The 72,089-nt window shown below is 38.4% G+C and overlaps 1 protein-coding gene across 1 annotated transcript; it reads left to right on the top strand.

Annotated features, from left to right (window-relative positions):
- Window positions 1-33,224: 33,224 nt before the first annotated feature.
- LOC121249397 lies at window positions 33,225-34,136 on the top strand. Its single transcript, XM_041148105.1, has one exon. It carries the CDS (start codon window positions 33,225-33,227, stop codon window positions 34,134-34,136), a length of 912 nt encoding a protein of 303 aa, XP_041004039.1.
- Window positions 34,137-72,089: the final 37,953 nt, after the last annotated feature.

Genomic DNA, 72,089 nt, shown 5'->3' with positions numbered 1-72,089 from the left:
ACTATGATTCTTGAATATGCACTTGTACCCTCAGACACTTATTTCACTACGATCATAACACATTGCTAAAACTTCTTACTCTTGTTCTCCAGCTGAACCATCAAAATTATCTGAAAAATATATGAAGATAAGGGGTGAGTTATCAATAACTCAGTAAGTAGATTATATATACCAGTGTATAAGCATAATCATTTACAAAAATCAGAATGCAGAACAAAACATTTTCATTTTCAAAGTGCGGAAGCAGAACATGTTATCAAAATATTAGAGTGAAGATTTAGAAATAATTTCATTAAAAAATATCCTTTGGCATATCATAAATGATCATCATCATCATCAGAATATCATATCAGAACAGAAGCCATGTATAACCCCCGTGGTAGGATTGTGCATCTGCGAATAGCCAAGCAGAACATAAATCACTCTGTCACCAAGGTGTGCACTCTAAACAGAGACCACTACTATAACCCATGGCAGGGTCGTATCCACTATTATAACCTGTGGTTGGGCCGTATCCACTATTATTACCCGTAGTTGGCCGTATCCACTATTGTAACCCGTGGTTGGGCCGTATCCACTATTATTATCTGTGGTTGGGCCGTATCCACTATTATAACCCGTGGTAGGGGCGTAACTGAACAGAGTGAAATAAAATCAAATTCAGAATCAAAGAGTCATGCCAAAGGTTTTCAGAAATCATATCTTATCCAAATTGAGTACTGAGCAAAATCATATCATCTTCGTAATCAAAGCAGATCCAAAGCATATTTACATAATTATGCACAAATTTTCGTATTCACTCTTTTTGCATAGATTAGAAATAGAATATAAAAAATAAACTCATGTCTACACCAGTCATGACAAAAATGCTTTCTCTTTCATCAAAGTTCAATGTGTAATGAAAAATAAATAACTGAGGTTATTTTCACATTTCTTTTCAAAACATATGATGCACCTTTTCATAAATCAACCTCAGTTCATTTTTATTTTATACAAACTCTAGCATAGAAACCCCGCTTATCTGGACTTCTTAGCTTTTTCAGAATTTTTCTCAAAATGTCGAATAATAATTAATCGTCATCTATAAAATAACCCATTTAATTCCTCAAAACTTAAAAATTATAAATCATCACTTTCTAAAATCATCAATGTTGATTTAATAACTTTGACTAAAACATTTAAAAGTCTAACCTATTTATTATTGAAAACAAACTATAAAGTTTAATACTAGATAGTATAATTATCCCAAAATATTTTAAAATAAACCATAACTATTTTTTTAAACAGACTAAATCATATCTAAAGTGTAAAAATAACATTACACCAATATTGTTTACTCCTAAAATAAATCTTTACTTAATAACATGTTAAAATACTTAAAATTTTTCTGTAAAGCTAAACAAAAACGAGTCTACCAGTATATATATTAAAAGTTTAAAACATATTTACACAGCTTTTACTCGAAGGGTAATACAGCTGAGGAGTTGCTGTATGGATTGCTCTGTTTTTGGTTGTGAAAAACAGAGGTTCACCATGTGACTGCAGGTGACTTGGTGACTTCCTTGCACGGTGGTTACTAGGTTGGATACGGTGACTGGCCAGCGGTTAATGGTGGTGAGCTTGGGGGTTGGGCACTGTGTGGTGGCTTCGAACGAAAGAGCATTGGGCTGATGTTGCTCTGATTTCAGGGACTAAAACAGGGATCTATGTGTGATGGGTGTGGGGATGTCGTGGGTATGGAGAAAAGGTAGCTGGTTGCGGAGGTGGGTTCACTGTGCCACGACCGGTGGCCCCCTAACGTAACAAGTCCTGCTCTGTTTTGAGCTGCAAAAACAGGAGTGTTTGTGGACGTGCCATGATGGCTTGCGGTGGTTGCTTCCTGGACGCACACTGGGGCTACGATGTGGTTGTACTCGAGTTAGGCAGGGTGGTTGCTTCCTGGACGACGACTAAAGGCCGTTGGTGCATCAAGAAGGGGTGGTAACCTAGTTTAGGGTTGCAGGTGGTCGAAGTAAGAATGAGGCATTGCGTGAACTGCTCGTGAAGTGAAAAACTTATGAATAAATAGTGATGTCATTAACCCTAGCAGGATAGACGTGCATGCAAAGGATACGAACATGCACGTCGTGGGTTTTGGTACAAGATCTTACGGCTTGGGCTGTTTGGCCATTTCAAAAAACAAAATTTGGCTCCTAACGTAGTGAATAAAGAATAATAAATGGGCTTTTTCATATGTCAAACCCAAAAATATTTAGAGAGTGGACTTGCTGCTTTGGCCTGGGTGTTACATACACGCCTATCTTGGAAAAGTTGTCACTTGTCATTGTGTAAGAAACTTTCTAGATGATTCAAGAGACAAAAGGAACCTAGAGGAGACCAAAGGATTTTCGGCTAGATCCTAATTCCCACATGTTTAGACCCTTTGTCTTGCCCAATTCAAGTTCCAAGGGAATTATCTTGGAAACAGAAGCTTAGGGAAGTGAAATGGGGCTTTTTCTAGGAGTTTTGCATGGGAAACCAAATGGAGGCTCATGAGATTTCGAAATTTAGTCAGATAATGCCAAGTGTCAAGCATGCATGGAGTTTCTAGACGTATATGTGAAGAGACATTTGGACTGAAGGACAAGAATACCCTTAGAAATTCGGCTAGCACACTCTCAAACACTATGTCTTTTGCCACTTGTCATCCATGCAAAAGATTATTTGCTTGGGAGAGAAAGAGTCACATGATGTTTTACCACGTTACCCTTAGAAAAAACACTCAATTGTTTGAAGAAAGGAAGGCCATAAAGGGGAGAGAAGAGGAATTCAGCCAAGGGAAGAGAGCCTACATGCCAACCCCAAAAGAAAAATGCACCTCCCAATGCAATCCATCTAGGGAATTCCAAGAGATGGTTTCAGCCAAAGTGAAAAGAGGAAGGAAATCTTTGCAACTTGTCTAACATGCATTGGTTTTCAATCACCAATGAGGGAATGAGGACTTTTCTATAAAAGGGGAGGAAGATCACACGCCCAAAGGCTTCTTCTTTTGCAAAAGTCAAAATTTTCATGCTCTTACTGTAACGCCCCAAACCCGGGTAGCTTGGAGAATTACTACCTGTCACTTATAAACATGTTTCCCAACACAACTAAAATAAATCTCCAAAATAACTTTATTAGCAAAACTCAATCTCATGTCTTCTAAATAAACACCTTGAAAACTCTACAAAGTCATTACCGCAACAAAAAAAAAAAAAAAAAATTACGGAGTCCAGAATCTCCTGATAGTCATAACAAACCAAACTGATAATTTCATAAGTTTTACTAAACCCAAGATATAATAAATCTAAGAGACATTAAATCTAAAGGACATCAGAATCCTTCTTTTAACATTCTCTCCTCAACTTAATCATGCTCACCAATCTAATCCAGGTTGTCAGTTGGACTCTCCACATCATCTGAAAATATTATGAAGATAGAGGGGTGAGTTATCAACAACTCAGTAAGCAGAGGACATATGCTAGCGTGGAAACATGAGCATTTACAAAGTACAGTATGCAAAACAAAATATTTTACAGAGTTATCATCCAGAACAAAACATAATTTCAAAAGTAACAGAGCGATGGTTTTAAGACAAGTAAAACCCGTAGTACTTTGGCATAACATAAACTGAATATCATCATCACATCAAAACAGAGCATCACACAAAGCAGAGACCATGTTTCACCCCCGTGGTAAGGTTGTGCTAACCCCGGGGGCCAAACCAGGCAGAGACAGAGGTGAAATATTTCCCTTACTACTCTCAGAGCCCCGAGTGTGCACACAGGAAAGACCACAATAAAACCACTTTATTTTCAAAGCGGGTGCACTCAGAGACAGAGAGAAGTTGCAACCCAAACAGAGCAGAGCAGAGACAGAGTCAGTTACAAAATCAGTACACCAAGCCAAAGGTTTTCAGATGTCATATGAAAATAAAATAGAGTACAAAATATAATCAGATCCTTCTCACATACTGAAAATAAAAGTCGGAGCATCTTTTTAAATCAATGCACAATTTTTCAGATTCCCAATATCGCTCTTTCTTAGATTTTAGAAACAGCATAACAAAATTTAGCTCATGCTTACACAATGCATGTCAGAAGTTATTTTTCCTTTTTCATACAGATTTCATGAGTGATGCATAAAAGCAACCGAGGTTGGTTTTTCCCAAGTTCTCATTCCATCACAAAATATGCAAAGTTTTCAGAAAGTCAACCTCAGTCTCAATAATTCATATAAAACCTAGCATAATAACCTAGCTTACCTAACTCCTAGAACGTATTATCTATGCCTTGAAAACGACCTCTAATGATTTCGTCACCTATTGATAGAAACAAAATATACACTAAGTGTTAAAAGGCCATTGACGTAACCTCAATCCAAAATAATTAAAATTTATGATTCCAACCCTAAATTCAGCAAAATAACCCCACTCAAACAACCAAATACTAAACTGAACAACTCACACGCAACCAGCCATAAGAACAGTCTTGACTGTCAATATCAACTCAGACCGCAACTTATAAACCACAAGAAACTCACGTCAATCCAATTGTCTATATAAATACTCAGAACAACCAATACAACCCTGAACAGTTACAAAACTCCTCCCACACAACCATGTCAAACCCAACAACCACCCTTTATAATCCTTTATCAAGTAACGGGTGAGAGAGAGACGTCTGGAAGTGGGAAACTAGAAAAATGGAAAGAGAAAGAGAGGGAGAAAGAATCGGGGAAGCTGAGGAAGAATGAGAACTTATCCCAAAACAGCGCCGTTTCAAACTCTCCAAGAAAAGGTTGGGCCTTTGCGCACGGGTTTGGGACTCACATCACTGGGCCTTACACTTATCCACTCCATACACCTCTCTCATATTTTCTTGAAGAATCTCTCACTTTCTTATACTTAATCTCTCACTTTCTTATACTTTCTCCTCAACCAAACAAGAAGATTTTCTTATCTCAAGAGGAGATTTTGGCACACTAAGTCTAGCAAAGGTAAGAATCGGTTTTTCCTTCTAAGTTTCACACACACATCACTTGCTTAACCTGAAAATGGGATTCAAATCTCATTTGGACAATGTGGAAGATAGAACACCCACTTTTCTTGTGATTTCTTGAAGATGGTTTAAGGTTCTTAAGAAACCTTAGAAGCCAAATAGAGAGAAGAGTTTATCCACCATGTTTTTTTCGGCCACTACCCATATCTTTGGTTATTTTAGGGTTTGCTTTACTTTAAGAATGAGTTGAAGAAGTTTTTACCCCAAAACCCTAGAAGCCGAATAGATATAGACAAGTTTTGCTCTAGAAATCTACAAATACACTCAAGAACATGAGGTGAGGTTTTTAGTTCCTTTTCTAATGAGGAATGTTCGGATTTACAGCTTGCTAATATTGCTATACGTGGATTTCTTTTGTAAGCATACACTCAACCGACTCTTGGTTAACACTTGTATATGATTATGTAAATCTTTTCATTACCATGTTTGTTTTGGTTGTTATTTCTTGATTGTTTGTTGATTATGTTATTATGATCTTATATCAATCTATGGAAGGAATTATATGCTTTGAAATTGTGCTGAATATGCAATGAAATCCTTGTATATGTTTTGGTTTTCACATGTTTATGAATGATGGAATGTGTATTATGATATTTCAGCCATACTATGTCTTGAACTATTCGGATCTTGGTCCAATGTTATGATTTCATACTTTGTTTTACTAAACTATGATTTCTATGTTGTTTGCTTGAAGTTTGGATAAGGTTTATGTGATGAATCTTCATGTTTTTATGCCCACGAGTTTCGGCCTAAGCAAGATTTTATGGTTCTATGCACATGTTTTTATATCAATCGTGGTTCATGTGATTATGCTATGAAATGAATATGTTATGCTTGGTTGTTTCATGCACGACATCTCATATGTCATATGTCATGCATAAGTAAGCATGTTTAAGTCTCATGTCACATACATTTGGGAAAGAAATGTTTTCAAAGAAGTCTTTTCAGAGAAGTATTTTCAAAATTGTCTTCAAAGGAAAAATGTTTTCAAAGAAAAGTTTTATCACGACCCCAAGTGCCAGGGCAGGGGAATGTCTTAGTGGAACTCTTTTGTCTACGTTGGAGTGCTTAAGAATGGAGTGGTAACCCCTGGGTCGGTGAAGAATAGTCGATGAGCTTCGAATGGATTCTTTATAAAGAATGTTGGAGCGAGGACGCACCTAATGCTAGTGAGTGCATAAGGCATGTAACCCGATGCAGTAAGGTCGAGCTATTATGATTCTCTATTTATGACGTATTCATCACGGTGTACTGGACCGTTGATGAAGCAGTACCTAGCAGGAACACGTGGTGCAAGGAGGGGAGCCGTGTTATGTCCACCCTCTGAACAAGTATAAGAGCTAATATGATAAGGATCACTAAATGAAAATCTTGTGATATGTTATGATAAGACAAGTTCTGAATAAGATCACGTGAATAAGAAAATGTTAAGAAGTTTTTATGAAGTTTTAAGTCTCTGTTACAAGTCTTTTGTAAATGGTCAAGTGCATAAGTTAAGTTCTGGTTAAGGCATAAGTCAAGTACATGTCCATGCAAGCATATCTTGATATACTCTTTGTATACTTGTATTAACTGTGGTATGTTGTGTGATTACTTATAGAGATTTCCCGAAATCTCATTGTGGTAGTTTCCACTACCATTCCTGATATGAACTCGTGAGAATGAAATCCCTTGAACCCACAATCAATTTAAAAACTCCCCAAGAAAGCCAAATTCAAGTCAATGGATGAAAAATCTAGACCCGATGAGAACTCGTTTCAAGAACCTAGATTATATCAAAATTTAGACCCGTTGAAGAACCCGTCTCAAGAACCTAGATTACAAAGGAGGAACGCCACAAAGGTTGTGATTTACCTTTGATAAGTTCAAGAGTTCAATCAAGAACAAGAGGAGAAAACTCAACTCACAAATAACATTCAATATTGTCTAGCCTTCAAATGAGGCTACAAGGAGTATTTAAACTAAACCTAATTAAAACCCTAGCCAAAATAAAGCCCTTTTTATCCAAAATGCCCTGATGAACAGTGTCGCACTATAGTACCCGCAGCTACAGTACGGCTACAGTAATGCTATAGTACCTCTTGAAACCCTAATTCCTAAAAAGTAACTTTCCAAATAAGCCCTTGGCCAAAATACAAGGCCTTCTTAAAAATCCTAGTTCATTGAAAATAAGACGTGTGGGCCAGGCATCTTCAAACCCACTTATTCTAAACTAATAAAATAAATCATTGAACCAAATTTTAAGTCTCCAATAACAATAGGCCTTAACTCTAAGTCATGTCTTCCACAGCTTGAATCAAGTGGATCAAAGATGGTTCTCCTTCTTTTAAGCCCATTTTGAGTGTTGGGCTCTTGCTAGCTTCATCCCAAGTGGATTGCACCAATCCGTGCATTGCTTCCTTGATCTTCTTGGCCCTTGATCTTGTAATTGGCGCATCTGGAATTTGCAAATGATCTTTAAGAGTAGGCCCAACTTGGTTTCCATCAATTCCCCAACTGAAATGGTAGAAGTTGTAACAGGTTTGGTAACAAGCAACGATGACCAAGAGGAAGAAAACGACACCTCTTCCTTCAGAGAGGATTGTGCCTAAAATGGCCATGAATCGGCCTGAGTCCTCCATCTGGGAACGTCTCGAGGCCCTCGATCGAGAGATCACGGGAATACTAGAATTCATCGTTGAGTTCAAGGGGCGTAACAATCGAGACAAGGATAAGGCTTTAGAGAAGCTGTAACACCCGTATCAATCAAACTCAATTTTTGATTATTTATTGATTTTGTTCATTTTATTTTTGTTTTATTTTCTTCACACGTAAAATATTTTTCCACATGTTTTATTTTTTTTTTCTTTTCCGTCTATGTATCTTTTTCACCCGTAAGTGTTCGCTTCGCTCACTGCATGCATGCACACGCATTTGTTCGCGACATGCACACCCACGCACGACTCTTCTCCGACCGCATGCACGTTACTCTCTTATCTCTAGGGTTTTCTTTTTCTTCTTCACCGCCAATGTATATATATATATACAAGCGTATCTGCATGTTGGTTTACCAAGCCTAGCTACCGCAACTCCCACGACATTCTCCACCCACGCATGCACAGAAATCACCATCCACAACCATTGTTCGTTTTGATCTCGTCCCTCCTTCCCCTCATCCTCCATCGCAAACCACCAACACTGTAAGATAGCCATTGCAGAGCACTCCTCCGCCAAGGTCTCGTAGAACCACCCCAAGCCGTGCAACACCAAATCACTGGCCAAGCCCATAGCGCAAAACGGGTTGATTCTCCGTGACACCACTGCCCTGCCACCCGAACTCACTGACAGCAACTTGTGCAACAGGGCACCACCCTCCAGCCATCTTCACCACCACGGAAAGGCAGCAACCGTCGTCCAGCCATTGAAGGAGAAACACACACGGCATACTCTGTTGTAGCTTCCAAAAACAGAGTATTGGTTGCTCCTCCAAGCACGACAAGTTTTTCGCTTTGACCAACCCCTTTCGGACGTCTCCTCTGTGGCGCAAAGGGAACCCATAGTCCAGCATCTCAGCCACGCCTAGCCGTGCCACCGTCGTTAGCCACACAGGCCGTTGTCGCTCATAATTCTCTCGGTAACACCTCCATGCACGCCGTGGTTCACTCTGTATTTCATGACTCTGTCTCTCTCTCACCATGCATCTCTTTCTCTCTCTTTCTCATCCAGTTCATAGCCACCGAGTGCACCACCTCCCATCGTACCCTGCGCCATCGCACATTATCTTCTCGATGAGTCTCTACCGCCGCTGCATGTCTAATATTCATGCATTTATGTTCATCACTAGTTTTATTTCTTAAGGTGTGATTATATATATATATATATATATATATATATATATACACGTATATTTATATGTAAAGTTTTAACCTAATATATATGTATGTATATGGAAAGTTCCCGGTTTTAGCCTACTTTTTTCGGGTGAGAAGTTTTTTTTGTTGTTGTTGAGTTTATAGTTAAATAAGATTTTTGCTTTAAGTTTCAATAAATATTATATTGTATTTTGATAATATTGTTAGTTAAAGGAAATAAACCTATTTTTCTTAAGAGATGAGTTTTTCATGACTTATTTTATGAAACTTTTAGTAACCAATGTATTCTTTTTATTTATAAAATATTGTTGGTATTTTAGATATTTTGAATGTTAATTTTTATTGAGTTATATAATTATCATAAGAGTTATTCGATAAATTTTCTTCTTCAGTATGAATTCGATTAAGTGGATATTGATGGTCTTAGAAAATGATGACATTTTAAGGTTATGAGAATTTTAGGTTTTGAGGTTTTAAAAATAGGTTCTTTTAGCATTTTAAGTTTAAACATTGAAATACGTGGTTGATTGGAAATTTAAGGGAATTACGTGATTTTTATAGGTGACAATTGATAATTGTTCGGTATTTTGTGGAAATTCCTGAAAAGCTAAGAAATCCAGGTAAGCGGGGTTCCTACGCTAGACTTTGCATTAAAATAAAATGAGCTGAGGTTGTGATGGGAACCAAGGTGGGCCTAGTCTTAAAGATCATTTGCAAATTCCAAATGGGCCAATTACAAGATCAAGGGCCAAGAAGATCAAGGAAGCAATGCACGAATTGGTGCATCCACTTGGAATGAAGCTGGCAAGACCCCAACACTCAAGATGGGCTTGAAAGAAGGAGAACCAGCTTTGATCCACTTGATTCAAGCTGTGGAAGACATGACTTAGAGATAGGGCCTATTGTTATTGGAAACTTCCAATTTGGTTAAATGATTTATTTTATTAATTTAGAATAAGTGGGCTTGAAGATGCCTGGCCCACACGTCTTAATTTTAATGAACTAGGGTTTTCGAGAAGGCCTTGTATTTTGGCCAAGGGCTTATTTGGAAAATTACTTTTTAGGAATTAGGGTTTCAAGAGGTACTGTAGCGTTACTGTAGTTGTACTGTAGCCGCGGGTACTGTAGCGAGACACTGTTCATCAGGGCATTTTGGGTAAAAAGGGGCTTTATTTTGGCTAGGGTTTTAATTAGATTTAGTTTAAATACTCCTTGTAGCCTCATTTGAAGGTTAGACAATATTGAATGTTATTTGTGAGTTAAGTTTTCTCCTCTTGTTCTTGATTGAACTCTTGAACATATCAAAGGTAAATCACAACCTTTGTGGCATTTCTCCTTTGTAATCTAGGTTCTTGAGACGGGTTCTTCAATGGGTCTAGATTTTGATATAATCTAGGTTCTTGAAACGAGTTCTCATCGGGTCTAGGTTTTTTCATCCATTGACTTGAATTTGGCTTTCTTGGGGAGTTTTCAAATTGATTATGGGTTCAAGGGATTTCATTCCCGTGGGTTCATTTCATTTGGTATTCAGAGCAAGGTTTCCAATCAGGTCTGATTCTATCTTTTAATTTTTTGCATCCTTAAATTTAATTTTAGGGCTATATTGTTCTAGAGTTGCCAAAAAAAAAAAAAAAATTGCAGAAACAAAAAGTAGGCTGCCAAAATTCTGCGAGTTTTGGTTTGGCTGAAATTTGCATCACCTAGGGTTTCAAAATTCTAGGGTTTAATGCATATCTGAGTTTGTCAATTGCTTGGAATGCCGTTCCATTGATTCTCTTCTATTTCGTTGTCAATTCTTGTGTGCTTCAATTCAATTGCTTGATTTTTTGCAATTGAGTATTTCTGTTTGTGATTGAATTAGAAAAAAAAAAAGAAAAAAAAATTCGAAAAAAAAAAAAAAAAAAAAAGGAAGAAGAAGAATGAGAAGAAGATAAGGAGAGGTAGCATATTTAAAGGTTACTGCATAGTTACAACAAAGATAAAGAAAAACATTTGTTGATTGAGTTTTATCGTCAAAGGGGCTGAATACATATTTGTAGTTGGTATCTTGTTCTATAATTACTCTTTCCCTCATATAAATTCCTCGAGTCCCGTGTCGTTTTATTCCTTCATTGTTTCTTGTTCTTGTTTCCTGGACTTAATTACTTGTTGGGATAAAACATGGTTGCTTTGTCTTGATTGAGTTCAATTAGTTCTTAATGAACTTGAGTGGGAAAACTCTTGAGGTAAAAGGCAAGAGAGTGTGACACTAGTATTGGGAAAAAGCCAATTAAAAGTGAAACACGAGTGGAGTGCCATTATTCCAGTGTAAACATGTAAGGGAGTGTGTGAGGTTTTCTTTTTTGCCACTAACATTCTTTTGTGCAGCACCTTTTAATGTCTCAGCGGAGTAGCGCATCACCAAGGGGAGAGCAGATAACTCATCCTATGTGTTGCAAGCCATGCAACAACAGTTTGAGCGGTTGAACTTTGTGTTGGGTGAAGTGAGAGATAGGATGGATCATCAAGAAGCAGTGATTAGAAATCTGCAAGGTGGGAGAGATAGGAGGCGATGTGAGCATAGAGTTGAAAATGAGTATGAGAATGAGGGAGATGGTGAGAATGAGGGAGATGGTGAGGATGAGGAAGACTTAACATATGAAGTTGGATTGGGTAGACATAGAGGAGTTAGGCGTGGAAGAGGACTTAGGGCAAAGCCGGGGGTCGAGATGGAGTAGATAAGAACCTTGGGAGCATCAAAATGAAAATACCATCATTCCAAGGTAGAACTGACCCTGAAGTTTATTTAGAGTGGGAGAAAAGAATAGAGTTGGTGTTTGATTGTTATAATTACTCTGAGGAGAAGAAGGTGAAGTTGGTGGTAATTGAGTTCACTAATTATGCGAGTATTTGGTGGGATCAATTAGTGACCAATAGGAGGAGGAATCTTGAGAGGCCTGTAGAAACTTGGAGAGAGTTGAAAGCTATCATGAGGCGGAGATTTGTACCTAGCCACTACTATAGAGACCTCCACCAAAAATTACAAAATCTTACACAGGGGTCTAGGAGTGTAGAGGATTACTATAAGGAGATGAAGGTGGCTATGATTCGGGCTAATGTAGTGGAGGATCGGGAGGCCACGATGACAAGATTTTTGAGTGGGTTGAATAGGAAGATAGCCAATGTAGTTGAGTTGCAATATTATGTGGAGGTAGAGGATATGGTACACATGGCTATGAAGGTAGAGAGGAAGTTGAAAATAAAGGGTACATCAAGGTATACTTTGGTTTCTAGTACTCCTTGGAAACCAAAGTGGGACAAAAATGATCAAGCTGTAACAAAGGGGAGGACCGAACTACCTAAGGGAAAAGATGAGGGTGGGGCTGAAACCTCAAGAAAAATAGAGAATGAGTTGGAAAACAATTGTGAGGCCGAGAGTTCAAAAAAGGAGGAGAGTGAAAGAAAAGAGAGTGAAAATGAAAAATATAGTGAGATGAAAAGAGAGAATGAGGCCGAAACATCAAGAGAAAGAGAGAGTGAAAAAGAAATTATAGAGGTGGCTGAGAGTCAAGAAAAAAGAGTGGTGCCACGAGAGGAAAAAGAAAGAGAGATTGCAAAGAGAAACAGAAAGACAAAAGTGAGTTTTTATGCTAAGGCAAACTTTTATACTAACAAATTTAATGACTCTTTGCCTAGTGTTGTTGTTTCTTTGTTGCAGGGATATGAGGTCATGATTCCTAGCGGCGTGTTTTGTGGATTGCCACCTATTAGGGAGATAAAACACTACATTGATTCTGTGCCAGGTGCGACAATTCCTAACCGGCCTTTCCTTAAAGAACATGAGTTTTTTACACACTTGAAGGGACAAGGTAAGTCGTTGACTATAATGCATGCTAAGCAGGAGGACTGTGTTGAGACTTTTCCTCATGTATTCAAATACACACAAGGTATGGAAAATTTTGTGGTTGATTCTTTAGCAAGAAGGTACGTCTTTATCTTCATTTTAGATGCAAAATTGTTGAGACTTGAATATAATAAGGAATTGCATGCTAATGATGATGACTTTGCTAGTGTGCATGGAGCATGTGAAAAAGCATCGTTTGGTAAGTTCTATAAATTAGATTGGTACTTGTTTAGAGAGAATAGATTTTGTGTGCCAACTAGTTTTCTGCTTAAGTTGCTTGTGTGTGATAGACATGGTGGTTTGTTGGGTAACTTTGGTGTAAGGAAGACTTTCAATATGTTGCATGAACGTTTGTGGGAGTATCATTTGCCATTCACTGACGTATTGCATGAACGTTTGTGGAAGTATCATTTGTCATTCATTAACGTGTTGCATGAACATTTGTGGAAGTATTACTTGTCATTCATTGAGTCTGCATATAATTGGAGTGGTGTAAGAAAAACTTTAGGTGTGTTTCATGAACGTTTGTGGGAGTATAATTTGCCATTCATTGAATTGCTACATGAACATTTTCGAGAGTATCATTTGCCTTTATTAGAGTGTGCATATAAAACCTTGCATACTACTATTTCTTATTCTCCATTTGAGGTTGTTTATGGTTTTAATCCACTTACTCATTTACCTTTGATGGCTTTGCTTGTTGATGATAGGAGTAGCTTGGATGAACATTTTCAATTTCTTGAGAAAATTAATGAAAATACATATGAAGTAGATCTTTCAAGTAAGTATCATGTTTTTGCTATTTTCAATGTTACTAACATTTTTCCTTTTGATCTAGGTGGAGATTCGAGGTCGAATCCTTTTGATGAGAGGGGGAATGATGGGAACCAAGGTGGGCCTAGTCTTAAAGATCATTTGCAAATTCCAGATGGGCCAATTACAAGATCAAGGGCCAAGAAGATCAAGGAAGCAATGCACGAATTGGTGCAATACACTTGGGATGAAGCTGGCAAGAGCCCAACACTCAAGATGGGCTTGAAAGAAGGAGAACCAGCTTTGATCCACTTGATTCAAGCTGTGGAAGACATGACTTAGAGATAGGGCCTATTGTTATTGGAAACTTCCAATTTGGTTAAATGATTTCTTTTATTAATTTAGAATAAGTGGGCTTGAAGATGCCTGGCCCACACGTCTTATTTTTAATGAACTAGGGTTTTCGAGAAGGCCTTGTATTTTGGCCAAGGGCTTATTTGGAAAGTTACTTTTTAGGAATTAGGGTTTCAAGAGGTACTGTAGTGTTACTGTAGTTGTACTGTAGATGCGGGTACTGTAGCGAGACACTGTTCATCAGGGCATTTTGGGTAAAAAGGGGCTTTATTTTGGCTAGGGTTTTAATTAGGTTTAGTTTAAATACTCCTTATAGCCTCATTTGAAGGTTAGACAATATTGAATGTTATTTGTGAGTTGAGTTTTCTCCTCTTGTTCTTGATTGAACTCTTGAACTTATCAAATGTAAATCACAACATTTGTGGCGTTCCTCCTTTGTAATCTAGGTTCTTGAGACGGGTTCTTCAATAGGTCTAGATTTTGATATAATCTAGGTTCTTGAAACGAGTTCTCATCGGGTCTAGGTTTTTCCATCCATTGACTTGAATTTCGCTTTTTTGGGGAGTTTTCAAATTGATTGTGGGTTCAAGGGATTTCATTCCCGCAGGTTCATATCAGGTTGACTTTTTGAAAAATATACATATTTGGTTATGAAAAGAAATTTAAACTACCTTAGCTATTTGTTCTACATTATTCATGAGATTTTGTTTAAAAAGAAAGTATTTTCCATCATGACTGGTGTAGACATGAGCTTATTTTTGACATTCTATTTCTGAATTTTGAAAAGAGAGCGAATATGAAAATTTGTGCATAATTATGTAAATATGCTTTGGATCTGCTTTGATTGCGAAGATTCATATTCTGTTTCTGCTCGGTTAGCTACCGGGGTTTGCACAACCCTACCACGGGGGTTAAACATGGTATTTGTTCTTATATGATAAGATAAGATGTGATGTTTTAATTTATGCTATGCCAAAGGGATTTTGATTATGAATATTTTCGAACTTTCGCTCTGATATATTTTATAACATGGTCTGACACTGCATTACGAAAATGTTATTCTGATTCGGCATTCTGAAATAAAATATTTGTTTCTACATTCTGAATTTTGTAAATGCTCATGTTTACACACTGGTATATATTCTCTACTTACTGAGTTGTTGATAACTCACCCCTTATCTCCATATATTTTTCAAATAATTTTGATGGTTCAGCTGGAAAACAAGAGTAGGAAGTTTTAGCAAGGTGTGATGATCGGAATGGAATAAGTGCTTGAGGGTACAAGTGTTTATTTGTGAGTCGTAGTTGGTAAACTAATTTTATTTTTCGGGTATTTTGACTTGATGAGTTAAGGATAATTTCGAGTTTTGGAGACTTTTTAATTTATGTTATTGACATTTTCTTTATTGTCCCCATGGAGAAATTTAGATATTTAGATTGATTAAATGAATTAATATTTATGGAAATTTCTGGATTTTATAGTTGTGTTATTTAAGTTGATTTTAGGTATTAAGAATTAACTCTCCGGACCTCCGAGAACGGGGCGTTACAGTTGGTATCAGAGACATGTTTGAATTCTGCTTACTATAAACCTTGGAGGTTTAGATATCTGTGGGTTTAGGAAGAAATATCTGTGGGTTTGGAAACGACCTCAGAAATATCTGTGGGTTTAGATATCTGAGGTTGACTCGTTTTCAAGTCAACCTCAGTCTCAATAATTCATATAAAACCTAGCATAATAACCTAGCTTACCTAACTCCTAGAACGTATTATCTATGCCTTGAAAACGACCTCTAATGATTTCGTCACCTATTGATAGAAACAAAATATACACTAAGTGTTAAAAGGCCATTGACGTAACCTCAATCCAAAATAATTAAAATTTATGATTCCAACCCTAAATTCAGCAAAATAACCCCACTCAAACAACCAAATACTAAACTGAACAACTCACACGCAACCAGCCATAAGAACAGTCTTGACTGTCAATATCAACTCAGACCGCAACTTATAAACCACAAGAAACTCACGTCAATCCAATTGTCTATATAAATACTCAGAACAACCAATACAACCCTGAACAGTTACAAAACTCCTCCCACACAACCATGTCAAACCCAACAACCACCCTTTATAATCCTTTATCAAGTAACGGGTGAGAGAGAGACGTCTGGAAGTGGGAAACTAGAAAAATGGAAAGAGAAAGAGAGGGAGAAAGAATCGGGGAAGCTGAGGAAGAATGAGAACTTATCCCAAAACAGCGCCGTTTCAAACTCTCCAAGAAAAGGTTGGGCCTTTGCGCACGGGTTTGGGACTCACATCACTGGGCCTTACACTTATCCACTCCATACACCTCTCTCATATTTTCTTGAAGAATCTCTCACTTTCTTATACTTAATCTCTCACTTTCTTATACTTTCTCCTCAACCAAACAAGAAGATTTTCTTATCTCAAGAGGAGATTTTGGCACACTAAGTCTAGCAAAGGTAAGAATCGGTTTTTCCTTCTAAGTTTCACACACACATCACTTGCTTAACCTGAAAATGGGATTCAAATCTCATTTGGACAATGTGGAAGATAGAACACCCACTTTTCTTGTGATTTCTTGAAGATGGTTTAAGGTTCTTAAGAAACCTTAGAAGCCAAATAGAGAGAAGAGTTTATCCACCATGTTTTTTTCGGCCACTACCCATATCTTTGGTTATTTTAGGGTTTGCTTTACTTTAAGAATGAGTTGAAGAAGTTTTTACCCCAAAACCCTAGAAGCCGAATAGATATAGACAAGTTTTGCTCTAGAAATCTACAAATACACTCAAGAACATGAGGTGAGGTTTTTAGTTCCTTTTCTAATGAGGAATGTTCGGATTTACAGCTTGCTAATATTGCTATACGTGGATTTCTTTTGTAAGCATACACTCAACCGACTCTTGGTTAACACTTGTATATGATTATGTAAATCTTTTCATTACCATGTTTGTTTTGGTTGTTATTTCTTGATTGTTTGTTGATTATGTTATTATGATCTTATATCAATCTATGGAAGGAATTATATGCTTTGAAATTGTGCTGAATATGCAATGAAATCCTTGTATATGTTTTGGTTTTCACATGTTTATGAATGATGGAATGTGTATTATGATATTTCAGCCATACTATGTCTTGAACTATTCGGATCTTGGTCCAATGTTATGATTTCATACTTTGTTTTACTAAACTATGATTTCTATGTTGTTTGCTTGAAGTTTGGATAAGGTTTATGTGATGAATCTTCATGTTTTTATGCCCACGAGTTTCGGCCTAAGCAAGATTTTATGGTTCTATGCACATGTTTTTATATCAATCGTGGTTCATGTGATTATGCTATGAAATGAATATGTTATGCTTGGTTGTTTCATGCACGACATCTCATATGTCATATGTCATGCATAAGTAAGCATGTTTAAGTCTCATGTCACATACATTTGGGAAAGAAATGTTTTCAAAGAAGTCTTTTCAGAGAAGTATTTTCAAAATTGTCTTCAAAGGAAAAATGTTTTCAAAGAAAAGTTTTATCACGACCCCAAGTGCCAGGGCAGGGGAATGTCTTAGTGGAACTCTTTTGTCTACGTTGGAGTGCTTAAGAATGGAGTGGTAACCCCTGGGTCGGTGAAGAATAGTCGATGAGCTTCGAATGGATTCTTTATAAAGAATGTTGGAGCGAGGACGCACCTAATGCTAGTGAGTGCATAAGGCATGTAACCCGATGCAGTAAGGTCGAGCTATTATGATTCTCTATTTATGACGTATTCATCACGGTGTACTGGACCGTTGATGAAGCAGTACCTAGCAGGAACACGTGGTGCAAGGAGGGGAGCCGTGTTATGTCCACCCTCTGAACAAGTATAAGAGCTAATATGATAAGGATCACTAAATGAAAATCTTGTGATATGTTATGATAAGACAAGTTCTGAATAAGATCACGTGAATAAGAAAATGTTAAGAAGTTTTTATGAAGTTTTAAGTCTCTGTTACAAGTCTTTTGTAAATGGTCAAGTGCATAAGTTAAGTTCTGGTTAAGGCATAAGTCAAGTACATGTCCATGCAAGCATATCTTGATATACTCTTTGTATACTTGTATTAACTGTGGTATGTTGTGTGATTACTTATAGAGATTTCCCGAAATCTCATTGTGGTAGTTTCCACTACCATTCCTGATATGAACTCGTGAGAATGAAATCCCTTGAACCCACAATCAATTTAAAAACTCCCCAAGAAAGCCAAATTCAAGTCAATGGATGAAAAATCTAGACCCGATGAGAACTCGTTTCAAGAACCTAGATTATATCAAAATTTAGACCCGTTGAAGAACCCGTCTCAAGAACCTAGATTACAAAGGAGGAACGCCACAAAGGTTGTGATTTACCTTTGATAAGTTCAAGAGTTCAATCAAGAACAAGAGGAGAAAACTCAACTCACAAATAACATTCAATATTGTCTAGCCTTCAAATGAGGCTACAAGGAGTATTTAAACTAAACCTAATTAAAACCCTAGCCAAAATAAAGCCCTTTTTATCCAAAATGCCCTGATGAACAGTGTCGCACTATAGTACCCGCAGCTACAGTACGGCTACAGTAATGCTATAGTACCTCTTGAAACCCTAATTCCTAAAAAGTAACTTTCCAAATAAGCCCTTGGCCAAAATACAAGGCCTTCTTAAAAATCCTAGTTCATTGAAAATAAGACGTGTGGGCCAGGCATCTTCAAACCCACTTATTCTAAACTAATAAAATAAATCATTGAACCAAATTTTAAGTCTCCAATAACAATAGGCCTTAACTCTAAGTCATGTCTTCCACAGCTTGAATCAAGTGGATCAAAGATGGTTCTCCTTCTTTTAAGCCCATTTTGAGTGTTGGGCTCTTGCTAGCTTCATCCCAAGTGGATTGCACCAATCCGTGCATTGCTTCCTTGATCTTCTTGGCCCTTGATCTTGTAATTGGCGCATCTGGAATTTGCAAATGATCTTTAAGAGTAGGCCCAACTTGGTTTCCATCAATTCCCCAACTGAAATGGTAGAAGTTGTAACAGGTTTGGTAACAAGCAACGATGACCAAGAGGAAGAAAATGACACCTCTTCCTTCAGAGAGGATTGTGCCTAAAATGGCCATGAATCGGCCTGAGTCCTCCATCTGGGAACGTCTCGAGGCCCTCGATCGAGAGATCACGGGAATACTAGAATTCATCGTTGAGTTCAAGGGGCGTAACAATCGAGACAAGGATAAGGCTTTAGAGAAGCTGTAACACCCGTATCAATCAAACTCAATTTTTGATTATTTATTGATTTTGTTCATTTTATTTTTGTTTTATTTTCTTCACACGTAAAATATTTTTCCACATGTTTTATTTTTTTTTTCTTTTCCGTCTATGTATCTTTTTCACCCGTAAGTGTTCGCTTCGCTCACTGCATGCATGCACACGCATTTGTTCGCGACATGCACACCCACGCACGACTCTTCTCCGACCGCATGCACGTTACTCTCTTATCTCTAGGGTTTTCTTTTTCTTCTTCACCGCCAATGTATATATATATATACAAGCGTATCTGCATGTTGGTTTACCAAGCCTAGCTACCGCAACTCCCACGACATTCTCCACCCACGCATGCACAGAAATCACCATCCACAACCATTGTTCGTTTTGATCTCGTCCCTCCTTCCCCTCATCCTCCATCGCAAACCACCAACACTGTAAGATAGCCATTGCAGAGCACTCCTCCGCCAAGGTCTCGTAGAACCACCCCAAGCCGTGCAACACCAAATCACTGGCCAAGCCCATAGCGCAAAACGGGTTGATTCTCCGTGACACCACTGCCCTGCCACCCGAACTCACTGACAGCAACTTGTGCAACAGGGCACCACCCTCCAGCCATCTTCACCACCACGGAAAGGCAGCAACCGTCGTCCAGCCATTGAAGGAGAAACACACACGGCATACTCTGTTGTAGCTTCCAAAAACAGAGTATTGGTTGCTCCTCCAAGCACGACAAGTTTTTCGCTTTGACCAACCCCTTTCGGACGTCTCCTCTGTGGCGCAAAGGGAACCCATAGTCCAGCATCTCAGCCACGCCTAGCCGTGCCACCGTCGTTAGCCACACAGGCCGTTGTCGCTCATAATTCTCTCGGTAACACCTCCATGCACGCCGTGGTTCACTCTGTATTTCATGACTCTGTCTCTCTCTCACCATGCATCTCTTTCTCTCTCTTTCTCATCCAGTTCATAGCCACCGAGTGCACCACCTCCCATCGTACCCTGCGCCATCGCACATTATCTTCTCGATGAGTCTCTACCGCCGCTGCATGTCTAATATTCATGCATTTATGTTCATCACTAGTTTTATTTCTTAAGGTGTGATTATATATATATATATATATATATATATATATATATACACGTATATTTATATGTAAAGTTTTAACCTAATATATATGTATGTATATGGAAAGTTCCCGGTTTTAGCCTACTTTTTTCGGGTGAGAAGTTTTTTTTGTTGTTGTTGAGTTTATAGTTAAATAAGATTTTTGCTTTAAGTTTCAATAAATATTATATTGTATTTTGATAATATTGTTAGTTAAAGGAAATAAACCTATTTTTCTTAAGAGATGAGTTTTTCATGACTTATTTTATGAAACTTTTAGTAACCAATGTATTCTTTTTATTTATAAAATATTGTTGGTATTTTAGATATTTTGAATGTTAATTTTTATTGAGTTATATAATTATCATAAGAGTTATTCGATAAATTTTCTTCTTCAGTATGAATTCGATTAAGTGGATATTGATGGTCTTAGAAAATGATGACATTTTAAGGTTATGAGAATTTTAGGTTTTGAGGTTTTAAAAATAGGTTCTTTTAGCATTTTAAGTTTAAACATTGAAATACGTGGTTGATTGGAAATTTAAGGGAATTACGTGATTTTTATAGGTGACAATTGATAATTGTTCGGTATTTTGTGGAAATTCCTGAAAAGCTAAGAAATCCAGGTAAGCGGGGTTCCTACGCTAGACTTTGCATTAAAATAAAATGAGCTGAGGTTGTGATGGGAACCAAGGTGGGCCTAGTCTTAAAGATCATTTGCAAATTCCAAATGGGCCAATTACAAGATCAAGGGCCAAGAAGATCAAGGAAGCAATGCACGAATTGGTGCATCCACTTGGAATGAAGCTGGCAAGACCCCAACACTCAAGATGGGCTTGAAAGAAGGAGAACCAGCTTTGATCCACTTGATTCAAGCTGTGGAAGACATGACTTAGAGATAGGGCCTATTGTTATTGGAAACTTCCAATTTGGTTAAATGATTTATTTTATTAATTTAGAATAAGTGGGCTTGAAGATGCCTGGCCCACACGTCTTAATTTTAATGAACTAGGGTTTTCGAGAAGGCCTTGTATTTTGGCCAAGGGCTTATTTGGAAAATTACTTTTTAGGAATTAGGGTTTCAAGAGGTACTGTAGCGTTACTGTAGTTGTACTGTAGCCGCGGGTACTGTAGCGAGACACTGTTCATCAGGGCATTTTGGGTAAAAAGGGGCTTTATTTTGGCTAGGGTTTTAATTAGATTTAGTTTAAATACTCCTTGTAGCCTCATTTGAAGGTTAGACAATATTGAATGTTATTTGTGAGTTAAGTTTTCTCCTCTTGTTCTTGATTGAACTCTTGAACATATCAAAGGTAAATCACAACCTTTGTGGCATTTCTCCTTTGTAATCTAGGTTCTTGAGACGGGTTCTTCAATGGGTCTAGATTTTGATATAATCTAGGTTCTTGAAACGAGTTCTCATCGGGTCTAGGTTTTTTCATCCATTGACTTGAATTTGGCTTTCTTGGGGAGTTTTCAAATTGATTATGGGTTCAAGGGATTTCATTCCCGTGGGTTCATTTCATTTGGTATTCAGAGCAAGGTTTCCAATCAGGTCTGATTCTATCTTTTAATTTTTTGCATCCTTAAATTTAATTTTAGGGCTATATTGTTCTAGAGTTGCCAAAAAAAAAAAAAAATTGCAGAAACAAAAAGTAGGCTGCCAAAATTCTGCGAGTTTTGGTTTGGCTGAAATTTGCATCACCTAGGGTTTCAAAATTCTAGGGTTTAATGCATATCTGAGTTTGTCAATTGCTTGGAATGCCGTTCCATTGATTCTCTTCTATTTCGTTGTCAATTCTTGTGTGCTTCAATTCAATTGCTTGATTTTTTGCAATTGAGTATTTCTGTTTGTGATTGAATTAGAAAAAAAAAAAGAAAAAAAAATTCGAAAAAAAAAAAAAAAAAAAAAAGGAAGAAGAAGAATGAGAAGAAGATAAGGAGAGGTAGCATATTTAAAGGTTACTGCATAGTTACAACAAAGATAAAGAAAAACATTTGTTGATTGAGTTTTATCGTCAAAGGGGCTGAATACATATTTGTAGTTGGTATCTTGTTCTATAATTACTCTTTCCCTCATATAAATTCCTCGAGTCCCGTGTCGTTTTATTCCTTCATTGTTTCTTGTTCTTGTTTCCTGGACTTAATTACTTGTTGGGATAAAACATGGTTGCTTTGTCTTGATTGAGTTCAATTAGTTCTTAATGAACTTGAGTGGGAAAACTCTTGAGGTAAAAGGCAAGAGAGTGTGACACTAGTATTGGGAAAAAGCCAATTAAAAGTGAAACACGAGTGGAGTGCCATTATTCCAGTGTAAACATGTAAGGGAGTGTGTGAGGTTTTCTTTTTTGCCACTAACATTCTTTTGTGCAGCACCTTTTAATGTCTCAGCGGAGTAGCGCATCACCAAGGGGGAGAGCAGATAACTCATCCTATGTGTTGCAAGCCATGCAACAACAGTTTGAGCGGTTGAACTTTGTGTTGGGTGAAGTGAGAGATAGGATGGATCATCAAGAAGCAGTGATTAGAAATCTGCAAGGTGGGAGAGATAGGAGGCGATGTGAGCATAGAGTTGAAAATGAGTATGAGAATGAGGGAGATGGTGAGAATGAGGGAGATGGTGAGGATGAGGAAGACTTAACATATGAAGTTGGATTGGGTAGACATAGAGGAGTTAGGCGTGGAAGAGGACTTAGGGCAAAGCCGGGGGGTCGAGATGGAGTAGATAAGAACCTTGGGAGCATCAAAATGAAAATACCATCATTCCAAGGTAGAACTGACCCTGAAGTTTATTTAGAGTGGGAGAAAAGAATAGAGTTGGTGTTTGATTGTTATAATTACTCTGAGGAGAAGAAGGTGAAGTTGGTGGTAATTGAGTTCACTAATTATGCGAGTATTTGGTGGGATCAATTAGTGACCAATAGGAGGAGGAATCTTGAGAGGCCTGTAGAAACTTGGAGAGAGTTGAAAGCTATCATGAGGCGGAGATTTGTACCTAGCCACTACTATAGAGACCTCCACCAAAAATTACAAAATCTTACACAGGGGTCTAGGAGTGTAGAGGATTACTATAAGGAGATGAAGGTGGCTATGATTCGGGCTAATGTAGTGGAGGATCGGGAGGCCACGATGACAAGATTTTTGAGTGGGTTGAATAGGAAGATAGCCAATGTAGTTGAGTTGCAATATTATGTGGAGGTAGAGGATATGGTACACATGGCTATGAAGGTAGAGAGGAAGTTGAAAATAAAGGGTACATCAAGGTATACTTTGGTTTCTAGTACTCCTTGGAAACCAAAGTGGGACAAAAATGATCAAGCTGTAACAAAGGGGAGGACCGAACTACCTAAGGGAAAAGATGAGGGTGGGGCTGAAACCTCAAGAAAAATAGAGAATGAGTTGGAAAACAATTGTGAGGCCGAGAGTTCAAAAAAGGAGGAGAGTGAAAGAAAAGAGAGTGAAAATGAAAAATATAGTGAGATGAAAAGAGAGAATGAGGCCGAAACATCAAGAGAAAGAGAGAGTGAAAAAGAAATTATAGAGGTGGCTGAGAGTCAAGAAAAAAGAGTGGTGCCACGAGAGGAAAAAGAAAGAGAGATTGCAAAGAGAAACAGAAAGACAAAAGTGAGTTTTTATGCTAAGGCAAACTTTTATACTAACAAATTTAATGACTCTTTGCCTAGTGTTGTTGTTTCTTTGTTGCAGGGATATGAGGTCATGATTCCTAGCGGCGTGTTTTGTGGATTGCCACCTATTAGGGAGATAAAACACTACATTGATTCTGTGCCAGGTGCGACAATTCCTAACCGGCCTTTCCTTAAAGAACATGAGTTTTTTACACACTTGAAGGGACAAGGTAAGTCGTTGACTATAATGCATGCTAAGCAGGAGGACTGTGTTGAGACTTTTCCTCATGTATTCAAATACACACAAGGTATGGAAAATTTTGTGGTTGATTCTTTAGCAAGAAGGTACGTCTTTATCTTCATTTTAGATGCAAAATTGTTGAGACTTGAATATAATAAGGAATTGCATGCTAATGATGATGACTTTGCTAGTGTGCATGGAGCATGTGAAAAAGCATCGTTTGGTAAGTTCTATAAATTAGATTGGTACTTGTTTAGAGAGAATAGATTTTGTGTGCCAACTAGTTTTCTGCTTAAGTTGCTTGTGTGTGATAGACATGGTGGTTTGTTGGGTAACTTTGGTGTAAGGAAGACTTTCAATATGTTGCATGAACGTTTGTGGGAGTATCATTTGCCATTCACTGACGTATTGCATGAACGTTTGTGGAAGTATCATTTGTCATTCATTAACGTGTTGCATGAACATTTGTGGAAGTATTACTTGTCATTCATTGAGTCTGCATATAATTGGAGTGGTGTAAGAAAAACTTTAGGTGTGTTTCATGAACGTTTGTGGGAGTATAATTTGCCATTCATTGAATTGCTACATGAACATTTTCGAGAGTATCATTTGCCTTTATTAGAGTGTGCATATAAAACCTTGCATACTACTATTTCTTATTCTCCATTTGAGGTTGTTTATGGTTTTAATCCACTTACTCATTTACCTTTGATGGCTTTGCTTGTTGATGATAGGAGTAGCTTGGATGAACATTTTCAATTTCTTGAGAAAATTAATGAAAATACATATGAAGTAGATCTTTCAAGTAAGTATCATGTTTTTGCTATTTTCAATGTTACTAACATTTTTCCTTTTGATCTAGGTGGAGATTCGAGGTCGAATCCTTTTGATGAGAGGGGGAATGATGGGAACCAAGGTGGGCCTAGTCTTAAAGATCATTTGCAAATTCCAGATGGGCCAATTACAAGATCAAGGGCCAAGAAGATCAAGGAAGCAATGCACGAATTGGTGCAATACACTTGGGATGAAGCTGGCAAGAGCCCAACACTCAAGATGGGCTTGAAAGAAGGAGAACCAGCTTTGATCCACTTGATTCAAGCTGTGGAAGACATGACTTAGAGATAGGGCCTATTGTTATTGGAAACTTCCAATTTGGTTAAATGATTTCTTTTATTAATTTAGAATAAGTGGGCTTGAAGATGCCTGGCCCACACGTCTTATTTTTAATGAACTAGGGTTTTCGAGAAGGCCTTGTATTTTGGCCAAGGGCTTATTTGGAAAGTTACTTTTTAGGAATTAGGGTTTCAAGAGGTACTGTAGTGTTACTGTAGTTGTACTGTAGATGCGGGTACTGTAGCGAGACACTGTTCATCAGGGCATTTTGGGTAAAAAGGGGCTTTATTTTGGCTAGGGTTTTAATTAGGTTTAGTTTAAATACTCCTTATAGCCTCATTTGAAGGTTAGACAATATTGAATGTTATTTGTGAGTTGAGTTTTCTCCTCTTGTTCTTGATTGAACTCTTGAACTTATCAAATGTAAATCACAATATTTGTGGCGTTCCTCCTTTGTAATCTAGGTTCTTGAGACGGGTTCTTCAATAGGTCTAGATTTTGATATAATCTAGGTTCTTGAAACGAGTTCTCATCGGGTCTAGGTTTTTCCATCCATTGACTTGAATTTCGCTTTTTTGGGGAGTTTTCAAATTGATTGTGGGTTCAAGGGATTTCATTCCCGCAGGTTCATATCAGGTTGACTTTTTGAAAAATATACATATTTGGTTATGAAAAGAAATTTAAACTACCTTAGCTATTTGTTCTACATTATTCATGAGATTTTGTTTAAAAAGAAAGTATTTTCCATCATGACTGGTGTAGACATGAGCTTATTTTTGACATTCTATTTCTGAATTTTGAAAAGAGAGCGAATATGAAAATTTGTGCATAATTATGTAAATATGCTTTGGATCTGCTTTGATTGCGAAGATTCATATTCTGTTTCTGCTCGGTTAGCTACCGGGGTTTGCACAACCCTACCACGGGGGTTAAACATGGTATTTGTTCTTATATGATAAGATAAGATGTGATGTTTTAATTTATGCTATGCCAAAGGGATTTTGATTATGAATATTTTCGAACTTTCGCTCTGATATATTTTATAACATGGTCTGACACTGCATTACGAAAATGTTATTCTGATTCGGCATTCTGAAATAAAATATTTGTTTCTACATTCTGAATTTTGTAAATGCTCATGTTTACACACTGGTATATATTCTCTACTTACTGAGTTGTTGATAACTCACCCCTTATCTCCATATATTTTTCAAATAATTTTGATGGTTCAGCTGGAAAACAAGAGTAGGAAGTTTTAGCAAGGTGTGATGATCGGAATGGAATAAGTGCTTGAGGGTACAAGTGTTTATTTGTGAGTCGTAGTTGGTAAACTAATTTTATTTTTCGGGTATTTTGACTTGATGAGTTAAGGATAATTTCGAGTTTTGGAGACTTTTTAATTTATGTTATTGACATTTTCTTTATTGTCCCCATGGAGAAATTTAGATATTTAGATTGATTAAATGAATTAATATTTATGGAAATTTCTGGATTTTATAGTTGTGTTATTTAAGTTGATTTTAGGTATTAAGAATTAACTCTCCGGACCTCCGAGAACGGGGCGTTACAGTTGGTATCAGAGACATGTTTGAATTCTGCTTACTATAAACCTTGGAGGTTTAGATATCTGTGGGTTTAGGAAGAAATTTCAGATTTAAGGTGTTAGAATTTTGTTAGAATTTTGTATGCACTTAATGGAATGCATCCTCCCACCTTCAATGGTCGGGACGACGCAACCGTAGCAGAAGATTGGATCCAAGATATTGAGGAGATACTCCGCGTTATAAACTGCACAGACGAACAGAAGGTTCTATACTCTGCTTTCAAACTAACGGGAGGAGCAAAAAGATGATGGATTTCTGAAAGAACCATCAGAGAAGCGGAAGGGACAAAAATAGTCCGTTGGCTGCACTTCTAACAGATCTTTCTGGAACGCTTTTTCCCAACCTCAGTCCGAGATGACAAGGCTATGGAGTTCGCTAATTTGGTACAGGGAGCTTTGACAGTACACCAGTATGCAGCTAGATTTATCGAGTTATCATGTTTTGTTGTATATTTGATCTCTGATGAGGAGAAAAAGGCTCGTAAGTTTGAACAAGGGCTGAATGAAAAGATTTATGAACGAATTGTGGGCTTTCAAATCCAGAACTTTTCAGAGTTGGTGAATAAGGCCACAGTTTTTGAGCGGAGTCTTCAAAGAGGCGCAGCACTGCTGGAACAGAGGAAGAGGACTGCGCCACAGGGGTCTCAATCTGCGATGGATCAAGGGCCGTGGAAAAAGAGAAATGATGGGAGCAGCTCGGGGCAAAAGCAAATGCATGGAAATCAATCGAACAGCCTCTGTAAGTTTTGTAATCGTGCACATTCTGGAGAGTGCAGAAGGGAAATGGGGGCGTGTTTTCGATGCAGTAAGACTGGACATCTTATCAGGGAATGCCCTTTGTTGCTGACGGACAACAAGAAGCCTAACCCACATCCAAGTTCCCAACAAGCGAATCAGGGTAATAATCAACGTAGGATGAGACCGGCTCGAGTGTTTGCACTGACATCTGAAGATGCTGAGAACGACATCAATGAGATCACAGGTACCTCACTCTATTTCTCATTGAAATCTTTTTATTTGAGTCAAGGCTAATCACACTTGCATGGAAATGTTTTAATCGTATAGCATAGAATATTGAAGGTTGGTTGAGAGTAAATTTCCTAAGGATTTGAAATTTGTGACTCAAGCTTATTCAGGACTTAAGCTTGGAATTTTTGATTATACTAAATTGTTTTATGAGTTCTCTATTAGTTAGTTTAAAAAAAAAATGTACGGACTGGTTAAATGTGGGGGTTAGTTCTTTTCCGATGTATGAGATTCAATGTTTTTAGGACTATAAGTTGTTAGACTGAGCAGCGGAAGCGTGGTTGTAGTGATATGATAGTGTGAGAGTTTATTTTGTTAGTTATTGAGGTTTTATTTTGGGTGGAGATTTTGGAATTTTTTTTCATTAACTGGATTATGGAGGTTTATATTTTAGACTTGAAATGGCAGTGTGCTCGAACGTGTATGGCTAGGAAAAATATGGAAGAATACAATCGATAATATTGGAGGGTTAAAATTTGGAATATTAGGTTCGACAATTCTGGAATATTAATTAGGTCTGACAATATGATTGACATTTGGTGTAGGCATGAATGGTTGTAGCGGATAAATATTTAGGCTTTGCTTGTGGTACTAACAAATTTCGAGGACGAAATTTTTTTGAAGGGGGAGAATGTAACACCCGGATCCAATCAAACTCAATTTTTGATTATTTATTGATTTTGTTCATTTTATTTTTGTTTTATTTTCTTCACACGTAAAATATTTTTCTGCATGTTTTATTTATTTTTTCTTTTCCGTCTATGTTTCTTTTTCACCCGTAAGTGTTCGCTTTGCTCACGGCATGCATGCACATGCATTCGTTAGCGACATGCACACCCACGCACGACTCTTCTCCATCCGCATGCACGTTACTCTCTTATCTCTAGGGTTTTCTTTTTCTTCTTCACCGCCAATGTATATATATATATATATATATACAAGCGTACGTGCATGTTGGTTTACCAAGCCTAGCTGCCGCAACTCCCACGGCATTCTCCACCCACGCACGCACAGAAATCACCATCCATAACCGTCATCCATTTTGATCTCGTCCCTCCTTCCCCTCATCCTCCATCGCAAACCACCAACACTGTAAGATAGCCACTGCAGAGCACTCCTCAGCCATGGTCTCGTAGAACCACCCCAAGCCGTGCAACGCCCAATCACTAGCCAAGCCCGTAGCGCAAAACAGGTTGATTCTCCGTGACGCCGCTGCCCTACGACCCGAACTCACTGACAGCAACTCCTCTGTGCAACAGCGCACCACCCACCAGCCGTCTTCACCACCACGGAAAGGCAGCAACCGTCGTCCAGCCGTTGAAGGAGAAACACACACAGCATACTCTGTTTTAGCTTCCGAAAACAGAGTATTGGTTGCTCCTCCAAGCACGACAAGTTTTTCGCTTTGACCAACCCCTTTCGGACGTCTCCTCCGTGGCGCAAAGGGAACCCACAGTCCAGCATCTCAGCCACGCCTAGCCGTGCCACCGTCGTTAGCCACCTAGGCCGTTGCCGCGCGTAACACTCTCAGTAACACCTCCATGCACGCTGTGGTTCACTTTGTATTTCATGACTTTGTCTCTCTCTCACTGTGCATCTCTCTCTCTCTCTCTCTCTCTCTCTTTCTCATCCAGTGCATAGCCACCGAGTGCACCACCTCCCATTGCACCCTGCGCCGTCGCACATTATCTTCTCGGTGAGTCTCTCCCACCGCTGCATGTCTAATATTCATGCGTTTATGTTCATCGCTAGTTTTATTTCTTAAGGTGTGATTATATATATATATATATATATATATGTATATTTATATGTAAAGTTTTAACCTAATATATATGTATGTATATGGAAAGTTCCAATTTTTAGCCTACTGTTTTCGGGTGAGAAGTTTTTTTTGTTGTTGTTGAGTTTATAGTTAAATAGGATTTTTGCTTTAATTTTCAATAAATATTATATTGTTTTTGATAATATTGTTAGTTAAAGGAAGAAAACCTATTTTTCTTAAGAGATGAGTTTTTCACGACTTATTTTATGAAAATTTTAGTAACCAATGTATTCTTTTTATTTATAAAATATTGTTGGTATTTTAGATATTTTGAATGTTAATTTTTATTGAGTTATATAATTATCATAATACTTATTCGATAAATTTTCTTCTTCAATATGAATTCGATTAAGTGGATATTGATGGTCTTAGAAAATGATGACATTTTAAGGTTATGAGAATTTTAGGTTTTGAGGTTTTAAAAATAGGTTCTTTTATCATTTTAAGTTTAAATATTGAAATACGTGGTTGATTGGAAATTTACCGGAATTACGTGACTTTTATAGGTGACAATTGATAACTGTTCAATATTTTGAGGAAATTCCTGAAAAGCTAAGAATTCCAGGTAAGCGGGGTTCCTATGCTAGACTTTGCATTAAAATAAAATGATCTGAGGTTGACTTTTTGGAAAATATACATATTTGGTTATGAAAAGAATTTGAACTACCTCAGTTATTTGTTCCGCATTATTCATGAGATTCTGTTTAAGAAGAAAGTATTTTCCATCATGACTGGTGTAGAAATGAGCTTATTTTTGACATTCTATTTCTGAATTTTGAAAAGAGAGCGAATATAAAAATTTGTGCATAATTATGTAAATATGCTTTGGCTCAGCTTGGATTGCGAAGATTCACTTTCTGTTTCTGCTCAGTTAGCTACCGGGGTTTGCACAACCCTACCACGGGGGTTAAACATGGTATTTGTTCTGATATGATAAGATAAGATGTGATGTTTCAGTTTATGCTATGCCAAAGGGATTTTGATTATGAATATTTTTGAATTTTCGCTCTGATATTTTTTATAACACGGTCTGACGCTGCATTATGAAAATGTTATTCTGATTCGGCATTCTGAAATAAAAGAAATGTAAGTCCACAAAAGAAGGCCATAAACACTGATGTCTTCTCTTTTTTCTTTCCACAAAATATTTAAACTCCCATATTCCTCAAGAAGACTCGGGTTTCATGCGCTTCTGTAACGCCCCGTTCCCGGAGTTCCGGAGAGCTAACTCTTAATACCTAAAATCAATTTAAATAACACAACTATAAAATCCAGAAATTTCCATAAATATTAATTCATTTAATTAATCCAAATATCTAAGTTCCTCCATGGGGACAATAAAGAAAATCTCAATAACATAAATTAAAAACTCTCCAAAACTCGAAATTATCCTTAACCCATCAAGTCAAAATACCCGAAAAATAAAACCAGTTTACCAACTAAGACTCTCAAATAAACACTTGTACCCTCAGGCACTTATTCCATTCCGATCATCACACCTTGCTAAAACTTCTTACTCTTGTGCTCTAGCAGAACTATCAAAATTATCTTAAAAATATACGAAGATAAGTGGTGAGTTATCAACAACTCAGTAAGCAGAGAACATATATACCAGTGTGTAAACAAGAGCATTTACAAAATTCAGAATGGTAGCCGATGAAAATGTAGGTTGACGGTTCATGGATCTAGTTTCGGTGGTACCCCAGCCTCTTCCCTAGTTGTCTGTGTCACACCGAGCACCAAAAATTAAGGAGGGGGCTCTTCTTTCAGTTCTCTGAGGAAATCAATCGTTCAGCAGAACCTTTTAGGTTCTCTATAGTTTTGAGGTTTCTTCGTAATCCGCCTTCTTTGGATGCCATCAGAACTATCATTCGAAATCGATGGAGTCTTGAAGGCACTCCAGTCATTTCTACCATGAGGCGTCTCGAGAATTTTTTTATACGAATGGCTTCGGAGGAAGATTGCATGAAGGCACTAGGGAAGGCTGCGATATTGACGGGATCCCATATCGTGCTTTCCATTGGACATCAGAATTTAAGGAGGAGGAAGAACCATCTATTGTTCTGGTCTGGATTGTATTGCCAAGTTTGCCTCCTAACTTTTATCATGAATGTTTTCTTAAAATTTTGACAGCCTCGATAGGTAGATTTATTAGGCATGACAATCCCATGCGTTGTGCGACTCGCACCGATGGTGCTCGTATCTGTGTGGAGATGGATGTTGCCAATGAGCCCTCTTTCTCATTTTTGGATAGGGACTCCGGGGTTGGGGTCTAGTCGTAAGCAAGATATTGTGTATGAAACATTGCCCACATTTTGCTCTAAATGTAAAATTCAGGGGCATAATGTGCGCGCCTGTAGGGCTGGGAAAAATAGGCCTGAAAATAAAGCTTGGGTTCGGCAACAAGAAATTGTTGTTGAAGAACAAGAACCCGTGGTTGAAGAGCCGAAAGAACCCGTTATAGAAAAACCTATGGTTGACGATCAAACACCATTGGTTGATGAACCCAAAGATTTAACGTTTCCTTCAATTACTGCGAAAAAAAGGATGCAGAAAATATAGTCTCGGAGGTAATAGGGGCATTCGGATTAACTTTGTTGATTGAAGAGTTGGATGTGGATAAAGAACATGGTGAGTCTCCTAATACGGAGAGTTCTGCAGAGGTGAGGCAAAATAAGGTTATACCTGAAATGAATGAAGCGATGCAGAATACCTCTACTCTACTGCGGGAGGCGGAGGTGGCTACGGAAACATTGGAGGTTGAGGATGTGTCTATTAGTGATTTGGAGGTGGACACAGAGCAGAGGGATGAGGATCAAATGAAAGAGGATGCTTTCGGTTTGGACGAAGTGTCAATGTTAGATACGGAACCTGATTCACAAGCTGAAGTTTTTCCGCTGGACAAAGAATATCATATGGAAATAGAGGAAGAAATCGGGAAGAGGAAATATCATAAAAAGAAATTCGAGAAAGGTAGGAGTTCTAATTGGGTGATCACTCGAGCCACAAAATTCTCTTTATGACAGGTTCTATATTTGTGGGGAACATCAAGGGAATCAGAACTTCTATGGGTCGTTTAAAGAGTTTGCTTAATAAGTTTAAACCGAAGATGGTAGTTTTGTTGGAGCCTTTCCAGAATTTTGATAACGCTCAAAGTTACATGTGGGCTCTTCACTTTGATTATGTAATATCCAATGAAGAAGTGGGTGGGAAAATATGGGTCTTGTGAATGAATGATATGGCTGTGCAGGTTATTCGAATGACATCGCAGTTTTGTCATTATGTGTAGCAGAGGGTGATTTTCAGTTTTTGGGTAACTTTATATATGCTAAGTGTAATATGATGGATAGGTGGATTTTATGGGAGGAGTTGAGGCTGAATAGTATGAGTGGGATCCTCGTTTGTTTGCTGGAGATTTTAACAATATTTGTTCGGATTTGGAAAGGAGGGGTGGTAGATAAAGAAGGCCAATAGCTGCTATGGATGATTTTAACCGATTGATTCATGAGGGTGGTTTGATTGATTTAAATTCGCATGGCAGTAAGTTCTCTTGGTGCAATGGACAGCGTGGATTAGCTAGAGCTTGGGCTAAACTGGACCGTGTCCTACTTGATGCTAATTTAATGTCTACTTTCCCTAATACGACTTGTTCATATTTGCAGAGGACGACTTCGGATCATTGTCCCATGATAATAGAGTTCCTTAAGGATCCTTATTCGTATGGCCCTTCTCCATTTCGGTTTCAGAAAATGTGGATTGAGCATCCAGAGTTTATGGATTTTGTAAAGAATGTGTGGTTTGTACCAGTGGTTGGGACGGGGCTTGTTAAACTTGCTAGTCACCTTAAAAAGGTTAAGGTGGCTCTTCGTGAATGGAATAAGCGGGTGTTTGGAAGGACCAATGCTCATATTGCCTCTCTTGAAGAGAATGTTGAGGGGATTGAAGGACGTCTGCAAAGAGAATGGGATATAGAAGCCAAAAGGGAGCTTGTGGTGGCCTCTGTTGAGTTGTCTGCTTGGAGACGTAAGGAAGATATCAGATTAGCTCAAATGGCAAAAATAAAATGGAAGATGGAAGGCAATCTTAACTCGAACTTCTTTCAGGTATGGTTAGCTAATAAAAGACGTAAAATAATTCTAGGAATAAGAACTTCGAACGGGATTGAGTTCAATTCACCAGAAGAAATTCATAATGGTGCCGTTGATTATTTTGAGGATTTCCTTAAAAATACTAATCAGTCAAGAGAATTTCTAGATTTATCACATTTAATCTCGTCGGTTATTGAAGAAGAGGATTGTGCCCGCCTTTGTTGCATCCCCTCCTTGGATGAAGTCAAGGAGGCTCTCTCTTCTATTCCTATAAACAGTTCTCCTGGGCCAGATGGTTTTTGAGCAAGTTTTTTTTAAGAGTTACTGGGGGGTGATTGAGATGGATGTCTTGGCAACTATCACGAAATTTGTTCTCTCTAAAAATTTATTGTGGTTATTCCGAAGACCGATAAATTTAGGCCGATAAGCAGTAGTCTATAAAATTTGTTCAAAAATTATTGTGAATCATCTGGCAGGTCTTCTTCCCAAATTGATATCTCTTAAGCAAGGAGATTTCATCCCTGGGAGGAGCATATTTGAGAATATTAGTATTACTTAGGAAATGGTTCATTCCATGAATAAGGTTTCTCATGGTGGCAATATTATGATTAAAGTTGACAAGGCCAAAGCATATGATCGGGTAGATTGGAATTTTTTGTTGGAGGTCCTCCGATGTTTTGGCTTTCCTCCTTCTTTTTGTGAATTAATTCATGCTTGCATTTCGAGTATTTGGTACTCTGTAATGCTAAATGGAACGATGAAATGTTTTTTTCAAGGTAGTCGTGGGTTACATCAGGGGGATCCATTATCGCCTTATCTATTTATTATTCTTCAGGAAGTACTTTCTCATCTTTCGAAACATAGCGTGGTGGCAAACAAGATTGGGAAATTCTCCCAATCTCGAAGTACTCCTCAGATTTCTCATCTTATGTACGCGGATGACATTGTGATTTTTTTGAATGGGAGTAAGAAGTCTGTTAGGGAACTTTTATTGGTGTTTGAAAAGTACGAAGCATGGTCAAGGCCAGATGATTAATAAAGAAAAAACTGCCATATTTTTTTCTACAAAAATTCATGTGGCTTGTAAGAGAGATCTAAAAAGGTTGATAGGGTTCTCGAAAGGCTCGTTTCACTTTAAATATCTGATGGTTCCGATTGTATTGGAGCATCTAAAGCACGTGCATTTGGAGGAGATGGTTAACAAAGTCTGAAACAAAATCAGTAGCTGGAAAATGAAGCTCCTCTCCTCGGGTGGCCATCAAATACTTCTTCGGCATGTGCTTTCTAGTATGGTTTTACATTTATTTTTTGTTTTGTAGGTTCCCCAATCTATTATTAAAGTGTTAAACCGTATGATGAGTACATTTTTTCTGGGGAAGGTGAATGGTAAAGCAAAAAAAAAGTGGGTGGCATGGGACAATATTTGTAAGCCAATAAAGGAAGGTGGCCTGGGTTTGCACAACTTGGAGGATATGCAAAAAGTATTGCATATGCGGCTTGCATGGAACTTAATTCAAGGTAAATCCTTACGGGCAAATTTTTTTAAAGGAAAATATGTGGGCTCTATGCCTTGATCTCTCATTGATATGAAAAAAGGAACGACGTTTTGGAAAATCATAGTTAAAAGTATCCCTGATGTGCTGAATAATTCAAAGTGGAGAGTGAGGGAGGGGAATATTTTATTTTGGTATGATAAATGGAGGGATAGGGGTCCGTTAGTTGAGGATTTCCAGATTGTGGGGAATCCATTGCTTAAAGTTAAGGAGTGTAAGCGGAATAGTATTTGGGATGTGGAGCTGTTGGTTTCGTTAGTGGGACAAGATAATGTGGATGATATTATTGAGGCTTTGGCTGGTTGTAAGGAGGGGTCTAATTTGTTGATCTGGACTAAACACGAGAGTGGTAGTTTTTCAACTAAATCAGCTTGGAATTGCATTCGAATACGAGGTTCAAGTATGGATTAGCATCCTTGGATGTGGCATAGGTTGTTGCCTCCTAAAATCTCTGTTTTTATGTGGAGAGCATGGAATATGGCTTTGAGCGTTGATGATCGTCTTAGACGGATTGGGATCCCGATAGTTTCTCGTTGTGATTGTTGTGAAGTAGGTAAGTACAAAGATCAAAATCATGTATTGTTTGGAGGAGATTTTCCAGCTAATATATGGCGTTATTGTGGTAATATTTTTGGTCTACCTCTTGGTCGTTCTTGGATGGAGACGGTGACGGCCTGGTTTCGACGTGCGTCAAACTACTCTCAAGTGGGGATTTTATGGGGCTGCTTTTGTTGATTATTACTTGACATCTTTGGTGTAGAAGATGCACTGCCCGTATGGAGGGGCACACTCAATCTATTAGTGCGGTTTGGCATACTATTAAGAATTGGATGGGTTCAATAAGTCAAGAAATGAAAAAGGTTAATAAATGTTCTAATTACGAATTACAGATTTTACAGGTTTTGCAAATTGCACCTAAAGTTCCAGCAAGGCAGTATTTAAAGCTTGTGGCTAGGCAAAAGACTACTCAAGGGTGGTATTATTAGAAATGATCAAGGATTTTTGTGGAAATCAAACTAGATTCTCAAGTGGTAATCTCGTGGTGGAATAGGCGGAGATGTGGAGTATAGTACTTGGAGGATTTTTGGGAGGATAAACTTGTCCTTATGGACTCTATGGTTTGCGTAGTTCAGCACATTTATACGTAAGGAAATAAAGTTGCTGACTAGTTGGCTTGGAGCAGGGCGGCTGGTCTTAACACGGAATGGAATATTATTGGGGATTTGCCTAGGATCCTTCGAGGATTAATTCGCTTGGATAAACTTGGTTTACCATCTTTAGAGTCATCCCTCATGTGGAGTTTGGTCGTTGTGTTGGTTTGATAAGATTTTATTGTCTATTTTTGTTGTGCTCACGTTCTTTTTGCAGGGGGGTTTTTTGCTTTTTTTTTTTTGGCTTCTTGTTTTTTGGATAGCAAAATCTAGGCTATTTTGATGCCTGGATTTGGAATTTTATATTGTATCCCCAGGAATTGGTCTGTAACCACGGTTTTCATCCGTCATAAGTAAGGGTTTATTAATAAAATTGGGATGGGGTCACTCGTGGACAGGTGATTCTCAGCTCTTTACAAAAAAAAAAAAAAAAAAAAAAAAGTTGCTATTTGGACAGACGAATTATGTATACTTGCGACAATTGTTGTTCGTTGGAAGGAATTTATTAATTGCAACGATTTTTTGAACCGTCCCAATTACATCACCTTTGTCGCTGGTTTTTGTCCCTCCTGGCGCTTTAAATCAACATTTTTGATGCAATGATTTCGTTGCAAAAACCAATTTATGAAGCCCATTAAATCACCACTTCAGACAATGCACAATCTTGGCAACACTCTAATCATTACGGCAAGAAAAAAATAGCCAAAATTAAGTTTTCCCGACCAAAGACACCTGACGGTGGATCAACAATTTCCAACGCAATGACATTCATTTCTGGCGATTTCAAGTACGCCGGAATAAATTATATTTGTAGCGATTTTTGAGAAGCACTGGGAAAAACTTGTTGTGTACCTTCTTTTACAACCAACTAGTGGCGAAGAGGGAAACGACGTGAAAAACTATTTGCAACACAAATGGGTGTTATTTGTGGCGAAACATGCCGCAAGAAAAGCCTGATTTCTTGTATGTAAATCTTCGTGTTTCACTCTTTGTTTATATCATATATGTTTATTTATGTTTTAATTCATGGATCAACGTCTGATCATCATATCAATGTGGTCATTCGACCGTGATATTGGCCTCCAATGTTGGAGGCCAATAGTACAAATTAGCCCCATTTTTCACCATTTTCAAATGGGGTTATCCCCATTTGAAAAATAACCCCATTTAGAAAATGCATCAACATAGAGATATTCTTCGTTAGTTTGAGTGGAAAGCAAAATTTTCTCTCTCTCTCATGTTTGAAGTTCTCGTTGAAGGATTTGAGTTTAGTGCACAACTACATGGTTTTGCAGGTAGGAATTTATGTTAACACGAGTTCCGTCCTAGTAGAATTGTTGTAATTCATCGAAAATTTAAATTCATGATAGAAACCCTCTTTTGTAAAATAAATATTGTAGAAGAGTTTCTACCTGTGAAAGCTTTGTCTAGGAGGAATTTAGTCAGTGGAATATACTGATCAATACTCATTCCAACTGAGTATTTTTCAAGTTTCTTTAGTCGCTTTTCCATTTCTAAATTTTTTTATTTTTCCTTAAATAGGTAACTGACGCCCGCCACGTGCTCGTTGTCCGTACTTCTTCTACTTCGTTTAGTCCAGGCGCCCTTCTTATTTTCTCGCTCACACACTCTCCTTCACTCTTTGATCGTCGTCAATCTAGCAAGCCGTGGCTGCCATCAACCATGCCTTGACCCCCGCATCCTATTGGTAAGCATCTACTAGCCCCTCCCCTGCCTCTGAAAGTCTCTCTCTCTTTCTCTTTCTCTCTCTCCACTCATAGCCTAGGTTGCGTCCATCGTGAACTAGCTCCATGGCCTATAAATAGGTCGGATCTCTACCCTTCGAAACCCATCCCGAGCCACTCTCGCCCTTAATCCCATCTTTCATCACCAATCTCTCAAGCTCTCCCTCTCTAGCTCTCTTTTCTGCTACAATAGTAAAATTTATCCCGGAGCTCCGTAGTGTGCCGTCACAGGCCACCCCCTTCCAACGGCTTCACACTGGTCGTCTATTTGAAAGGGGCCTTTCAAGGTGCTAGAGAAATTGGGAGGAGGGGCCCACCCAAGACATATTTGAAAGGGGACCTTTTAGGGTTTTTCCTCTTCTGTTATTGCTTTAAATAAGTCTCTTTGACACTTCATTTATATCTTTTGGATAATTTCCTTTGTGGACAGTTTGAGTTGTTCTTAATATTTTTCGGTGCTTTAACACTTGGGCTTCTTGGCTGAAACTCGTAATTAGGTGGTGATTCCATTATTCTCTTATGAGTATTTCTCCATTTTCCATCCAATCCTTGTTCATTTATTTTCTTGCATGTTCATATATTTTCTTGCACTTTCTCGCATATCAAACATATCCTAACCTCATCCTTCATATTCTTGATTCTTCACATTATCATATTCCCTAAAAATAACCCTTCATCCATCACCAATTGCCATAATCAAAAAGCCTAGCCTCCATACAATTGTCATAGCAGAAAACCTAGCCTCTATAAGCAAGTCGTATTATTTAGAACTCAAACCCAATCTTCCATAAGCAAGTCCTGTAATTTACGACTCAACCCCTATGATGGGAACTAAGGTAGGCCTAATCTTAAACATCATTTGCAAATTCTAGATAGGCCAATTACAAGATCAAGGACCAAGAAGATCAAGGAAGCAATGCACGGATTGGTGCAATCCACTTGGGATAAAGCTAGCAAGAGCCCAACACTCAAGATGGGCTTGAAAGAAGGAGAACCAGCTTTGATCCACTTGATTCAAGCTGTGGAAGACATGACATAGAGCATAAACACGAGTGGAATGCCATTATTCGAGCGTAAACACGTAAAGGAGTGTGTGAGGTTTTTCCACTAACATTCATTTGTGCAGCATTTTACAATGTCTCATCGGAGTGGCTCTTCACCAAAGGGGATGGTAGATAACTCATCATTTGTATTGCAATCCATGCAACAACAGTTTGAGCGGTTGAACTTGGTGTTAGGTGAAGTGAGGGATAGGATGGATCATCAAGAAGTGGTAATTAGAAATTTACAAGGCAGGAGAGATAGGAGGAGGAGTGAACCTTGTATTGAACATAACTGTAAGAATGAAGAGTATGGTGAGTCTCTTGTTGCCAGGCATGCTCTCAATATACAAATTAAGATGGATGATACAGAGAAGCAGAGCGAGAACATTTTTCATACTAGATGCCACATCAACAACAAGGTATGTAGTATGATCATTGATTTGCGGAGTAGTATTAATTTGGCTAGCACTACTTTAGTTGAGAAATTGAATTTACCTACCTTAAAACACCCTAGACCATACATGTTGCAGTGGTCGAGTGATTGTGGGGAGGTTAGGGTCAATAAGCAAGTTCTAGTTACTTTTTCAATTGGAAAATACCAGGATATGGTCCTTTGTGATGTAATGCCTATGCATGCTGGTCATATTTTGTTGGGGACGCCATGGGAGTATGATAGGAAGGTGATCCATGATGGGTTAAGGAACATGTACAGTTTTGAAATGGATGGAAAAACAATCAAACTTGCTCCTTTAACTTCAACACAAGTCCATGGGGACCATTTGAAACTGAAAAGTGAGGTTGCTCAAAAAAGAAAGAGTGAAAATGAGTGTGATTAAAAAAGAAAAAGTGAAAAGGAGATTGAGCTAAAAAGCAAGAGTGAAAGTGAGATTGAGAAAAAAAGAAATAGTGAGGCCGAAAACGAGAGAGAGAGTAAAATGAGAGAGATAAAAGATGAGGGTGAGGTTGAAACCTCAAGAGAAAGAGAGAATGAGTTGAAAAACAGTTGTTAAGTCGAGAGTTCAAAACAAGATGAAGGAAAAGAGAGTGACAGAAAAAAATAGAGTGAAACGCAAAAAGAGAGTGAAAAAGAAAAGAATTGTGGAAAGAAAAGAGAGAGTGAAGAAAGTGAGAGAAAAACAAAAAGAAAAGTGAGTTTTTATGCTAAGACAAGTCTTAATACTAACGAATTTGACGTATCTTTGCCTAGTGTTATTGTCTTTTTGTTGCAGGGATATGAGGTCATGTTTCCTAGAGGTGTGTTTAGTGGATTGCCACCTATTAGGGAGATAGAGTACTACATTGATTTTGTGCCAGGTGCGACAATTCCTAACCTACCTTTCTTTGAAGAACATGAGTCTTTTTCACACTTGAAGGGACAAGGTAAGTCGTTGACTATAATGCATGCTAAGCGGGAGGACTGTGTTGAGACTTTTCCTCATGTATTCAAATACACACAAGGTATGGAAAATTTTGTGGTTGATGCTTTAGCAAGAAGGTACGTCCTTATCTTCATTTTAGATGCAAAATTGTTGAGACTTGAATATAATAAGGAATTGCATGCTAATGATGATGACTTTGCTAGTGTGTACGGAACATGTGAAAAAGCATCGTTTGGTAAGTTCTATAAATTAGATTGGTACTTGTTTAGAGAGAATAGATTTTGTGTGCCAACTAGTTTTACGCTTAAGTTGCTTGTGTGTGATAGACATGGTGGTTTGTTGGGTAACTTTGGTATAAGGAAGACTTTCAATATGTTGCATGAACGTTTGTGGGAGTATCATTTGCCATTCACTGATGTATTGCATGAACGTTTGTGGAAGTATCATTTGTCATTCATTAACGTGTTGCATGAACATTTGTGGAAGTATTACTTGCCATTCATTGAGTTTGCATATAATTGGAGTGGTGTAAGAAAAACTTCAGGTGTGTTTCATTAACGTTTGTGGGAGTATCATTTGCCATTCATTGAATTGCTACATGGACATTTGCGGGAGTATCATTTGCCCTTATTAGAGTGTGCATATAAAACCTTGCATACTACTATTTCTTATTCTCCTTTTGAGGTTGTTTATGGTTTTAATCCACTTACTCCTTTACCTTCGATGGCTTTGCTTGTTGATGATAGGAGTAGCTTGGATGAACATTTTCAATTTCTTGAGAAAATTAATGAAAATACACATGAAGTAGATCTTTCAAGTAAGTATCAAGTTTTTCCTATTTTCAATGTTACGAACATTTTTCCTTTTGATCCAGGTGGAGATTCGAGGTCGAATCCTTTTGAGGAGAGGGGGAATGATGGGAACCAAGGTGGGCCTAGTCTTAAAGATCATTTGCAAATTCTAGATGGGCCAATTACAAGATCAAGGACCAAGAAGATCAAGGAAGCAATGCACGGATTGGTGCAATCCACTTGGGATGAAGCTAGCAAGTGCCCAACACTCAAGATGGACTTGAAAGAAGGAGAACCAGCTTTGATCCACTTGATTCAAGCTGTGGAAGACATGACTTAGAGATAGGGCCTATTGTTATTGGAGACTTCAAATTTGGTTAAATGATTTATTTTATTAGTTTAGAATAAGTGGGCTTGAAGATATCTGGCCCACACGTCTTATTTTCAATGAACTAGAGTTTTCAAGAAGGCCTTGTATTTTGGCCAAGGGCTTACTTGGAAAGTTACATTTTAGGAATTAGGGTTTTAAGAGGTACTGTAGCGATACTGTAGCCGCGGGTATTGTAGCGTGACACTGTTCATCAGGGGCATTTTGGGTAAAAAGGGGCTTTATTTTGGCTAGGGTTTTAATTAGGTTTAGTTTAAATACTCCTTGTAGCCTCATTTGAAGGTTAGACAATATTGAATTTTATTTGTGAGTTGAGTTGTCTCCTCTTGTTCTTGATTGAACTCTTGAACTTATCAAAGGTAAATCACAACATTTGTGGCGTTCCTCCTTTGTAATCTGGGTTCTTGAGACGGGTTCTTCAACGGGTCTAGATTTTAATATAATCTAGGTTCTTGAAACGGGTTCTCATCGGGTCTAGATTCTCCATCCTTGACTTGATTTTTGGCTTTCTTGGGGAGTTTTCAAATTGATTGTGGGTTCAAGGGATTTCATTCCCACGGGTTCATATCATTTGGTATTCAGAGCAAGGTTTCCAATCAGGTCTGATTCTATCTTTTAATTTCTTGCATCCTTAAATTTAATTCTAGGGCTACATTGTTCTAGAGTTGCCAAAAAAAAAAAATTGCAGAAACGAAAAGTAGGCTGCCAAAATTCTAAGGGTTTTGGGTTTGGCTGAAATTTGCATCACCTAGGGTTTCAAAATTCTAGGGTTTAATGCATATCTGAGTTTGTCAATTGCTTGGAATGTCGTTCCATTGATATCTGAAATTTGCATCACCATGCGTAGATCCCTCACTTAGGGTTCTACGCCATTGCCTACCACGACCATCCGTCGTGAGATTTCCCTTCCTCCACCATCCAGTTAGGTCGAATCTGTCATCCTAGATCTCCCAGTTTTGTCCATATTAGCACCTGCCACTGTGCCCCACCAATACCGCCATCTAGCTCTTCCCCTCCTGACGACACAACAATAAGTTTGTTTGCCACTCAACTCGTATCTTATTTTTAGGCCACGTTCAAATCTGACTAACTGCAATTTCCATCTGCACAGCAAGTCCTGCACGTGCACACTCAGTTTCCTCTCGATCTGAGAGGGACACTTTAATTCAGCGCATGCTTGATCATCCAGATTTCCCGTCTGCTTAGTATATAACTCTCCAGCGCGACCCTCGATATTTTAACATGAAATTATCGCTAACTTGTATAATGTCGTTGTGTTAAGAAGGGCCTTGGGCCCAGAGAAGGGTTGGGATTATTTTGTTGTAATTGTTGTCGAAAATTGGTGAGTAGTTAGGGTTTGTGAAACTGTGGATTTGTGACTGTCGTGTGTGATTGTTGCGTGCTATGCCATGCCATCCAATAAACTGTCTATCATGCATATGCATATTATTGCTTTTAATAATTGCCATGATTTATTCAACTCTGATATGTTCTATATTGTGTTGTGTAATCTAAAAACTAGGTTTTTGGAAAAGATATTTTTGGTGTGGGTGCGTGCATATCACAACCCCATGTCGAGATGGGGTATTATCTCGGTAGAGCTCCTCTTGTCACTCTGGAGCGTGTAAAACTGAGTGACGTCCCCTGGCCAGTCGCCGGGCGACAGCAGCTTGGTCAAGATGGTAATGCTCTTGGTACAATCCAGAGCCCCTCTGCTAGCGGGGTAGAGGATGCCTAGTCACGTTACACGCCTATCGTTACTCATGGTGTGACAAAGGGAGCCAGGGTGTGCGGGTGCTCTCGATGGGAGACCATGGTGTGCACTGTAATATATGGTTGTGTTTGGGTATGAAAGGGGATGGATATTTTTGGATAGTTGCTTCCATGATTGCTTAACACGTTTGCTTGTACAATTTCATCTTTGAATCTCTTGGTTGTTGATCTGTGGATTTGTTTGTTAAGATTGCGAATCTCATTGTGGTATTCCCACTATGAAACCGTTGATTTTGATGCAGAGGATGATTGTGAGAGTGGAGAATTGGTTCCGCCTGAGGAGTGAAGACTTGGATACCTTTCCCTTATGTAGCATTGCTGTGTGTTTTCTTTTTAATTAGTCGGATGACTGTATAAATTTTATGTCAGGGATTGGGAGACTGGTGGCTAATGGTTATTTTGCATGGGGTGTAATTTAAATTTTCTGGTACTGTTAGCAGTTTAGACTGGCCTTTCTATTTTTCCGTTGTGTTTATAACTGCATACTTGTTTATTGCATCCCTGCACACACTTACTTTCACAATGTGCCTGGGTGTATGAACCCTAAAACTTCTTTTCTGTCTTCTCCCTCCCCTCCTGTGCCACACCACCCCCAGCCCCTTCTCTTTCATTTTATTCTTCTTCCCGCAACCCCTAAGCCCGCGCACAACCCACGCCCACCACGAGCTCGCCGGCCGAACTTCTTCTACTCCGTTCTGTCCATCCCTCCATCACTCTATGTTTGTCGTCGATCTAGCAAGCTACGGCCGCCATCCACTATGCATTGCCCCCACCCGGTCGAAAAATATCTACTAGCCCCTCTCCTCCCTCTCTATCTCTCTCCTTTGCAACCGTGTGCATTGCCGTCAATGTCGCCACCTTGCCGTCACCGTGTGTGATGCTTGACTTTCCCCACCATGCTGTGCATCCACTCGCAGCCTAGGTTGCATCCATTGTGTCCTAGCTCCACAGCCTATAAATAGGTCGGATCTCCACCCTTTGAAACCCATCCCGAGCCACTCTCGCTCTCAATCCCGTCCTTCATCATCGGTCTCTCAAGCTCTTCCTCTCTAGCTCTCTTTTCCATTACGATAGGAAAATTTCTTCAAAAGCTCAGTCGCGCACTGTCACGGGCCACCCTATTAGACCCCCACGTAAAGTGGCCTCTACCCATGTCGTACATGCCTTAGTCATGATGGGGACATCACCCTTGGCCAACCCACAAGCATGTGTTGGCCGGTGCCGTGATAAGCACAAGGAGCCCAGCATGCATTCATTCCTTGGCCCACACGTTGACACGCATAGAGTGCCCAGCATGCAGGCCAACGAGGTTAGTGATCCTGGCATGTGCACACCCATGCGCATGCCCATGCACACAGCACAGCACTGCGCTCAGCAATGCACCGCGCTGCCATGCGCGCGACAATACGCATGCCCTTGCGAATTTCTTTGCACCGCGTGGCCCTGCATGCGCCCATGTGTCGCATGGCCATGTGCGTGCTGATGTGTTGCACAGCCTTGTCAGTGCTCAGGCCTCCAACTTGGGCCATGCCACTCAGCAGCACGCCCCAGCCCACCTGCTGCACATTAGCGAGGTTAGTGGCATGCCCTCATAGGCATGCCATCCAACGCACAGCTCTAGCCCGTGCCTTGCAAGGCTAGTGGCATGCCCACCAGGCATGCTATCCAGTGCATGGTTCCAGCCCATGCCTTGCAGCTTCAACATCCAAGCCACCAGCTTAGGCCATGCAGAGCCAAAGCCTAGGCCACCAGCCTGGGCCATGTAGCACGCACGCATGGACCATTGCTCAGACCATCAGCAAGCCTTGCATGGCACCATGCCATGCCCACCAGAAAGCCCTTGCATGGCACACTGTCATACCCATTAGCAAGCCATGATGTGCCACCTAGCCATGGACCAGCCCGAAGACCATCATGCACCATCTTAGCCCACCCATGGGCTCATGCACGCCATGGGCCACATTGGCCCGTCCACTACTATCTTGAGACATTTAGTATTTATTTTATTTTATTTTATTTATTTAATTATTTTCAAGGGACCTGTTGGAGGTTTCCAATTTGGTTTGCTTATAAATTGCACCTTATTTACTTGCTTTAGAATCTTTTGGCAAATACCCTAGAGGGAGGATTATTGTTTAAGAGATCACAAATCGATGCCATTGCACTTGGGCTTTTTGGGTGAAATTCGCGAATCCCTAAGAGAGGATCACACCTTGCAATTCATTGAATATGTGTGATTCATTTATCTTGTTCTTGCAACTTGGTGCAATTCATGAATCCAAGTTGTGTTATTATCAATATATGAGGTTTATTCAACTATTGTGCAATCCGTGAATCATTAGTTGAATTGTTATCTTTTGCTCATCCAAGTTCTTAAGTATTCTTGCTTTGTTCTTGAGTGTTCATCTTTGTGTTCTTGGTATTCATCATTATAATGCTCTTCCAATCCATCCAACCCTAAAAGTCAAACAACCATAGTGTTTGTAAACTTTCCATAAATTGTTTGCTCCATCCAATTTGTCCTAGCCGAAACACACTTTCCTTATTTGTTCAAATTCAAATTTGGCTATCACTTACCTAATTTGAATTAACCCTAGTCGCCACTCACACTTTCAATAATAGTGTTTCTAAACTTTAGGAACCCTAATCACTCCATGCCCTTCCCTATAGCCGGCCGAACACTTACCAAATTGAGTTTCAAGATTTTAGGAAACATTCCTAAAATCTCTCAATTATCCAATCAAGCCTTATCCCTTCTCACCCGTCCAACCCTAGCCGCCCATCACCCAAACACTAATTTCAAACCCTAGCCTCCATCATCCAAACCCTAAGTGGCACCAACCCTGGTGTCCCACTATTGTCGTGTGCCTCTTTACCCAATGGAGTCCAAACACTTAATCATCCTTTCCATCGTTCCATAGTATCCCTACACCAATTTAAGCCTAAACACATAACCTCACTCTACCAAAATTGCCATCTTTGCTACCATTGTTTGAGAATCAAGAAAGAGAGAAACGGGCATTCGATCATTAGAAGGAGAACCTAGACTGTAACATCTGGGCCGAGCAGGAAATTCGCGTCCGAATTTTTTTTTATGGATGAAAAGCCCACTTGGATTTTAACGAGTAGTTTTGAGAATAGGTTTCGGTTCCCAAATATTTATTTCGGCGATTTATGAGTTTTATTGAGATTGTTAATTAGATTAATTTCAGCAAATATTTTATGGACCAAGCATGTTTTATTTTATTTGATTTTTGGCCTGACAAGTTATGTAAATTTTGTTTAGGATGAGTCGAGATCCAAAACTTCGAGAAAAAGCCTATGCTTTAATCCCATACAAGATCCGGGCCAAATTACTTTAGGCTAAAGAGCCCAAGCTCGTGGAAACAATATTCCTAGACTCCACGTTCTTCACGGTTTCACGTCCGTTTTATGCCCATGCGTGCACGCACGACACTGTTTTTCATCCGCACGCACGTCTCCCTCATATCTCTAGGGTTTGCACCTCACATATATATAGACACATATATATATATATATATATTATCCCATGCTATTAGAAACTACGCATACACTTGCCGCCGCACCACCTTAGGGTATTCTTTGACCAGCCAAGCGTAGCTAGCCACGGCTTCCCCCTATTGCAGAATCACAAGCCCCAACCTCCATTCCCTCAGTTTGTCGCACCCCAACAGCTGGCCAAGCCGTAACACAACACGGATTTATTTTTCCGTGACACCGCTGCCTAGACCACGCGAACGTAAGCCTCAACCACCGCTCAGTCGTAGCCTACATCCTTGTACGTTTGCAGCAAACTCCTTCGCACCACCACCTCCATCTCCATGTAAAACCGACGCCCAGAGCAACCATCGGAAAACACTTTCGACAGCCACGGGAAACAGCAACCCACAACTTTTACCGAGTTAAAATCCTCTATTTTATTTCCCAAAAATAGAGCATTCTTGGAGGGCACCGTGAACCACAACCACCACCCCACCTTTGTTCATGGCCACAAATCAGAACCACTATAGCCACTGATCTGCACCTCGCCACCTCAACCACCGCTCTCTCTCTCTCTCTCTCGGTAGCACCTCCATGCACACGCCGTATGTCACTCTTTATATTTTGACTTTATCCCTCTCTCACAGTGTTTCTCTCTCTCACTCTCTCTCTCTTCCATTGCTCCGCCGCGATCACCACCGCTACGTCGCATGCTACGTCGTGTGCATGGAGACTATTTATTGTATTTCAGTTGTGAACCTATCATTTAATGCCACATCATGTGGGATGGTGAGTAGATTTCTTCTATTATATTTCTTTGTTTGTAGTCAATTGCTTGTGAACTAAAAAATAATTCCAAATATCCAATAGAAAACATCAACTAGTCCGATGTTTGAATTAAGAGTAATTGAGTGAGTACCTGGATGACATGTACAAGTTCTAGCAGAAAGCATAGAGTTGGATATAAAATGAACTAGGTCTAGCCCATTGGAAGCCAATTAATCAAGAATAAAGAAAGAGAAGAGAGAAGAAAAAGATAAAGCAAAAGATATCAACTCAAATACAAATATGGTAAGAGTGACAGAAGGCAACTAGTACTCAGCTACTCCAAAGGAGTGAGACCTCTATAAAAGGAGATAATCTCTACAAATCTCTAGACTTCTCTGTACACAAAAAGAACAGATTCACTCTCCTTAGATTATTGGCTCTCATCTCCAGATTTCTATAGCGAAGGCGTCTTCATCAACCGCCTTAAGACTCCATTTTCTTTATCATATTGAGAGCTATAAGAGGCCATGAGATATTCTAAAACCACCAACATAGTAGATTTCACTTCGAAAAATCCATGGATGTAAATCTCCGTGTCTCCCTCTTTGTTTATATTATATATGTTTTATTTATTATTTATTTTTATGGATGAACGTTCGATCATCATATCAACGTGATCATTCGACCGTACTCTTGGCCTCCTACCCCATTTGAAAAATGTATCAACATAGAGATATTGTTTCTTATGTTTGAGTGGAAAGCGAAATTCTCTCTCTCTCATGTTCGAATTTCCCGTTGAAGGATTTGAGTTTAGTGCACAACTACATGGTTTTGCAGCTAGAAATTAATGTTAACACAAGTTCAATCAGTATAGAATTGTTGTAATTCATCACAAATTTGAACTCATGCTAGAAACCCTCTTTCGTAAAATAAATATTGCAGAAGAGTTTCTGCCTATGAAAGCTTTGTCTAGGAGGAATTTAGTTAGTGGAATATACTGATCAATACTCATTCCAACCTGAGTATTTTTCAAGTTTCTTCAATCACTTCTCCACTACTGAAAATTTTTTACTTTTCCTTAAAATAGGCTTACATCTTTAAATAGGCTTGAGATTGAAAATTATTTCATATTTACAAGCATTGTTCTACATACTTTTTACTTTTATATCACAAGGTTCAAACAATTTCCTATTTGATAACAAACAAAAGAAAAGGAATAAGATTCAGATTTATGAATTTGGTGGTCTTCGTGAAAAAGATTGAGATCCCATATAATTATCTGTCCCAAGTATTTTCTATGATAAAGAGAAAAATCAACAATCCGAGACATGAGAAACCGCTGAAAATAAATGGCTTTCACTTGCATGATATGCAAAATTCGATATAACAGTTTGGCTTGTCTATGTTGTACGTTGAGTTTGGCTAGTGAAGAAATTCATTTGATATAAGCTGATGATGATGAACTTATATTTAGGTGTACATTCATCCAAAAATCTAAAGAAAACTTTGTCGCCAAAGTTAAACCATCGATCTTCCTAAAGTAGTCTATCCCATTTTAGCCATTATTTGGGGATATCCTAAAGATCTAACGGTTCGATCATCTATCTGGGATGAAATTTAATCGTCCCAAAAAAAGTGATGATTTTAGAAAGCGATGATTTATAATTTGAGGTTATGAGATTTTAGGTTTCGAAGAATTAAATACGTTATTTTAGAAGTTTAGGCTTATATCGAAATACGTGCTTGATTGAAAGTTTACGGAAACTACGTGATTATTTTATAGGTGGTGATTAATTATTGTTTGACATTTTTGAGGAAAATTTCGAAAAAAGATAAGAAGTTCAGGTAAGTAGGGATCCTATGCTAGAATTTGCATAAAAATAAAAATGAACTGAGGTTGATTTATAAAAATGTGCATTATATGTTTTGAAAACAAATGTGGAAATAGCCTCAGTTATTTGTTTGTCATTACTCATTGAATTCTGATGAAAAAGAGCATTTTTGCCATGACTATTATAGACATGAGTTTATTTTTGACATTCTATTTCTGATTTATGCAAAAAGAGTGAATATGAAAATTTGTGCATAAAGATTGTAAATATGCTTTGGATCTGTTTTGATTACGAAGATAATATGATTTTGTTCAGTACTATGTTTGGATAAGATGTGATTTCTGAAAACCCTTGGCATGACTCTTTAATTCTGAATTTGATTCTGTTTCCACTCTATTTAGTTACGGCCCTGCCACAGGTTATAATTGTGGATACGGCCCAACCACGAGTAATAATAGTATATATGGTCCAACCACAAGTAATAATAGTGGATACGACCCAACCACGGGTTACAACAGTGGATACGGCTCAACCACGGGTTACAACAGTGGATACGGCTCAACCACGGGTAATAATAGTGGATACGGCCCAACCAAGGGTTACAACAGTGGATACGGCTCAACCACGGGTAATAATAGTGGATACGGCCCAACCACGGGTTATAATAGTGGATACGGTACGGTCCTACCACGGGTTATAGTGGTGGTCTCTGTTTTGAGTGTACACCTTGGTGACAAAGTGACTTATGTTCTGCTTGGCTATCCGCAGATGCACAACCCTACCATGGGGGTTATACATGGTTTCTGTTTTGATATGATGTTCTGATGACGATGATGATCATTTATGTTATGCCAAAAGATATTTTTGAATGAAATTATTTGTAAATCTTCGCTATGATATTTTGATAACATGTTCTGTTTCTGCACTTCGAAAATGAAAATGTTTTGTTCTGCATTCTGATTTCTATAAATGCTCATGTTTACACACTGGTATATGATTTGGCGGTCTTTGTGAAAAAGATTGAGATCCCATATAATTATCCGTCCCAAGTATTTTCAATGATAAAGAGAAAAATCGACAATGCGAGACATGAGAAAGCACTGAAAATAAATGATTTGTTACTTTCATGATATGCAAAATTCGATATAACAGTTCGGTTTGTCTATGATGTACGTTGAGTTTGGCTAGTGAGGAAATTCATCTGATATAAGCTGATGATGATGAACTTATATTTAGGTGTACGTTCATACAAAAATCTAAAGAAACCCTTGTCCCCAAAGTTAAACCATCGATCTTCCTAAAGTAGTCTATCCCATTTTAGCCATTATTTGGGGATATCCTTATTTTTGGTCAAACCTTGTAAAATAAATCTGGGTGTTTGTACGTAGCCCATATGCTAGGAATTATATGCTACCAAATTCTGAATATCCACCAATTATTATAGAAGTTATACATTTTAGATGGAAATGTTCATTTATTATATTTATATTTATATCATACATATTCTTCCAGTCTTTCCCATCACGTTAAGGCCAATACAAGGAGAACAAACATAACCAAATCATAGGGGATTTAAACTAGCTCAACAGTATAAGACTTTTGCAAACGAAGTTGAAGGATACTCAAATTCCTAGCTTCGAGTCTACAATATGCTCATGTTAAGGTGGACAAGGAGTCCATTCTTTTTTTAATAATGAGCAAGTCCTCCTCTAGTGTTACCATAGATTAGTATGCAATCCAAGCAGGATTATCTCTATATAAACCACTTGAGCATGTATGCCAATCACTCATCCAATTCGTCAAATCTTAGCTACAACCCGTACAAACCATGGGGTTCACTAACCAGTCAGTGCATTTCCTTAGCTTTGATCCTCATTTTGGGAGCTTTGGCTTCTCAAGCTGCTGCTCATACCCTCCAAGATGTAGCAATGGATGAGAAGTACGAGCAAGGCTTGGCTTGCACTATAACACCCCGTTCTCGGAGGTCCGGAGAGTTAGCTATTAATACATAATATCAACTTAAATAACACAACTATAAAACACAGAAAAAAAACTCCATAAAATATTAATTCAATTACTCACCCAAAAATCTATGTTCCTTCATAGGGACAACAAAGAAGTTCTCAATAACATAAATTAAAAACTCTCCAAAGACTCAAAAAAAATATCCTTAATTCGTCAATCAAAATACCGAAAGTAAATCAACTTACTAACTATGATTCTCGAATATGCACTTGTACCCTCAGGCACTTATTTCACTACGATCATAACACATTGCTAAAACTTCTTACTCTTGTTCTCCAGTTGAACCATCAAAATTATCTAGAAAATATATGGAGAGAAGGGGTGAGTTATCAACAACTTAGTAAGTAGAAGACATATACCAGTGTGTAAGCATGAGCATTTACAAAGATTATAATCCAGAACAAAACATTTTCATTTTCAAAGTGCGGAAGCAGAACATGTTATCAAAATATTAGAGCGAAGATTTAGAAATAATTTCATTAAAAAATATCTTTTGGCATAGCATAAATGATCATCATCATCATCAGAACATCATATCAGAACAGAAGCCATGTATAACCCCCGTGGTAGGGTTGTGCACACACGGATAGCCAAGCAGAACATAAATCACTCTATCACCAAGGTATGCACTCTAAACAGAGACCACTACTATAACCCATTGCAGGGCCGTATCCACTATTATAACCCGTGGTTGGGCCGTATCCACTATTATTACCCGTGGTTGGCCGTATCCACTATTGTAACCCGTGGTTGGGCCGTATCCACTATTATTATCCGTGGTTGGGCCGTATCCACTATTATTATCCGTGGTTGGGTCATAACTGAACAGAGCAGAAACAAAATCAAATTCAGAATCAAAGAGTCATGCCAAAGGTTTTCAGAAATCACATCTTATCCAAATAGAGTACTGAGCAAAATCATATCATCTTCGTAATCAAAGCAGATCCAAAGCATATTTACATAATTATGCACAAATTTTTGTATTCACACTTTTTGTACAGATAAAAAATAAGCTCATGTCTACACCAGTCATGATAAAAATGCTCTCTCTTTCATCAGAGTTCAATGTGTAATGAAAAATAAATAACTGAGGTTATTTTCACATTTATTTTCAAAACATATGATGTACCTTTTCATAAATCAACCTTAGTTCATTTTTCTTTTATGCAAAGTCTAGCATAGGAACCCTGCTTACCTGGATTTCTTAACTTTTTCAGAATTTTTCTCAAAATGTCGAATAATAATTAATCGTCACCTATAAAATAATCACGTAATTCTCATAAATTTCCAACTACTCACGTATTTCGATATTTAAACCTACACTTCTAAAATAACCTATTTAATTCCTTAGAACTTAAAAATTATAAATCATCACTTTCTAAAATCATCAATGTTGATTTAATAACTTTGACTAAAACATTTAAAAGTCTAACCTATTTATTATTGAAAACAAACTATAAAGTTTAATACTAGATAGTATAATTATCCCAAAATATTTTAAAATAAACCATAACTATTTTTTTAAATAGACTAAATCATATCTAAAGTGTAAAAATAACATTACACCAATATTGTTTACTCTTAAAATAAATCTTTACTTAATAACATGTTAAAATTCTTAAAATTTTTCTGTAAACCTAACAAAACGAGTCTTCCAGTATATATATTAAAAGTTTAAAACATATTTACACAGCTTTTACTCGAAGGGTAATATTGTAATTTCATTTAATTAATGAACCAATTGTTCAGTAAGGTATAGCTAGACATCTTGTTCTTTGAAAACATATAAAACCTGCGTGAAAATAGTTTTGCATGGCAGGGCTCACTAAGAAGGGAACATGTGATGGCGCAGGGAGCTGGCTGAGGTCAACAGCCGTGAGGGTTTCGCCTGGGCAGTTGAAAATGATAGAGAGAGAGAGAGATGGTCGAGAGAAGCATACGGTGATAGAGTGAAGGAGAGACCGAGAGAAAAGAGAAAAATAAAAAAAAAAGGCGTGAGCTTACTGGGGCCTGAGGCGGCATGCGGAGGACCAAAGGCTAGGCGGAGGTCGACAGTGGTGAGCTCGATGGCTGGGGAGCGATGTTGCTTCAGGCTGAGGCAACCGGCGTGGAGGAGTTGCTATCTGGATTGCTCTGTTTTTGGTTGTGAAAAACAGAGGTTCACCGTGTGACTGCAGGTGACTTGGTGACTTCCTTGCACGGTGGTTACTAGGCTGGATACGGTGGCTGGCCAGCGGTTGATGGTGGTGAGCTCGGGGGTTGGGCACCGTGTGGTGGCTTCGAACGAAAGAGCACTGGGCTGATGTTGCTCTGATTTCAGGGACTAAAACAGGGGTTTACATGTGATGGGTGTGGAGATATCGTGGGTATGGAGAAAAGGTAGCTGGTCGCGGAGGTGGGTTCACTGTGCCACGGCTGGTGGCCCCCTAACGTAACAGGTCCTACTCGGTTTTGAGCTGCGAAAACATGAGTGTTTGTGGACGTGCCATGATGTCTTGCGGTGGTTGCTTCCTGGACTCACACTTGGGTTGCGACGTGATTGTACTCAGGTTAGGCAGGGTGGTTGCTTCCTGGAAGAGGACTAGAGGCTGTTGGTGCATCGAGAAGGGGTGGTAACCTAGTCTAGGGTTGCAGGTGGTCGAAGTAAGAATGAGGCTTTGCGTGAACTGCTCGTGAAGTGAAAAACTTATGAATAAATAGTGATGCCGTTAACCCTAGTGGGATAGACATGCAAGCAAAGGATACGAACATGCACGTCGTGGGTTCTGGTACAAGATCTTACGGCTTGGGCTGTTTGGCCATTTCAAACAACAAAATTTGGCTCCTGACGTAGTGAATAAAGAATAATAAATGGGATTTTTCATATGTCAAACCCAAAAATATTTAGAGAGTGGACTTGCTGTTTTGGCCTGGGTGTTACATACACGCCTATCTTGGAAAAGTTGTCACTTGTCATTGTGTAAGAAACTTTCTAGATGATTCAAGAGACAAAAGAAACCTAGAGGAGACCAAAGGATTTTCGGCTAGATCCTAATTCCCACATGTTTAGACCCTTTGTCTTGCCCAATTCAAGTTCCAAGGGAGTTATCTTGGAAACAGAAGCTTAGGGAAGTGAAATGGGGCTTTTTCTAGGAGTTTTGCATGGGAAACCAAATGGAGGCTCATGAGATTTCGAAATTTAGTCAGATAATGCCAAGTGTCAAGCATTAATGGAGTTTCTAGAAGGATATGTCAAGAGACATTCGGATTGAAGGACAAGACTACCATTAGAAATTCGGCTAGCACACTCTCAAATATTATGTTCCTTTGCCACTTGTCACCTAGGTTAAATTGGACCAATAGAACATGAAAGGTCACGTAGGGAAGGAGTATTGGAAGATGAAACATCATCTTGGGAAAGGAAAGAGGTGGACGGCTAAGCCATGGCATATGTCTTTTGCCACTTGTCATCCATGCAAAAGATTATTTGCTTGGGAAAGGAAGAGTCACATGATGTTTTACCATGTTACCCTTAGAAGAAACACTCAATTGTTTGAAGAAAGGAAGGCCATAAAGGGAGAGAAGAGGAATTTGGCCAAGGGAAGAGAGCCTACATGCCAACCCCAAAAGAAAAATGCACCTTCCCAATGCAATCCATCTAGGGAATTCCAAGAGGTGGTTTCAGCCAAAGTGAAAAGAGGAAGGAAATCTTTGCAACTTGTCTTACATGCATTGGTTTTCAATCACCAATGAGGGAATGAGAACTTTTCTATAAAAGGGGAGGAAGATCACACGCCCAAAGGCTTCTTCTTTTGCAAAAGTCAAAATTTTCATGCTCTTACTGTAACGCCCCAAACCCGGGTGGCTTGGAGAATTAATACATGTCACTTATAAACATGTTTCCCAACACAACTAAAATAAATCTCCAAAACAACTTTATTAGCAAAACTCAATCTCATGTCTTCTAAATAAACACCTTGAAAACTCCACAAAGTCATTACCGCAACAAAAAAAAAAACTAAGGAGTCCACAATCTCCCGACAGTCATAACAAACCAAACTGATAATTTCATAAGTCTTACTAAACCAAAGATATAATTAAATCTAAGAGACATTAAATCTAAAGGACATCAGAATCCTTCTTTTAACATCCTCTCCTCAACTTAATCATGCTCACCAATCTAATCCAGGTCCTCAATTGGACTCTCCACATCATCTGAAAATATTATGAAGATAGGGGGTGAGTTATCAAAAAATCAGTAAGCAGAGGACATATGCTAGCGTGCAAACATGCGCCTTTACAAAGTACAGTATGCAAAACAAAATATTTTAGAGAGTTATCGTGCAGAACAAAACATGTTTTCAAAAGTAACAGAGCGATGGTTTTAAGACAAGTAAAACCTATAGTACTTTGGCATAACATAAACTGAGTATCATCATCACATCAAAACAGAGCATCACACAGAGCAGAGACCATGTTTCACCCCCGTGGTAAGGTTGTGCTAACCCCGGGGGCCAAACCAGGCAGAGACAGAGGTGAAATATTTCCCTTATTACTCTCGGATCCCCGAGTGTGCACACAGGAAAGACCACAATAAAACCACTTTGTTTCCAAAGTGGGTGCATTCAGAGACAGAGAAGTTGCAACCCAAACAGAGCAGAGCATAACAGAGCAGAACAGAGACAGAGTCAAGTTCAAAATCGGTACATCATGCCAAAGGTTTTCAGATGTCATATGAAAATAAAACAGAGTACCAAAATATAATCAGATCCTTCTCACATACTGAAAACAAAAGTCGGAGCATCGTTTTAAATCAATGCACAATTTTTCAGATTCTCAATATCTCTATTTCTCAGATTTCAAAAACAGCATAACAAAATTTTGCTCATGTTTACACAATGCATGTCAGAAGTTATTTTTCCTTTTTCATACAGATTTCATGAGTGATGCATAAAAGCGACCGAGGTTGGTTTTTCCCAAGTTCTCATTTTATCACAAAATATGCAAAGTTTTCAGAAAGTCAACCTTAGTCTTAATAATTCATATAAAACCTAGCATAGGAACTCCGCTTACCTGACTCCTACAATGTATTATCTATGCCTTGAAAACGACCTCTAATGATTTCGTCACCTATTGATAGAAACAAAATATACACTAAGTGTTAAAAGGCCATTGACGCAACCTCAATCCAAAATAATTAAAATTCATGATTCCAACCCCCAATTCAGCAAAATAACCCCACTCAAACAACCAAATACTAAATTGAACAGCTCACACTTCAGTCCAAAATACCATATTTCAATTTCAAAAATGACCAATACATCCACCAAGCCATAATCAAACACACCTCGTCACATGCAACCATCCATAAGAACATTCTTGACTGTCAATATCAACTCAGACCGCAACTTGTAAACCACAAGAAACTCACGTCAATCCAATTGTCTATATAAATACTCAGAACAACCAACACAACCCTGAACAGTTACAAAACTCCTCCCACACAACCACGTCAAACCCAACAACCACCCTTTATAATCCTTTATCAAGTAACGGGTGAGAGAGAGACATCTGGAAGTGGGGAAACCTGAAAAACAGAAAGAGAAAGAGAGGGAGAAAGAATCGGGGAAGCTGAGGAAGAAGGAGAACTTATCCCAAAACAGTGCCGTTTCAAACTCTCCAAGAAAAGGCTAGGCCTTGGCGCACGGGTCTGGGCCTCACATCGCTGGGCCTTACACTTACCCTCTCCATACACCTCTCTCATATTTTCTTGAAGAATCTCTCACTTTCTTATACTTAATCTCTCACTTTCTTATACTTTCTCCGCAACCAAACATGAAGATTTTCTTATCTCAAGAGGAGATTTTGGCACACTAAGTCTAGGAAAGGTAAGAATCGGTTTTTCCTTCTAAGTTTCACACACACATCACTTGCTTAACCTGAAAATGGGATTCAAATCTCATTTGGACAATGTTGAAGATAGCACACCCACTTTTCTTGTGATTTCTTGAAGATGGTTTAAGGTTCTTAAGAAACCTTAGAAGCCAAATAGAGAGAAGAGTTTATCCACCAAGTTTTTTTCGGCCACTACCCATATCTTTGGTTATTTTAGGGTTTGCTTTACTTTAAGAATGAGTTGAAGAAGTTTTTACCCCAAAACCCTAGAAGCCGAATAGATATAGACAAGTTTTGCTCTAGAAATCTACAAATACACTCAAGAACATGAGGTGAGGTTTTTAGTTCCTTTTCTAATGAGGAATGTTCGGATTTACAGCTTGCTAATATTGCTATACGTGGATTTTTTTTGTAAGCATACACTCAACCTACTCTTGGTTAACACTTGTATATGATTATGTAAATCTTTTCACTACCATGTTTGTTTTGGTTGTTATTTCTTGATTGTTTGTTGATTATGTTATTATGATCTTATATCAATCTATGGAAGGAATTATATGCTTTAAAATTGTGATGAATATGCGATGAAATCCTTGTATATGTTTTGGTTTTCACATGTTTATGAATGATGGAATGTGTATTATGATATTTCAGCCATACTATTTCTTGAACTATTTGGATCTTGGTCCAATGTTATGATTTCATACTTTGTTTTACTAAACTATGATTCCTATGTTATTTGTTTGAAGTTTGGACCATGTTTATGTGATGAATCTTCATGTTTTTACGCCCAGTTTCGGCCTATGCACATGTTTTTATATCAATCGTGGTTCATGTGATTATGTTATGAAATGAATATGTTATGCTTGGTTGTTTCATGCACGCCATCTCATATGTCATATGTCATGCATAAGTAAGCATGTTTATGTCTCATGTCACATGCATTTGGGGAAGAAATGTTTTCAAAGAAGTCTTTTCAAAGAAGTATTTTCAAAATTGTCTTCAAAGGAAAAATGTTTTCAAAGAAAAGTTTTATCACGACCCCAAGTGCTAGGGCAGGGGAATGTCCTAGTGGAACTCCTTTGTCCACTTTGGAGTGCTTAAGAATGGAGTGGTAACCCCTGGGTCGGCGAAGAATAGTCGATGAGCTTCGAATGGATTCTTTATAAAGAATGTTGGAGCGAGGACGTACCTAATGCTAGTGAGTGCATAAGGCATGTAACCCGATGAAGTAAGGTCGAGCTATTATGATTCTCTATTTATGACGTATTCATAACGGTGTACGAGACCGTTGATGAAGCAGTAACTAGCAGGAACATGCGGTGCATGGAGGGGAGCCGTGTTATGTCCACCCTCTGAACAAGTATAAGAGCTAATATGATAAGGATCACTAGATGAAAATCTTGTGATATGTTATGATAAGACAAGTTCTGAATTAGATCATGTGAATAAGAAAAAGTTAAGAAGTTTTTATGAAATTTTAGGTCTCTGTTACAAGTCTTTTGCAAATGGTCAAGTGCATAAGTTAAGTTCTGGTTAAGGTATAAGTCAAGTACATGTCCATGCAAGCATATCTTGATATACTCTTTGTATACTTGTATTAACTATGGTATGTTGTGTGATTACTTGCAGAGATTTCCCGAAATCTCATTGTGGCAGTTTCCACTACCATTCCCCAACCGAAATGGTAGAAGTTGTAACAGGTTTGGTAAGAAGCAACGATGACCAAGAGGAAGAAAACAGCACCTCCTCCTTAAGAGAGGATTGTGCCTAAAATAGCGATGAATCGGCCTGAGTCCTCCATCTGGGAACGTCTCGAGGCCCTCGATCGAGAGATCACGGGAATACTAGAATTCATTGCTGAGTTCAAGGGGCGTAACAATCGAGACAAGGATAAGGCTTTAGAGAAGCGCATGAAACCCGAGTCTTCTTGAAGAATATGGGAGTTTAAATATTTTGTGGAAAGAAAAAAGAGAAGACATCACTATTTATGGCCGTCTTTTGTGGACTTACGTTTCTTTTGTGGGATTCCCGTGTTTTGGGAACTTTAAAATTATGCTTCATGCTTTTAGGATATTTTGCCCTTAAGGCCTATGTTTATGCTTTAGGACAATGTTTTAGGTTATGATATTAGTTGATGGTGCTATGTGCTTTGCAATCGCTTATCGCATTGCCTAGTTACCCGACTTTTATAATTTTTTTTTCCGCTACAACGTTATTGCATATTGCTAATGTACTTAGGTGCAAAGCATATTATCTGTCATGTACGAGGTGTGTGTAGCCTTGTGTTACATGTTCTGGCGTCTCAGTCACTGTCCAATCCTAAGTGGGGGCTGGGGGCACACCACATGCTCCCAGAGGGAAGGCTCGGGTAGATTCATTGCCATTTTAGGCACAATCATCTTCGGAAGAGGAGGTGCCGTTCTCTTCCTCTTGGTCATAGTCGCGTTTTACTCAACCTGTCACAACTACTGCCATTCCGATTGGGGAATGGTAGTAGAAACTACCACAATGAAATTTCGAGAAAGCTCAGCAAGTAATCACACAACATACCACAGTTAATGCAAGCATACAAAAAGTATATCATGATATGCATGCATGGACATGTACTTGACTTATGCCTTAACCAAAACTTGACTTATGCACTTGACCATATAGAAAAGACTTGTAATAAAGACTTGACTTAGAGAAACAATGCATGAAATCAAAACATTTGACTAAGATCCGAATCTTTCAAGACATGGTATGGCCGAAATATCATGATACATATTCCATCATTCTTAAACATGTGAAAACCAAAACATATACAAGTATTTCATGGCATATTCATCACAATTTTCAAAGCATATAATTCCTTCCATAGATTGATATAAGATCATATTAACATAATAAAACAAGCAATTACGAAATAGCAACCAAAACAAACATGGTAATGAAAAGATTTACACAATCATATACAAGTATTAACCAAGAGTAGATTGAGTGTATACTTAGAAAATCTTTGTGAAGAAACACTAGCAACCTATAAATCCGAACATACCATATTAGAAAGAGCATCTAAAACCCTATCTCATGTTCTTGAGTGCGTGTGTGTGTTTCTAGGGCATCACTTGGTCTTAAACCATTCGGCTTCTAGGGTTATTAGGTTAAAACCCTCTTCATTTCACTCATAAGGTAAAACAAAACTAAGGTAGACAAGAATACATGTGATGGTCAAAACATGGAGGGTAAATTCCCCCATCATTATTCGGCCTCAAGGGTTTCTAAGAGAAACCCTAGGTTATTTCCAAGAAAATACTAGAAAGTGTGTGTTCTATCATTTCTCAAAGTCTAATGAGATTTGAATCTCATTTCCGAATTGAGAAAAGAGTTGTGTATGAGCAAGACTTAGGAAAAACCAAACCTTACATTGCAAATCCTTGGGTAGTGCCGAAATCCTTCTCTTGCAAGGATTTTTGTTGTTTGGTTGGAGAGAAAACACAAGAAAATTAGATAGCTTTCAAAGGAACTCGGGAGAATTGTGTGAGGAGAGTGGAAACTCTTGCAAAATCTGAAAAATGGCAAGGGAAAAGCTTCCAAGGCATAAACCCTTCTCTTTATATAGAGACCCTTCACTTCCCTCCTTGTTTGAATCAAAACCCTTACATGTGAGACAAGTGGCAAGGTTTCTTCTTCTTCCTCTCTCAAAAACTGAAAACCTCTTGGTGTTCCCCACTTAGATTGCATTGGGAAGGGGCATTCTTGGAGGTGGCATGTTGGGCTCCCTCCTTGGCCAAAAATCTCATTTCCCTCCTATGCCCTTCCTTTCCTTTAACAAAGTCAACATCTTCTCAAGCAGCAACTTGGTAAAACCATGCATGTTTTTTCCAATTCTCAACAAGAAACTATTGGCATGGAGGACAAGTGGCATTGGGCGTGTGCCATAGCCCTAGCCATCTGTAATGCCCCGATCCCGGAGGTCCGAAGAGTTAACTCTTAATATCTAAAATCAACTTAAATAGCACAACTAAAAATCGAGAAAATCTGAAACAATGCTAATTCATTTAATCAATCCAAATATCTAAGTTCCTCCATGGGGACAATAAAGAGAATCTCAATAACATAACTTAAAAATTCTCCAAAACGCGAAATTTATCCTTAACTCATCGAATCAAAATACCCGAAAAATAAAATCAGTTTACTAACTACGACTCTCAAATATGCACTTGTACCCTCAGGCACTTATTCCACTTCGATCATCACAACTTGCTAAAACTTCCTACTCTTGTTCTCCAGCTGAACCATCAAAGTTATCTGAAAAATATATGGAGATAAGGGGTGAGTTATCAACAACTCAGTAAGCAGACGATATATACTAGTATGTAAACATGAGCATTTATAGAAATCAGAATGCATTAAAAAACATTTTCATTTTTAGAGTGCGGAAGCAAAACATGTTATCAAAATATCATAGCGAAGATTTAGAAATAATTTCATTCAAAAATATCCTTTTTGGCATAGCATAAATGATGATCATCATCATCAGAACATCATATCAGAACAAAAGCCATGTATAACCCCCGTGGTACGGTTGTGCAATCTGCGGATAACCAAGCAGAACATAAATCACTCTGTCACCAAGGTGTGCACTCAAAACAGAGACCACTACTATAACCCGTGGTAGGGCCGTATCCACTATTATAACCCGTGGTTGGGCCGTATCCACTATTATTACACGTGGTTGGGCCGTATCCACTGTTATTACCCGTGGTTAGGCCGTATCCACTATTATAACCCGTGGCAGGGCCGTACTGAACAGAACGGAAACAGAATCAAAGAGTCATGCCAAATGTTTTCAGAGATCACATCTTATCCAAACAGAGTACTGAACAAAGTCATATTATCTTCGTAATCAAAACAGATCCAAACCATATTTACAATATTTATGCACAAATTTCATATTCGCTCACTTTTGAAAGTTCAGAAACAGAAAGTCAAAAATAAGCTCATGTCTACACCAGTCATGGCAGAAAGTAATTTCTTCTTAAACAGAATCTCATGAGTGATGCAGAACAAATAACTGAGGTAGTTCAAATTTCTTTCCATAATCAAATATGTATATTTTCAAAAAAATAACCTCAGCTCATTTTATTTTAAATGCAAAGTCTAGCATAGGAACCCCGCTTACCTGGATTTCTTAGCTTTTTCAGAATTTTTCTCAAAATGTCGAACAATAATTAATCGTCACCTATAAAATAATCACGTAATTTTCGTATATTTCCAATTAATCACACATTTCGATATTTAATCCTAAACTTCTAAAATAGCCAATTAAAATCCTCAAAACCTAAAATTCAAATAATCACTTTCTAAAATCGTCCTTGTTGCTTTAATCACTATGATTAACACATTTAAAAGTTTGATCTATTTATTATTGAAAACAAACTATAAAGTTTAATACTAGAATATATAATTATCCTAAAATATTTTAGAATAAACATAACTATTTTTACATAGACTAAATCATATCTAAAGTGTAAAAACAACATTACTCCAATATTATTTACTCTTAAAATAAATCTTTACTTAATAACATGTTGAAAAATACTTAAGTGATTTTATGAAATCCTAAATATATAAGAGTGTTCTATTACATAATATAAATTAAAAGCTAATTTATATATCCTGTATTAGAGGGTAATAAGGTAATTTCAAGTAATTCTTTGAAAACTAAACAAAACCTACATAAATCTACAGAACATGCACGACAGGGCTTACTCACGGAGGAAATCACGCGGCAGCGTGCGACGTAGTGAGGGGCCAGGCAGACGGCGGTGATCACGGTGGAGCACTGGAAGAGAGAGAGAGAGAGAGAGAGACCAACGAATGAGGAAAAACAATGAACGACAAGAGTAAGCGAAGAGAGTGACATGGAGGCGCTGTCGGTGGCTTACCGAAAGGGACGCGGCCGAAAAGGAGTGGCAGGGAGTGACCGTCGAAGTTCTCTGTGCCGGTGGTAACGGTGTGGAGGCGCTGGCACCGTGTGTGGTGGCGATGAACGACAAGGACACTGGGCTGTGATGCTCTATTTTCGGTGGCTAAAACAGGGGAATTTCGGATCACTCCGCAGATGGTTGTTCTCGGTACTTTAGTGGTGGTGCAGCGGTGTACGGTGAGGGAGCTGGACTTCCAGTGATGGTCAAGTGGAGGTGATGCACGGCGAGGCGGAGCTGCGATCCGTGGAGACACAGTGTGCACGGGTTACTTCGGTTTTACGCGAAGATGGAGGTGGCGGTGCGGAGGAGTTTGCTGCAAACGTTCAAGGACGCAGGCTAAGACAGTGCGGTGGTTGAGGCTTACATTCACGTGGTCTGGGTAGTGGGCACGGTGGTTGATGTGTTTCAGGCTGGGTTTGATCGAGGCAGTGGGTGGGATGCTGCGCTGCGGCTAGTCTTCAAGCGGGTGAGAGGACGCACTGAAGTTGGACAGTGGCAGGCATGCAACGCTGCGGTTGCTGTTTGCGTGGGGAGAAGTTTCAAGCGGCGGTAGTGTTTGGATAGTTTCTCATTGCATGGGAAAAACATAAGCATCTATATATATGTGAGGTGAAACCCTAGAGAGACGAGAGAGATGTGTGTGTGCATGCATGCCGTGAATGAAAAATGCGTGTGTATGCGTGCCATGGATGAGAGGCAGACCTAGGGGAAAAAGAAAAATAAAAACGGAAAGAAAAGAAAACAAAATTAAATCGGGTGTTTAAAATCAAAAAAATAAACATGTGAAGAAAATATAATAAAATAAAAGAACTAAAAATAAATAAATAGATAGAAATAGTGCTTGGTTGGGTCCGGGTGTTACACCATCCCTTTCAGTTTTTCATTCCCAAGGTGTTGCTTCATCATCCCAATATTCATTCCTTAGGTGACCCTTCACATTTCATTGGTCCAAAATACACTAAGTGACAAGTGGCAAGTGAAAGGAATGCTTGGGGGGTATGCTAGCCTAAAACCCTAGGGGCAAACTTGTCCTTGACAAAAAAGTCTCATCCCAAAAGTCTTCTAGAAACTTGGTGCATGCTTGACACATGGCAAAACTTAGCAAAATTGGAAATCCCAAAGGCCTCCCTTCAGTTTCCTATGCAAAACTTCTAGAAAGACACCATTTCACTTCCCTAGGCTCCCCTTTCCAATAAACTTACCTTGCAACTTGAATTCTGCAGTTAGGCGTGTAAGCCTATCTAGGTGCTTTCCTACACCTCTTTTTCCACCGTAGCCCACTTTCAAGACTAGGTTCAAAGCAAAACATTCTCGGGTCACATAACACTTAGCAAATTTAGAATTGGATCATGGGCCAAAACCATTGGACCTAAATTCCCAATAAGGCCAAAATTCTAAGGTAAACTAGAGCCTCTCTTCTCTTGGGCTTAAGTTACTACATCAAAGGCTTCTAAGGCCTTTCAAAGTAACTAAGGCTCCTAAAATACCATGGCAACTTAGAACAATTTTAAGGGCCAAGCCTAGACAAAAACCCAGGCCATCACAATATGTTATGCACCAAAGTATACTAGCAGTATGCAATAACATAGCAGCGGAAAAATAGTAAAGGTCGGATAATCTAAGCAATACGATAAGGAATTGCAAAGCACATGGCACCGTACTATTATCATATCCCAACATTGTCCAAAAAACATAAACATGTATCGTAAACATATAGCATCCCAAAAGCATAGAGTATAGCTTAAATCTCCCAAGACACGTGACCTCCTCAAAATATAATTCCGCAAAAGTTGAGATCTAAACCATAGATTCCTTCCTTTTCTTTTTTCTTTTCTACCACAAAACAACTTAGGTTCCCATTTTCTTCATAACGACTGTCCTATTAGGAGACAGACACTAGAAGACCCCATGGAATTGCTGAGGCTCAGGCAGTGTCAAACCTAAGTCCTTTGTCGTTGGCTATGCATCAGTCGAGGCCTTCGAGGCTCACACTAGATAAGTAGATAACTGGTCCATATTCCACCAAAACATCAGATTCTTGGATGGTTGATAGATCGTAGCATCAATCTCGGTCTCACTAATACTAGTTAGGATCTCCCAGAGAAGCTTAGCCATGTGTTTTAATACGTCAGCAATATAGTCATGATGAGCCAGAACAGTATACATGTCCCCTATCAAGGAACCATTTAGGTTCATGTTTCTTGGGTATACGGGGTACCAGTAACATCTTCTACCATTCCGGTTCGGGAATGGTAGTGGATACTACCCCAATGAGATTTAAATAAATTTCAGAAAGTAATCACACAACATACCACAGTTAACATAAGCATACGAGAGGTACATCATGAAATACGTGCATGGACATGTACTCGACATATAACTTGACCATTTTCAAAAGAATTGGAACAAAACTTAACTTTTCAGAAAAACTTCTTAACTTTTCTTATTCACGTGATCTTAATCAGAACTTGCCTTATCATAACATATCACAAGATTTGCATCGAATGATCCTTATCATATCATGAGATTCGCATCGAGTGATCCTTAACACATAAGCTCTTATTCTTGTTCAGATGGTGGACACAACACGGTTCCCTTTAGCACCGTGTGCTCCTGCTAGTTACCGCACCATCCACGGTCCATGCAATGTGATGAATACGTCATAATCAGAGATTCATATTAACTCGACCTTACTTCATCGGGTTACATGCCTTATGCACCCACTGGCATTAGGCGCTTCCTCGCTCCGGCATTCTTTGAAAACAATTCATTCGGGGCTCGTTGACGATACATTATCGACCCAAGGGTTACCACTCAATTCTTAAGCACTCCAGAGTGGACAGAGGAGTTCCACTAGGACATTCCCCCACCCTAGCACTTGGGGTCGTGATAAAACATTTAAACCCTTTTCTTTGAAAACACTTTCTTCGAAAACACTTTTCCCCAAATGCATATGACATAAGACTTATAACATGCTTACTTACTGATGGGAACCAAGGTGGGCCTAGTCTTAAAGATCATTTGCAAATTCCAGATGGGCCAATTACAAGATCAAGGACCAAGAAGATCAAGGAAGCAATGCACGGATTGGTGCAATCCACTTGGGATGAAGCTAGCAAGAGCCCAACACTCAAGATGGGCTTGAAAGAAGGAGAACCAGCTTTGATCCACTTTATTCATGCTGTGGAAGACATGACTTAGAGATACGGCCTATTGTTATTGGAGGCTTCTAATTTGGTTAAATGATTTATTTTACTAGTTTAGAATAAGTGGGATTGAAAATGCTTGGCTCACATGTCTTATTTCTTATGAACTATGTTTTTGGGAAGGCCTTGTATTTTGGCCAAGGGCTTATTTGGAAAGTTACATTTTAGGAACTAGGGTTTCATCAATTTATTGTTGGGGTTACTGTAGCCGGTACTGTTCATCAAGGGTAATTTTGGGAAAAATGGGCTTTATTTTGGCTAGGGTTTTGATTAGGTTTGGGTTTAAAAACTCTTTGTAGCCTCATTTGAGAGATTAGACAATATTGAATTTTATTTGTGAGTTGTGTTTTCTCCTCTTGTTCTTGATTGAACTCTTGAACTTATCAAAGGTAAATCACAACCTTTGTGGCGTTCCTCCTTTGTAATCTGGGTTCTTGAGACGGGTTCTTCAACGGGTCTAGATTTTAATATAATCTAGGTTCTTGAAACGGGTTCTCATCGGGTCTAGATTCTCCATCCTTGACTTGATTTTTGGCTTTCTTGGAGAGTTTTCAAATTGATTGTGGGTTCAAGGGAATTCATTCCCACGGGTTCATATCATTTGGTATTCAGAGCAAGGTTTCCAATCAGGTCTGATTCTATCTTTTAATATCTTGCATCCTTAAATTTAATTCTAGGGCTACATTGTTCTAGAGTTTTGCCCAAAAAAAAAAAAAAAAAAAATTGCAGAGACGAAAAGTAGGCTGCCAAAATTCTAAGGGTTTTGGGTTTGGCTGAAATTTGCATCACCTAGGGTTTCAAAATTCTAGGGTTTAATGCATATCTGAGTTTGCCAATTGCTTGGAATGTCGTTCCCTTGATTCTCTTCTATTTCGTTGTCAATTCTTGTGTGCTAATTGCTTGATTTTTACAATTGAGTATTTCTGTTTGTGATTGAATTAGAAAAAAAGAAAAGAAAAGAAAAGAAAGGAAAGGAGAAGAAAATAAGGGAAAAGAAAAGAAAAGAAAAGAAAAGAAAGGAAAGGAAAGGAAAGGAAAAGAAAAGAAAAGAAAATTCGAAAAAAAAAAAAAGCAGAAGAAGAAGAAGAAGGAGAAGAAGATAAGGAGAGGTAGCATATTTAAAGGTTGCTACATAGTTACAACAAAGACAAAGAAAAACATTTGTTGGTTGAGTTTTATCCTCAAAGGGGCTTAATACATATTTGTAGTTGGTATCGTGTTCTATAATTACTCTTTCCCTCATATAAATTCATTGAGTCCCGTGTCGTTTTATTCCTTCCTTGTTTCTTGTTTCTTGGATCTATATTACTAGTTAGAATAATACAAGGTTGTATTATCTTGATTTAGTCCAAGTAGTTCTTAAAGAACTTGAGCGGGAAAACTATTGAGGTAAAAGGCAAGAGAGTGTGAGACTATTATCGGGGAAAAGCCAATTAGGAGTGAAACACGAGTGGAATGCCATTATTCGAGCGTAAACACGTAAGGGAGTGTGTGAGGTTTTTCCACTAACATTCATTTGTGCAGCATTTTACAATGTCTCATCGGAGTGGCTCTTCACCAAAGGGGATGGTAGATAACTCATCATTTGTATTGCAATCTATGCAACAACAGTTTGAGCGGTTGAACTTTGTGTTAGGTGAAGTGAGGGATAGGACGGATCATCAAGAAATGGTAATTAGAAATTTACAAGGCAGGAGAGATAGGAGGAGGAGTGAACCTTGTATTGAACATAACTGTAAGAATGAAGGGTATGGTGAGTCTCTTGTTGAAAGGCATGCTCTCAATATACAAATTAAGATGGATGATACAGAGAAGCAGAGCGAGAACATTTTTCATACTAGATGCCACATCAACAACAAAGTATGTAGTATGATCATTGATTTGTGGAGTTGTATTAATTTGGCTAGCACTACTTTAGTTGAGAAATTGAATTTGCCTACCTTAAAACACCCTAGACCATACATGTTGCAGTGGTCGAGTGATTGTGGGGAGATTAGGGTCAATAAGCAAGTGCTAGTTACTTTTTCAATTGGAAAATACCAGGATATGGTCCTTTGTGATGTAGTGCCTATGCATGCTGGTCATATTTTGTTGGGGAAGCCATGGGAGTATGATAGGAAGGTGATCCATGATGGGTTAAGGAACATGTACAGTTTTGAAAAGGATGGAAAAACAATCAAACTTGCTCCTTTAACTCCAACACAAGTCCATGGGGACCATTTGAAACTGAAAAGTGAGGTTACTCAAAAAAGAAAGAGTGAAAATGAGTGTGATCAAAAAAGAAAAAGTGAAAAGGAGAATGAGCTAAAAAGCAAGGGTGAAAGTGAGATTGAGAAAAAAAGAAATAGTGAGGCCGAAAACGAGAGAGAGAGTAAAATGAGAGAGATAAAAGATGAGGGTGAGGCTGAAACCTCAAGAGAAAGAGAGAATGAGTTGAAAAACAGTTGTCAGGTCGAGAGTTCAAAACAAGATGAAGGAAAAGAGAGTGACAGAAAAAAAGAGAGTGAAAAGCAAAAAGAGAGTGAAAAAGAAAAGAATTGTGGAAAGAAAATAGAGAGTGAAGAAAGTGAGAGAAAAACAAAAAGAAAAGTGAGTTTTTATGCTAAGGCGAGTCTTAATACTAACGAACTTGACGTATCTTTGCCTAGTGTTATTGTCTTTTTGTTGCAGGGATATGAGGTTATGTTTCCTAGAGGTGTGTTTAGTGGATTGCCACCTATTAGGGAGATAGAGTACTACATTGATTTTGTGTCAGGTGCGACAATTCCTAACCGACCTTTCTTTGAAGAACATGAGTCTTTTTCACACTTGAAGGGACAAGGTAAGTCGTTGACTATAATGCATGCTAAGCGGGAGGACTGTGTTGAGACTTTTCCTCATGTATTCAAATACACTCAAGGTATGGAAAATTTTGTGGTTGATGCTTTAGCAAGAAGGTACGTCCTTATCTTCATTTTAGATGTAAAATTGTTGAGACTTGCATATAATAAGGAATTGCATGCTAATGATGATGACTTTGCTAGTGTCTATGGAACATGTGAAAAATCATCGTTTGGTAAGTTCTATAAATTAGATTGGTACTTGTTTAGAGAGAATAGATTTTGTGTGCCAACTAGTTTTATGCTTAAGTTGCTTGTGTGTGATAGACATGGTGGTTTGTTGGGTAACTTTGGTGTAAGGAAGACTTTCAACATGTTGCATGAACATTTGTGGAAGTATTACTTGCCATTCATTGAGTTTGCATATGATTGGAGTGGTGTAAGAAAAACTTCAGGTGTGTTTCATGAACGTTTGTGGGAGTATCTTTTGCCATTCATTGACTTGCTACATGAACATTTGCGGGAGTATCATTTGCCCTTATTAGAGTGTGCATATAAAACCTTGCATACTACTATTTCTTATTCTCCATTTGAGGTTGTTTATGGTTTTAATCCACTTACTCATTTACCTCTGATGGCTTTGCTTGTTGATGATAGGAGTAGCTTGGATGAACATTTTCAATTTCTTGAGAAAATTAATGAAAATACACGTGAAGTAGATCTTTCAAGTAAGTATCAAGTTTTTGCTATTTTCAATGTTACTAACATTTTTCCTTTTGATCCAGGTGGAGATTCGAGGTCGAATCATTTTGAGGAGAGGGGGAATGATGGGAACCAAGGTGGGCCTAGTCTTAAAGATCATTTGCAAATTCCAGATGGGCCAATTACAAGATCAAGGACCAAGAAGATCAAGGAAGCAATGCACGGATTGGTGCAATCCACTTGAGATGAAGCTAGCAAGAGCCCAACACTCAAGATGGGCTTGAAAGAAGGAGAACCAGCTTTGATCCACTTTATTCATGCTGTGGAAGACATGACTTAGAGATACGGCCTATTGTTATTGGAGGCTTCTAATTTGGTTAAATGATTTATTTTACTAGTTTAGAATAAGTGGGATTGAAAATGCTTGGCTCACATGTCTTATTTCTTATGAACTATGTTTTTGGGAAGGCCTTGTATTTTGGCCAAGGGCTTATTTGGAAAGTTACATTTTAGGAACTAGGGTTTCATCAATTTATTGTTGGGGTTACTGTAGCCGGTACTGTTCATCAAGGGTAATTTTGGGAAAAATGGGCTTTATTTTGGCTAGGGTTTTGATTAGGTTTGGGTTTAAAAACGCTTTGTAGCCTCATTTGAGAGATTAGACAATATTGAATTTTATTTATGAGTTGAGTTTTCTCCTCTTGTTCTTGATTGAACTCTTGAACTTATCAAAGGTAAATCACAACCTTTGTGGCGTTCCTCCTTTGTAATCTGGGTTCTTGAGACGGGTTCTTCAACGGGTCTAGATTTTAATATAATCTAGGTTCTTGAAACGGGTTCTCATCGGGTCTAGATTCTCCATCCTTGACTTGATTTTTGGCTTTCTTGGGGAGTTTTCAAATTGATTGTGGGTTCAAGGGAATTCATTCCCACGGGTTCATATCACTTACACTTGACATATGACATATGAAATGCAATGCATGAAATAACCAAGCATAACATGTTCATTTCATAGTATGATAACATAAACCCAAGAAAAAGGGCCTTGGCCGAAACATATAGATGCAAAACATGAAGAATTATCACTTGAACAAGCTTCTTCTTCCAACATATTTGCTTAGAAATCAAAGTATAACGAAACGAAACATAAAATCATGGTGGTTGGCCAAGATTCGAACCTTCTAAGACATGGTATAGCCGAATCATCAAGTAACACAAATCAACCACAATGTTTTCCTTAGATCCAAAACATGCATAGAACATTCTTGCCATTTTCATCTTAAATCAAACATACCATTCACGTAATATTCATATTCCAAGATCACATAAGCATATTCAAACAAACAAACAAGAAATAACAAACAATACGAACATAACAATGAAAGGATTTACACAATCATATACAAATATTAACCAAGAGTAAGTTAAATGTATACTTACAAAAATCCATGTAAGGAAATACTAGCAAGTTGTAAATCCGAACGTGATTCATTAGAAAGTGCCTAGAAAAAATCGTATTTCGTGTTCTTGAGTATGTGAGGATTTCTAGGGCATCATTTGATCTCAACTCATTCAGTCTCTAGGGTTTTTTGGCCAAAACCCCTTCATTTCACTCATGAAGTAGAACAAAACTTGAAACAAGATGAATACACATGAGGTGATCAAAAAACATGGATGGTATACATCGCCTACCATTTGGTTTCAAGGATTCCTCGAAAACCCTAAAACCTT

The sequence above is a fragment of the Juglans microcarpa x Juglans regia genome, chromosome 2D (genome assembly GCF_004785595.1).
Source record: "Juglans microcarpa x Juglans regia isolate MS1-56 chromosome 2D, Jm3101_v1.0, whole genome shotgun sequence".
NCBI lineage: Eukaryota > Viridiplantae > Streptophyta > Magnoliopsida > Fagales > Juglandaceae > Juglans > Juglans microcarpa x Juglans regia.
Note: the sequence above shows the minus strand (reverse complement) of the source record. Positions and strands in the feature narration are given on the sequence as shown.

Coding starts and splice junctions, on each gene's coding strand:
- LOC121249397 (XM_041148105.1), top strand. CDS start 33,225: ATGGATGATTTTAACCGATTGATTCATGAGGGTGGTTTGATTGATTTA.